This window comes from Psittacula echo, assembly GCF_963264785.1.
Source record: "Psittacula echo genome assembly, chromosome: 27".
In the NCBI taxonomy this organism is placed as follows: domain Eukaryota; kingdom Metazoa; phylum Chordata; class Aves; order Psittaciformes; family Psittacidae; genus Psittacula; species Psittacula echo.
Window position 1 is genome coordinate 1,909,280 of NC_137762.1, and position 60,843 is coordinate 1,970,122.

The 60,843-nt window shown below is 45.4% G+C and overlaps 4 protein-coding genes across 4 annotated transcripts in view; all 4 read left to right on the forward strand.

The window, feature by feature from the left end:
- Positions 1 to 11,429: 11,429 nt before the first annotated feature.
- Positions 11,430 to 14,936, forward strand: HOXC13 (homeobox C13; the record flags this gene model as incomplete). The annotated part of the gene is made up of 2 exons (XM_080635266.1): positions 11,430 to 12,063; positions 14,283 to 14,936. The coding sequence occupies 2 exons, from the start codon at positions 11,430 to 11,432 to the stop codon at positions 14,537 to 14,539; spliced, it is 891 nt and encodes a 296-aa protein (XP_080491392.1). The 3' UTR covers positions 14,540 to 14,936.
- Positions 14,937 to 25,014: 10,078 nt separating this feature from the next.
- On the forward strand, positions 25,015 to 27,131 carry HOXC12 (homeobox C12; the record flags this gene model as incomplete). The annotated part of the gene is made up of 2 exons (XM_080635381.1): positions 25,015 to 25,579; positions 26,323 to 27,131. 2 exons carry the CDS (start codon positions 25,015 to 25,017, stop codon positions 26,559 to 26,561), a joined length of 804 nt encoding a protein of 267 aa, XP_080491507.1. The 3' UTR covers positions 26,562 to 27,131.
- Positions 27,132 to 43,467: 16,336 nt separating this feature from the next.
- HOXC11 (homeobox C11) lies at positions 43,468 to 46,843 on the forward strand (the record flags this gene model as incomplete). The annotated part of the gene is made up of 2 exons (XM_080635445.1): positions 43,468 to 45,319; positions 46,611 to 46,843. Exons 1-2 carry the CDS (start codon positions 44,644 to 44,646, stop codon positions 46,841 to 46,843), a joined length of 909 nt encoding a protein of 302 aa, XP_080491571.1. The 5' UTR covers positions 43,468 to 44,643.
- An 11,179-nt stretch (positions 46,844 to 58,022) lies between these two features.
- The window catches only part of HOXC10 (homeobox C10), a gene marked incomplete at both ends in the record, with an annotated part of 4,015 nt that continues 1,194 nt past the window's right edge, over positions 58,023 to 60,843 (forward strand). The window contains one exon of the mRNA XM_080635479.1: positions 58,023 to 58,812. Within this exon, the coding sequence (XP_080491605.1) occupies positions 58,023 to 58,812 (790 nt within the window). The remainder of the gene's footprint in view (positions 58,813 to 60,843) is intronic.

Below are 60,843 nucleotides of genomic sequence, written 5' to 3' on the forward strand. Positions count from 1 at the left end.
CAGCCGCCGCTGGGAAGAAAAGAACAGTTGTAATTATCTGAAGTTGGAGTTTTGCCAGTGAATTTTTTCCTCTTGTTTCTCTTGGCTTTGTGTGATTGAAGTTGCCTTTAAACAAAAAAAAAAAAAAAAAAAAAAAAAAAAAAAAAAAAAAAAAAGAAAAAGAAGGAAAAAATATATTAAAATCGAAGTTTTCCTTTCCTTTCTGCCATTTGCTCCCTCATTCTCCTATTTCTCCTTTTCCCTCTCTCCTTCTTCCTTTTCCTTCCTCAAAGAGGCCGAAATGAACCACAGAAGTTGCAAATCGCCTGATTTATCACCTTCGGTGGCCTCTCCCTCCCTAGAAGCTGCATTAGAACTCCCAAATTCACCTAAAAAGCCGTCACAGGTATCCCCCAAAGCCCCAGCACTGCTCCAGTTAACCTAGTGCAGCCAATTACATTCTTAATTAAATTCCCCCAACCATTTATCCATATCTGCATGCAAATATGCCTATATATATATACATAACCACAGGCATAGCCGTAAATACAGACATACTCATCTGTCTAGGCACAGATTCTTTTATCCTCAAATCTCTGGCTGCATATAGAGGAGCAGGAAAAGAGGAACAAATCATCTTTAAATTGCTTAACTTCCCCTTCATGAAAATTACTGCTGCCAGGGAATGAAGAGGACTCAGGGTCACCTCGGTGCTTGCTCCTCGTCAAATACATGGAATGATGCAGGATTTAGGTCTTTCTAAGGAGGTATTTAGTGAGTAAATAACCTCTGCTGAGTGGTCTCTGCTCATCGAGAGGGGCAGGAGCACCCTAGGGTCGAGCCGAGAGCGTCACCCCCACCTTCCACTGGGCTCCGAGGAGTAAAACCGGAGTTGCCAACCTCAGCCCTGCTCCGGACTCTTTATTTTCAGCTTCATTTACTGGGGAAAGGTGCCCAATTTGCAGCTTTTAACTTCTTAGGGCCACGAATTCCCCTCCTCTCTGTCTCCCTTCGGCTTTGCCGTGGGGTGAAGTGTGGCTGCAAAGCGCCAGAGGTATGGCCACGGTGGGGTGTCCATGGGCCAGCAAAGGCAAGGCAGGAAAATGCAGCTTTCTATATCATCCCAGCCCTCGGGAAGCTCCTGCCGCCGCGAAATGGGGAGTTGTAGAAAGAAAACACCTTTACCCAGCAGTTTTCCTACCTTAATCCAGCCCGGCTATAAAAGTAGTTCGGGCGAAAAAGAAATTCGTGTATTTACCCTCCTAAACCCGCACTCGTGGCATAAACCGGCGGCTTTAATCTTATTTGCTTTTATTACTATTATTATTAACCACCTTGTTGGCATTTAAATCCTCCTGCTCTCCAGAACTGCGGGTTTTTTTCATGGAAAACCTCAAATCTTCCCCAAATCCCATCGTTTTTCCCAGGTGCTTGGCACATCCCTGAAGCCTTTGCATGAGTAAAAACCTCTGTGCAAGAAGGAGCAAAGCCGGGAGTTTGCAGTAACCTCAAAGCGCGGCTGGAAAAATAACGTGGAAATATTTAGGAGGAATTCTGGTGGGAAATTATGCAGAAAAAGGGATTTCACCTGTAAATATTTGGAGCCGTTAAGAACTGGTGTTTATATATTTGGCTGGCAGGAATGCGATCAGAGCTGCTGCAGGAGCAGCTCGGTGGGGAATAAATCCCACGAGCAGCTCGAAAAATGACCAATTAGGGAAAAGAAACCACAACCGAAATGTGCAGAATTGACCCGGCTTGGAATTTACCCTCCACGGCCCGACTTTGCTGCAAGGAGAGAAAGAAGCTTTGAGAGAGCTTTGCAAAATACCAAGGGAAATGTTTCTGGTCCGTTATTTAAATATATACACACATATATATATATATTCCCCGTTATTTTTCACTATTTATTCTCAAGGAACTAGAAGAAAAGAAACAGAAGAAATAATTTAAGGGGATGACATCTCGGGAAAATCACTTCCTTCCATGCAATTTATGCGCATTTTTGATTTGAACACTCAAGAACAGGTTCTCTCTTTATATTTTAGATAGTGAATCTATTGATCTGCAGAGATAAAACGCTTTTTGTACCCTTGATTTTCCCAGATCCTTGATTTTCACTCTCAGATCTTCAGGTTCTGCTTCCAGAAGTCGTGCAAGGATGAATGGAGAGAAGGAATCGGAAGAGGCTCGTCCCCAACAGAAATTCTACTGGGGTTTTTTGTTGGTTTTCGTTCGTAAATAGCTCTAGGAGGTCTCCAGCTCACAAGATGCATTTACATATAGTAATATGATATTACGTAAGGTTAATATAACATGGAGTAATCATTGCAGAAGCCACCCAACTGCTTTTCCGTCGCCAACACACTCCCAAGAGCTGCCTTCACTTCCCACCTCCCTGTAGCCTTGCTGAAACATAAGTTAAATTCCTCCATTTCTCTTCCCCTAATTTCTCACCTGCTGAACATTTGCGAGTGTTTTAGCTCCAGAATGAAAGCCTTAGGAGCGGGTTGGGAATGCTTTGGCTCTCCACTTGATCTGCAAAGCTGAACAGGGGATAAAAAGTGTCCTGAAAGAGTTGAGGAGTCCAAATGTCTCCGTGCGAGTCATTAATTAAAGGGCATAATTAAATAGTGCTTATTGGAAAGACACAACCTGCCAGCTGGCTTTCAAAGCGAGCTGTGGGGACGGGAAATAAAAAGCAGGACCCGGGATGTCTGCAAGTATTTTGCAGAAAGATTTGATGAATAACCGGTTAGGGAGAATGTTGGTTGGTTTGGGCTTTGTTTTTAGCAAAAGGCATAATGTCGAATAAACTGGAAGGCAAATAAAAGGTGAGGTATCTCCGGGGGTTTCAGCATGTTCCCAGGCAGCACCGGGAACCTTATTTTCGGGATAGACGTGTAGGAACTGACATAACCGCGGGAGGGAAGATGGACTGGAGGTAAAGGCTGTGAGGGAAGTTCTTAGAGGTATGCATGGTACAGAACGCGTGTAGGATGTACAGTAATGGGATGGATAGGTGAGGACATGGATAGGTAGATAGGTGGAGGGATGGAGAGGAAGAGGGAAGGAAGAAGGGAGAGGTGCATCGCACGTGTTCTGCTGGGCTCCCATGTTTACCCATGCAGCACCATTCGCCCACACACTAAATCAATTAGATTTGATTTTTTATACTCACTTTGAGTTCATTTTGGGACCTCATCACACGCAAGGCTGGGATGCTGCTGCTCTTCTCCTGCCTCTGAAGTACGCTGCAGCTTCGTGGAGTGGGGAAAAAGGGGATGCAGGGAGAGGATCCCCCAGGATCATCTTGTCCCTTGGGGGGACACTCACCTGAGCCCTTGTCCCTCCGCGGGTTACCGCGGCCCCACTTGTGTCTAGAAGTGGGGACTGGGGAGGGTTGAGGGGAGCCGGGGGGGAACTGGCGACACTGCCTAGCATCAGCCCAACACCGTCCAACATCACCCCAATACCGCCTTTGCCCATGCCGAAATTGGTCTGAGTCAGATAAACGGGGCAACACCTAAACACCACCCCCCAAACTGAATATGAAAGACAAAACCAACCATATTTTGGCTCCTTTAGCCCCCACCAGCCCTCAGAGTGCGATGAATCCTCACGCCAACCTATACCATATAGGAAAGAAAACTCAGATTTTTCTATAGATGTTCTATTTTTTAGATAAACCATCCGTATTCTCAGCACCCAGAGGTCCACAGGAGCAAAATTTTAGCCTTCCCCTATTTAACTTGAATTTCCAGCTCAGCAAACACAGTCCCCCCTTCCCATCCCTCTCCAGCCCCCACCTTCTTCCTCCCTTGTTCCTCTGTAGCTGTTCCCGAGGAAGCCTTTGCTCTATGCACTTGCCATTTAATGTCTAAAAGCCCCAGCGTGACAATACAAAACCGATATTTTACGTTTTTCGGTTGCAAAGGCACATCCTCAGGGAGAAGGGGGAAAAAAACCTCTTCATGTGCTTTTTCTATGTGTTTCAGGAGGGGTTAAACACGTAGGAGCTGTGCAGGTCATGCGTGGTGTGTCGGAGCCTGAGAAAGCCTCAGAGGACAGGGAGGAAAATTACTTTATTTTGCCAGTAAAGGATAAAAATCCTTTTTTCCACCTCTTTTTTTACCTGGGTGCTGAATTTAAAAGTATCTTGCTTGTGCCAAAGTTTTGCTGATGCTTTGGATGCACTTGGAGCAATTACACGAGAGGGATGGAAAGGCAGCAGCCTTTTAAGCCCGAATTTAACCCCCAAAATCCTTATTTGGAGTTTAAGCTCGTGAAAGAGGAATCTCATCAGATTCTTGGCAGTTAGGATAGACTCTGAGTATTACAATGAAATCAGTGTTATTAATTGTCATGGAGGATAAATAGCCATACCTGAGATGAAGGCACAGTCCCTCTCCTGGGGGAAAATCCAGGTTATTCCCATCCAGGCAGATCAAGAGCCTGCAAAAATCAAAGCGGCCCATCCCACACACCACCCGCACACGTTTTGGGGGGGAAACCGGCAATTTCAGCTTCTCCCTGCCAAGGTGGAGTCATGTATCACTTTATTTCCCCAAGCATTTCTTCTTGAAAATTCAGCCCAGCAAATAATTTTGGGAACAGGCTGGGATCTCTCCATTTACCAAAACCAACGTTTTTCGAAGACAAACATCAGTCTGTTTTGGGGTTGTTTTTCCGTTTTCTTGCTTCTTTGCTTATTGCATACATATTTTCCCTAGCTAATGCCTAATAAATCCCATGTTTCCCATAGACAGTTACCCTTCTCCCGTCATGATGTTGTTTGGAAATGGAATTGCATCCTTTTTTCACCCTCAGTGTGAACGTGTGGGCATCGCTTGTGCCTAATTTATCATTTCTATTTCTCTATTTAATACACTCTAAACCCCAGTTTGGCAAATACAGATCATGCAAGTTCAGCTTCTACCTACGGAAATTAAACTCATCAGTGTTTTACTGTTCAAAATGTGAATAAACTTGGCAAAGAGCCCCCTCTCTTCCCCCTCAATCCCTCCCAGCAGCTTCAAGGAATGAAATATTTGGCCATGAAGTGGACCAAGAAGCAAACAGTTTGGGTGGGTGAAGGGGAGGAACAGTCTTACTCTCATACAACTGGTTCTGAAGGGGATTTGGCGAGAGAAAGAAGGTTTCTTACACTGGCCTGGTGTTAGTCTCCGACCTTCCAGACGCATCTTGAGTTAATTCGGGACCAGCAGATGGGGGAGAAAAGAACCCCGGATGGTTGTAATCCTACGGCCAAAAAAAAAAACGGAGTAAAAAAAGCCCCTGTATTTTAAAATAAGCCTCCGTATTTCAGAGCACTTACAAATAAAGACCTAAAACTACATTTGAGGGGGAAATAAGCTTCACCCAAGCACAAAGGGCTGCAAAGCACCTGAGTGTCCCGGTCTCCGCTCCCTCTTTCTCTCTCTGAGGATATGCAGGCAAAAATGATGAGAGAAAGGCAGTAATTACCCTCTCCAGATACCACTTTGTTGACACCAGCCCGACCAAATGGCCCCGTTTTCTTTTGTCAGCGCTTCAGGCGACCTCCTGTTTTAACTTGGAATTGAACTTGGACTTCCGACCAGACAGGGGCCCTAAACTGAGGCAGATATTTTATTTGTCTGTCTCTGAATCGCTGAGTCAAGAAGCACCTATTGCACCGGACCAGCGTGGAAATCATAACAAGAATTAACGGTGGGGAATTGCCAAGAGCCGGGGCATTCTTCAGTGGCTGTTTAAAAACCAGAAAGAGTGGTGGGAGGAAAGCCTTTATTTGCCTCAAAATGGGGTGCCGCCGTGAGAAGGGCCGGCGGGATGGGAGGAAAGGGGTTTTGGAAGCCGCGTTGTCACCCCTGGGGTGATGGAGCAGATGTATGGGACCAAGAGGGATTTATCCTTGTCCCTTTCTTCTTCTCCACTTTAACGCGGGTGGTTTTTTTTGCGAGGAAAGGGATAAAACACAGAAATAAAGCCGCGGGATGGAGGCAGCGAGGTTTGGCTTTGTAAATCCACCTCTGGCCTTGCGTGGGGCCGGATTCTATATGTTTCATTTTCCTCCCTTTCTGGAGAGCAAAATGCAGGGAAGGCAAAACAAAAGGCACAAAGAGGATCCTCAAGATTCAGTAGCATCTTTCCCTGCTCCCAAGCTGGGGAGTGATGGGGGTGCTGGGCTGGCAGCTCCTGCCTATAGTAGGGGATTGGAACTGGATGATCTTTAAGGTCCTTTCCAACCCAAACCATTCCATGATTCTATGGCAGCTAAAAGAAAAACAAGGAAAAGGCTGAAAAAAGCCTGAGGGTGGATCCACTCCAAACAGGTTGCAAGAATCTGACAGGTTAGGAAGGAGAAAAGCCGGATCGTCTCGGGTCAGGCTCAATTCCCTGCCTGACACCACCCGAGACAGTTTGACCCAGACCGCGGAGGGGGCCGAGGGGGGCAGAAATCCGATCTTGTGTTTCCGTCCTTTATGCATCTTTCCCCCTCTCTCCCTCTTTCTTTAAAAGCATTTAAATTAAAGCTTAAGTAGGGGAAGTTTTATTTTATTTTAATTTTTATTTTATTTTATTCTCTGATTATCTTACCATATCCTACCTTATCTTATCCTGACTTATCCAATCTTTCTTTTATTCCCTACATAAACATCTCCACTGGAAGAGAGGGCTGAAGAATTAGCGATAAACCCTAGGAATGAGATAAATGTAACTACTGCAACCTTCCCCCCCCCTTTTTTGTCCTTTTTTGGGGTGTTTTTTGTGTCCCTTTTGGGGTACAAGGCATATAGCCTGTATTTAATCTTCTTTTCTTGCTCTATTCCAGGCATCGCTTTTGTAAGAATGCTGCTAAGGCTTAGCCACAGCCTCGTTGGTTGTATTAATTCAGCAATGAGCTGAAGCAGGGCTGTTAGGATTTATTTTTCTGTCTCTCGGAAAAAAAGGCACGCGAAGTTTGGGAAAAGAAGCCGGCTTTGGCTTTTATTTATCCAAAGCACATTTTGAACAAAGCCTGGGAAAGCTTTCCTTGGATTCCTCTGCAAGAATATGAGATTTAGTGGAATATTTCTTCACTAAATTGGGACTCCAGTGGGAAAATTGTATGTTGATGTCAGACGTTCTCATACCACGGGCTCTAATTTCCCTGAGGGCTCCAAAGCTGCAATTCTCCTCCTTTATCCCCCTTCTTCCCCACCCCCTCCAAAAAATATATATAATGGAAAAGCCACTTTTCATAAATCTAGGTAAAGACTTTTCTGTGCGGGTTCATCGTGGTTTAGAGGCACTGACAGCGGCTGGAGCCGATTTTCCTTCGATAAAATTCCCACCTTGGCCATTTCCCTTTGTATGGAAGATGTCTGGAGGTGGGAAGAACCATAAATACGTGGTCTTTTTCCTGCAGAAAATGGCGTAGCGAGGGGGGGATTTCTAAATCTTTCGGGCAACAACGAGGGGAGAAAAGGGGAAACAAAGAGGGGAGAAAGGGAAAATGAAAAGAGGAAAGGAAAAGTACCCACGTGCCGCAGATTTAGGGTGAATTATTTCCATCTGTCCCTAACTGAAATTAAGGATTTGCCTTTTTCTTTCTCCCCTCCATCCCATTTATTTATTGGGTGTTTTTCCTCCAGAATATGAGGATGATAAAAAGAGATTTTTATCATAAAATTCCGCAGCGGATTAATTTTATTTTGGGTGAGATTTCCCTGGCCTGGCTTGACTTTGAGCTCCCTTAGATGTGAGCACGAATGCATTTGGCCACAAACGCATCCGTAGCTTCAGGGTAACAGTTACCTTCACCCGTATGGGGCAGAAATCCTTCTTTTGGAGCGTTTGCTTTGAATATCTACAAATCAAATTAGCTTTTTAACAAAGGCGATTTATTGACCACCTCAAGATCTCCGACTGCAAACAGGCGTTCACCTGCAAAACTGTGTTCAGCCCTAAATGTCCGTGTTTTCTCTTTAAATGGGAGAGGGGCAGTAAAGAAAAAGGCTAATTAAGAAAGAAAACGGCTAATTTAAAAAAGAAAACAGCTATTTTAAAGGAGATAAGGTCGAAAGCTGCCTTAAACCCCAGCAGTTAAAGCGCTGGAGAGAAGGGAATGAGAAACAACTTGCAGTTTTGCAAAGAACAGAGCTGGATATCACAAGGATAGATCTAATTATTTTAGTTATTCCCATGGACTCGGTGATGAATCTGTTTCTCTCTTCCTTTCCAGCAGGAATGAAAAGACAGATAAAAATACACTGAATTCCTTCCAGGGTCCGTCTTCAAGATGGCAGAGGAAGGGAAGGGGAACAAGGCAGAACCATCCATGTCTTCAGAAGAAGAAAAATCAGGTTTTCCTCTCGGAAACCGCTCGTAGAGGGAGAGGGAACCGCTCCCTGCAGAAATATCCATATAAACCCTTCCTTTTCCCGGAGCAATCTGCAAGCCTAGAGCCGGCTGGAGGCTGGGAAAGGGAAATTTCTAAGTCGATGTTATTTGATATTGATCAATTTTCCCTCTTCCTTCCGTAATTTAAAATATAAGCTGAAAATCAGATGCGACGGAGTCCTCCAGCCTTTATCTACAAGAGCACAAGCGGAGGAGTACCTGTGAGCTTTAATTTGGGGGGGGGGGAACTATATACATATCTATATATGTATACAAAAATATATAATAAATGAAAACCTAAGGGAGGGTCACACATCTGCTCTTATTTCTAATTGCTCCTTTCCCTCTTCCTATTTTTTATTTATGGGTACCACTCTCTTAAGCAGTTCCACATTTTGGGAAGCGGAGCTGGTTTGGGTTCATTACTTGTCATCGCGGGTAGAGCCACCCTCAAAGCTCAGACATGGATAGAAATTATGACACCGACCCTTCCCTAGGAAACCGCAGGGTTAAACGGGTTAAATGTGATTTTTCTTCTCCGTTACCTCCAGAAAAAGACCTTTTTCTCTTGCTTTCTTCCTCTTTTTTATTTTTCCTCTCTATTTCTCTTTTTAATATTGTTTTCTCTTTCTCTCTTGTTTTCTTCTTTTTCCCCCTTGTTTGTTTTGGGGTTTTTCACCCTTCTTTTTCTCTTGTTTTCTTATATTTTTTTCCTTCTTTCACCCCTTTTTTCCTCTTATCTTCTCTTTTTCCTTTGCTTCCCCTCCCTCCCTTAATTTCCAGCGTATAACCCACTGAATGACAAAATTCAGCGTCCCATTGACCCACTCTTCTCACGAGCCGAGGTGGCAAAGCCCGTCAGAGCTATTTGATATTTCACTTCTCTGGCCCGAGTTCCTTTCCTTGTGGCTCCCGTCTTCCCCCGAGCACCCCAGCACCCAACCCTGCCACCCTCGCAGCAACCTTTACATGTGTAATGTACGTGTACATTGAATTCCCTCCCCACGCCGCGCACATGGGACATGTGCAACAAATTGTTCACTACCTCTTACAAATTAAAGGGGGAAAACAAATATATCGAGGGCTGCTGAGGGAGGGAAGGGGTTTTGTTCCGCTCCCCCCTTCCCGTGGCCCCGACATGGGGGACACCCGGCTTTAATTTACACGTCGTTTCTCGTTCGGCTTCTGCATTATCCCTCGAGCCATGTGGTTCTTGGGATGGGGGGGAGTAGGTCTGCTGGGTGATTGCTGGATGGATTCACGGCGCTTTGTGGAATTCCAAAGGTGCTGGCACGGCTTTTTCACTTATTTTACTTATTTTATTATATTTTATTTTATTTCCTAATTCATATTAATTGCCACTATTTTTTCTTTATTTTTTTAATTTATTTTTAATTTTGATCTTTACATTTAGTTTTCTTTTGTTCTTATTGTATTTACCTTTCTTTTATTTCTTTCAATTCAATTTTATTCCACTTCATACCACCCCATTCCCCTATTTTTCCTCTTTTCATCTTCCCCCATCTCTACCCACTGCAGCCCTTTTCCATTCCACTTCCGAACCCACTCTCAGGCCCTCAGAAGGTGCCGCATTCCTGGTGCTCGCAGGGACCCGCTTGGGCTCCCTCGCCTTGAACTTGGACTTCGACGGCCCTTTCGGTCGCCGAAAATCCCCTTCGGCAGCTCGAGCCGGGCAGGGTGATGGAGAACTCTTCTTCGCACCCCACGGGGCACAGGGACAATCTGGGGCAGTCCCGAAGGGATCCCCAGTCCCCATGGCACCCCTCCCCAGGGAAAATGTGGGGGGAGCTCACCTCCCCTCTCAAAGACTGAGACTCCAGTCCTAAAATGTACCATTTCCCCCCACGTTTTCCCCTGTTTTCTACCTTTTTGGGAGTGCTGAAGACCTCTGAGCTTCCTCCTTCCCTTAAGAATTCCTCCCCGGGCGTCCCCCAAAGGCTTCATTCCCTCCGAGTCCCAACACACACACCCCCCCAATCACTCCCAGCCAGCAACCTGTCATTTTACTATCATTTTCCCTAATTTTCCCGAATTTTCCCCAATTCCATTTCAGCCCGACCCCGCTTTAGGAATTAATTCACATCACATCCTCCCCCCAAATCATCTTGGGCCAAGACACAACCCTCGGGGCCTCATCCATACCCCTACCCCTCCCGGTCTCATCTCTACCCCCATATCGCCACTGAGCTATTTAGCACTGATCTATTAACTAAATCAATAATTATCACACACGTGCGCGCTGAATGGAGGGAAATCAAATTATTTCGGAGTCTGGCGGGAAAACTGGGGGGGGGGCGGGGGCTTTTGGGAAGATATTTTGCTTTTTAAAAGCATTTTAGCCGGGGGGGGAGGGGAGGAAATACTTTGGGAAGGAAAAAGTAGTGAATAGGTTCCACCGCGAAATAATAAAGGAGGGGGGGAGGCTTTTTGGCACCCCCTCGAAGCATCGTGGGGTGATTGTCCGTCGTTTCCCGTTGGAATATTGAGGGTAGGTGGTTTTCCTTGCCCCCCCTCCAATATATGGATTTGAGCATCCTTTGCCCACGCTGAAACACGGCGGGGGGGGGGGAGCTTCGAGGGAAAGCATCACCCTCCACGTGGTGTTTCGGGTTGTCCGTGGGGACACGGCGGATGGGGGGGGGACACGACCCAGCCCCCCACGCGTGGCTCTTTGTGCACCCCCCCGGTTCGTTCTCCCCACGACGGGGCGGGAGCGCAGGGACGGAGGAGGGGGGAGGCACCCAACCAATGATCGTGGCGGTGGGGTCACGTGTGCAGGGACACGTCGGGGCGGGGGGGGCGGGGGGGAGGCGTGGCCGAGGCGGATTTCTTAATGGAGCGACGGCGGCGGGGGTGCGGCGCATGCGCGCACGGCGCCGATATGTTGGGGGGGTCGCGGGGCGGCGGGGCGCGGCGCGGAGCTTTCCCCGACGGCGGCGGCGGCGGCCGAGGAGGAGGAAGAGGAGGAGGAAGAGGAGGCGGCGGAGAAGGAGGAGGAAGAAGAAGAAGAGGAGGCGGCGGCGGCGGGAGCAGCGCGGCATGACATGACGGCACCGCTCGGCCTCCCCCCGCGTTGGCCCGACGGCCTCGCCTGCCGCTGCGAGGACGCCCCGCGGGAGAAGAACCGCATGGAAGGGCTGGGACACTGCCGGGAGATGATGCCCCACGCGGGACTCGCCGTGCCCACCGCCCCACCGCCACCACCACCGCCCCAGGGAGCGGCGTATGCTGAGCTGGCGGCAGCAGAGCCCCCACGCCAGTGCCCGTCGGGGGCGGCTTCCAGCGCGGCGCTGGGCTACGGTTACCCCTTCGGCGGAGGCTACTACGGCTGCAGGTTGTCCCACTCCCACGGAGTCAACTTGCAGCAGAAACCCTGCGCTTACCACCCCGGGGAGAAGTACCCCGAGGCCGGCGGGCCCCTGCCTGGCGAGGAGCTGCCGTCGAGGGCCAAAGAATTCGCCTTTTATCCCGGTTTTCCCAGCTCCTACCAGGCGGTCCCGGGCTATTTGGACGTGTCGGTGGTACCGGGGCTCGGTGGTCATCCGGAACCGAGACACGACGCTTTGCTTCCCATGGAAGGTTACCAACACTGGGCTCTTTCTAATGGCTGGGATGGGCAAGTGTACTGCTCCAAAGAGCAATCGCAGTCCGCGCACCTCTGGAAATCACCTTTCCCAGGTAGGCTGCTCCGGGAAACGGCATGCTCACCTGCTTCCCAACCGCCAGCTCGCACCGGAGGTGGGGACGTGCGTGTATGCGGATGAGTGTGCATATATATGTATGTATATATACGTATATATAAACAGATAGATCCGTGTATGCCTGTATATGTAATTAAAGGGGAAGAAACGGCTCTGGAATGCCTCCTGTGCAAGGCAATGTGTATGAACATGTATGGGAAAGGAGGTGAAGCAATCATTTCTGAATCAAAATACATGCCGTGAGCTTGCTTGGAAAGTAACTTTGCCGTTTAATTCTTCCCTTTCTTCTCTCCTCCCTATGCTTGTCTCACCTAACGAGAAGTGCCTTCCTTTTCTTTTTTCCACGTCCTCTTGCTGCTTCTTGAAATGCGGAAAGCTTAAATAGGGAACAAAAAAATTAAAACCAAACAAAACAAGTCCAAACACCCAACCAACCTTCTCTGGTGGCTCAGTCGAATGAGAAGTGTCGGAGGCTGGGACATTAATCATATCACAATTGCACACAATTATAGGAATAGGTGTCAAGTGACAAATGAGGCTGTTTGGAGGGGAAGGAGACAGGCAGAGGTGCGAGGGGGGGTTGACGAGGCTTCTGCCGGGGTCAGGTATGCACCCTGCCCGGCTGCCAGCCCGCAGGACCCGGCGAGGCAAATCCCCTCCCTGGAGCATCTCTCAGCCCGACGAATACCCCACTCCCTTCCCCTCCCTGTCCCACCGTGCCCTGCGTGCTCCGGGCTCCTACGACAGCGGGGAGGAGGAAGGTGATGGTAGGTGCTGCCTCCCTGTCCTTCCCCCAGCCCCATTCCGGCCCCCCAGCGCTGGGTGGGGAAGGACGCGGCAGGGGATAACTACAATAAAAGAGGAGGGGGAACTGACCCTTGGAAGGCAAGAAGGGATGGGTCGCATTAGTCCTTTGGGGGAGCAATGAGGGATCACATCGGTTCATGTATTTTCCTTCTTAGTGACAAAGACGGACGAAGGAATTGGCTTTCCCGGAAGCTTCTGGGGAGAAGGTGGAGGGAATTGGTGATGCTTTGTTGGCTGCATGATGGGTATATGAGGGGGTTCTGGGCGGGAGGTCCTTGCATTCAAGCTGTATTTGGGGGAGGCTGCCGCCGCAAATGCTTTCTCTTCCCATTGCCTTCGGCTCCTGTGAACCCTTCCCTGAAGGAGATTCCTGCCCCCCACCTTTGCTGCACCCTCAGCACCCCAATTTCCCCCCTCCTAAAGAGCCGATCGTCCCCCCGGCTCTCCCAGGGGCTCCCCAATTAATTCCTGTCAGCCATAATTGGGGCTGCGCTGCCTGCGAGGAGAGCTCGCCTCCATCTTCCCGCTCCAACCAGCTGGGTCACACCTTGGCGGCGAGGAGATTAGTCGCCCAGGTCTCTCCCCAAAGCCGTTGAAAGGGGATGGAGCTGCCCGAAAGCTTGGGTGGAGCTTTGCCCCAAACCCCCAGTGCCAGCAGAGTAGGGGTGAAGGTGCCCCAGCATCCCTGCTGAACCCCTACTATTCCCCGTAGCCCCTTTGCACAGAACAGAGTATTTTCCCTGTCGTCGTCGTCCCCCCCCTCCGCGAAAAGCCACGGGAAAAGGGGGCTTGGGCTATTCTTTCTGGGTATCTGAGTGCCCCCCACCCAGAGGGGCTTCCTGGGCCGCACGAAGCTGCTGGAGGGGCTGGGGTGTGGGGGATGCACTTGTCCCTGCACCAGGCTGGGTGTTCGGGGATGCCCGAGGAGGTTTGCTGCTGAGAAGGGGAGGAATGAAGAGGGCGGGAAAGGAAGAAGAAAACAGGGCAAAAACTCCAGATATTGTCAAAAATCCATCCGTTCGGAAGGTCCCTTGGATTATCTGCACACCTTCAGTCAGCGGGTTGATTTGATGCTCCTTGTTTAGCAGCGTAGACAGTGCCACCAAGAAAAACACGTTTCCACCACGTGAATTACGAATATTATGTTATTATTCCTATTATTATAGTATTATTCCCCTCGCTGGATGCATTTTCTGCCTGCCTTGTCTCTTTTTTCCCCTCTTTTTTCCGCTTTCTCTTTGCTTGCATTCCTCCACTCTTTATCCTCCTTTATCACCCCTTTCTTTCTCTCCCTGATGTACAGAAATCCCTACGCCCTGGGATGCAAAACCTCCCTCTTTCCCTCTTCCTTATATATTTTCTTTGCTTTTGTTCTCATTTTTAATCCAGACGTGGTCCCCTTACAACCCGAAGTCAGCAGCTACCGGAGGGGACGGAAAAAAAGGGTCCCTTACACCAAAATCCAGCTGAAAGAGTTGGAAAAGGAGTACGCGGCCAGCAAATTCATCACCAAAGAGAAGAGAAGAAGGATTTCGGCCACTACCAACCTGTCCGAGCGCCAAGTGACTATCTGGTTCCAGAACCGGAGGGTCAAGGAAAAGAAGGTGGTGAGCAAGTCCAAGACAGCGCATCTCCATGCCACCTGACAGAGAATGACTTTGGAGGAGAAGGGGCAAGGAAAAGGAACAAGAAGCGTAAATATTTATCTGGTAGCTTGTATGATAAGATCATCAGGACTCTGCTGATTCCAATTTACTATTTAAAAAAAATATAGAAAAAAAATCAACATTCATGAATGCAGATGAGCATCCCCCAAAACCCCACCGAGCGCATCTTTGATTTATCCCTCCACCCCTCTCTGACTGTGAACCCCCCAGTTCTGCTCTGAGATATCCACTTGATAAGGTTCAACTGTGTACATTTTTGAAAGAATATACTCATAAGCTAAGAGTGTAGTTACGTTAAAGGAGAGCTGAACTCTTGACTGTTGCCCTGTAACGTTGTATAGTCGACCCCCTCGCCAGTCTTCCCTATCTCGGGCCATTTCACCCACCGATGTACCAATGTATGGAGACCCTATGGCAAAGATGCATCAGCTTCGTATTTTCTCGGCACTAGGGACCGAAAATAAGAAATAAAGCTGCTATTGTGGGAAGAAAACCATTGCTCGGTATCGCTTAAATATCCTGACCACTGATTTTAGGTCCTAGATGGAAGGGAGTTGCTGTACGAGACTATTTTGGGTATGTTCTCCTAAGGGTTTCTATATCTCTGCCGTAAAACTGGAATGCCTGTGCTCCGCTGACAAGATGGAAAATGCACAATATTGTCTTTGGGGTTTGTTTCTTTCCCTCTTTAACCCGGCTAATTATCGACAGTGTTCTTTGGATATGTAAAAGCATCCTTTTTTATTTTGAATGTCTTGTATATGTATATAATATTGTGGTGTCCAGACGATATGTACCGACTGCAGATGACCTTTCTTAAAAATAAATACCCTTTTTTGTTGTTGTTTTTGCCTTGAGGAGAGGCTCTTTGTGCACCTCTTTGTAGCCCTGCTCTTTTCTCACCCTTCCCTCCAGCTGCCTCCTATCCCCACACCGCGAAACACAACCCGGGCGGGAACCTCCGCGGAGAAAGGACGGAGGAGAAAAGGGGGAAATCTGGCAAATTTGAGTAGAAAACTCTTAATTAGGGGCTGCCTGAAAGCAGGCGGAGGATGCGAAGGATAGATGCCTGTCCCCAAGGAGGGCTGTTCCCAGGGGAAGTAAAAAGCGGGGGAAATAAATCCGCAGAGATTGACCTAGCTGATTGCTTTTTATTGAAGTTTTTTCCCTATTTTTCCTCTCTTTTTTTTTGTCCTTATTTTCCTGCCTCGCCACTTAGCCCCAGTGAAAAGGCGATGGCTTTTCAGAGACGCTTCTAATCTCTTTAAATCTCCCTCTCAAAGGTTTCACTAAACCTGTTTGACTTCAGCTCCGTCCCTAGATAAATATCTCCTACCAGCGGATCTTACGCGGCCCCGAGCCGGCCGGGCAGCTCGGGAAGAAATACGAGAAAGGAAATTGTTTCCATAGGCGCATTACAATCTACCTTAATATCTGCTAGATTTAATCACCTCGTTAAATGATCAGAAGGGGAGGGAAAGGGGGGAGAAAAAGCTTTTAAAGGCATGTAACCTAAAACAATGTTATTGCGGGTTAAATTTGCATCGAGCGTGTGCATATATTTATACGAGGGATAGATAGAGCCGGCACAAGCTCTATGAAAATGAGATTAGCATTGGTGTTGGCAGAAATGCGCCCGTAAACACCCTAGGTGCTCAAGATATTATGCATAAATACATATATATAGAATTTATATATACATTTATACAAGGGTATATAATGGCATGTACGTAGGATCGTGTATGTCCGTTTCTTTTTATGATCTGGGCGTCGGTGTGTAGGTATTATATATATGTGCGTGTTATATGTATGTGTGCGGGGCTTGATGGTGTGCGTGTAATTTATATAAGTCTGGGTAATCAGGCAATCGCTGTATGTCTGTATATGATTCTATCACATATAATATGCTGCATATACCAACGTATCCACACACAATATATAAATTTACATATATATATGCAAGTGCAACCCTCTATGTTATTCTATGGAATGGTGGGTAGATAAGAATGTATATTAAATACATAAATTGATAGGTACATAGCCAAGTGCAGCCCTCTATGTTATTCTATGGAATGGTGAATAGATGAAATATATGGGGTTTATATATATAAATTTATATATGCAGAACCAAATGCAAACATCTGCATTATTCTATGGAATCGTGGGTAAATAATATGTATGTTAGATATATAAATTTTTATGTATATATGAATTTATATTCAAGAGCACCCTCTGTGTTATCACACGAAGGGGTGAGTAGATCCCAGTCTGCACCAGTGTGTATGTACGGGTCTACCTATAGCTTTATAAACGGGTACAGAAAACAGATGCATGGTGGAGTATGGATAACCTCCCTCCATCAACCCATCCCACCCCCAGAAATACTGGGAAAGCTCCATATGGATTTGGAATCCCTGTGTGATCCCAGATCTCAGGTAAGAGGGGACGCCACTTTGTCTGATACTGGTAACAGGGCGAACCGGGAGCTGGATCCTCTCCTTTCACCTCTCCATCCCTTAGCGGGGGGCTGAAAAAAGGGGGTCTTTTATTTCTAAGCCCCGTCCCTGATTTCTCCAATGAGTGGAGAAACCCGGGCACTGTTCTGAGGGTGTTTCCTGCGTTAATTATGAAGAACTTCTGTTTGGAAACAGAAGCAGAGCTTAAATTCTTATGATTTTCATGCTTTTTTTCCAAAACTCTCAGCTCTGGAATACCACGATACCTCCAGCAACCCATTGCCGCAGCTATAGTGGGATGAAGTCGTTGGTGAAAACCTACGAGAACCACCAGAATATGTAGTTTGGGGTGTAAAAAAACCATTCTCTTCCTCTTAAAATAAATAAAAAAATAAATAAAGGAAGCTTGCTGTGTGTGCAGACACAGCAACGCCTGAGAGCAATTCCAGACAAGCCCAAATCCGACATCCCGACAGCGAACGTGCTGGTGGCGGTGGCTCTGTTTTACCTCATTATACCTGAATTTAATCTTTGTTTTTCTTTTCTTTTTTGAAAAAATTAAAAAATAAAATTATTAAAATGAGAATATTGGGCGAGGGCTGTCGGAGGGAGGGAGAGGATAAGGATAAATGAGGGGGTTTTGTTCTTTAGGGGTGTATATAACGGAGCCCAAGTGTTCACGGAGTTTCCAGTTTTAGAAGTGTTTGTCAGTTGTGGTTTAATTCTGTTGAAGGGGGACAGGGCTGTCTGTGTGTCGGTTTGTGTGTCGGTCGCTCTTTCAAGTCGCGTGGGAAGTATTAAAAAGGAAAGGGGCAAAAAGGAAAACAAACCCCAAACCAGAGAAGAAACAAGAAATTCATTCATAACGCTTCAGGGCACCAAGGGGTTTGGATGGAATTGGTGGGCAGATACTGGCGAAAGAAGGAAACCAGGCGGTCTCCTGCCATTGCCCTTTTTTCCCACGATATTTTGAAATACATTTATATTTTCGGTGTCGCCTGACGCCTCCTCCCTCCCCTCGGGGGCTGGCCCACCGCCCGGGACCCGGCAAAGAAGACGGATGCAGGCAGGCGATGCTGAGGTGGGAAGCTTTACGGGAGAGTGTAGACCCCAGGAAAGGGGGACCCCAACCCCGATGTACTCGAGACCTCGGGGTTCAATCTTCTCAAAGTGGGACTAAGTCTTAACTTCGGAATCGGGTCGGGATGACGGCAGAGGGAGGTCGGGATCGGACTCTCGGGGCGGAGAGGGAATCCGGGACAGACAGATTTTCCCTTCTTGGGAAAATTAGACCTTATCTCCCTCTGCGCACAGCCGCGGACACTCTGTCTTCCCTTTAATACATGCGCTTTGGGTGGAAAAAAGGTGTTTTCGGGGCTGGTGGGGAAAAAATAACTCTTAATTTCTTCTAGATATGTCCTCCTGGCGATCACAGACATGGTTGATTTGAGCTGTTCGGTTTGGTTTTGGGGCTGTGTTTTGGTTGATTGGTTGCGGGGGAGGGATTTTTTTCCCCTACGAAAGGCAAAATACAACCTTCAACTCAAGTTACTTGGTCATCCTCTTCCAAGCGCACTGAACGAGGCACTTGCCCGCCGGAGAAGAAATTCAAATGAGAATTGAGCGCACACACGCAAAACCCGTAGAAGAGCTTATTATTTCCCTGCTGAAGTTCCGCGGGCAGGGAAGCCGAGCTCCATCGGACGTGACCCACCCCCCCCCCCCCCAGGAACAGAAATCCATTTAATTTCTACCTTTTTCCCACTTATTTCTTCACACTCCCCATAGGAATAGCACTGGGAATGGCGGGCTTCTCTTTTCCTTGCTTATTTATCCATCAGCGCCCTGCCCGTAGCTCGCTGGGTGTTAGGTCAGCAGGCCGTGACGTCACTCCTGTATTACCCTTGACCGTGACTAGGCGTTGTTTGACCTTGACATCACGAGCTGCGAGGATAATAAGCGCGGGGTCCCTCACCCTTGATCTTCTCCTCACCAGGCAGCTCCCGCTCCTGTTTACAGATAAACAAGGTGTTATTTGAAGTCTAGACAGGCGGGCTAATGGCCAACAATAAAGCCCTGAAAAGGAAGTTTCCCAAGTTTAGCCTTTTCTTTCCTTTGTATCGAGGACTTTGAATAACTTCCCAACCGCAGCCTTTATGGTAAAATCCCGGACAAGGGATTTCCCTCGACCTTTTCTTTTTTCCTGGTATCTTTTTTTGTTTTATTTTTTTTCTCCTATTTTTTCCTTTCTATTTTTCTTTCACTGTTTTATATTTTCTCTTTCTTTCTTTCTTTCTTTCTTTCTTTCTTTCTTTCTTTCTTTCTTTCTTTCTTTCTTTCTTTCTTTCTTTCCTTCCTTCCTTCCTTCCTTCCTTCCTTCCTTCTTTCTTTCCTTCTTTCTTTCTTTCTTTCTTTCTTTCTTTCTTTCTTTCTTTCTTTCTTTATTTCTTTCTTTCTTTCTTTCTTTCTTTCTTTCTTTCTTCCTTCCTTCCTTCCTTCCTTCCTTCCTTCCTTCCTTCCTTCCTTCCTTCCTTCCTTCCTTCCTTCCTTCCTTCCTTTCTTCCTTTCTTCCTTTCTTCCTTTCTTCCTTTCTTCCTTTCTCCTTCTCTCTCCTCTCTCTTTCTCCCTTTCTTTCTCTCTTTTCTCTCTCCTCTCTTTCTCTCTTTTGTCCTTATTTCTCACTCTCTTTCTTTCTCTCTTTTTTCTATTTTCCTTCTATTTTTCCCTTCTTTTCTGTATTTTTTCTTTCATGATTTCTCTTAATAGCTCACCCTCATTTACGTATGTATGTTTTATTATTTTTTTCTCTAACGCATCTTTTAAAAGAATAACTTCCTAATCTGGAGGGGGAATTCTGCTTTCACAGCCCTGCGCTCAGTGCAGAGGTGAGTATAACTCTTCCTGGTTCACTTTCTGTCTGTTATGGAAGCGCTTGGTCTTAAAAAGAAAAGCGATCTTGTTTTGGGGTTTTTTTGTTGATAGCAACAAAAGAGGCTTCTAAAGGCTTTGCCAAAATATTATTTCTTAAGCCACTGACAGCCAACACAGTGTGTGTATGCACACACATCCCACAGACTCCTCCAGCACCGCTGGGTCCTAGCTTACAAGCTGCCTCGCCTACGTGGAGCAGCACGTTGGGGAAACCCTCGTGTTTATGGGTGTTTAAGAATTATATCCAGCAAAATGTCGTGTTTCCTGTCGCCTCCGCTTTGGGGGAAAGCTGCTGCCTGGCAGGGAGCTGGTTCAGCCCACAGTGGGACCCGCCGTAGGTTTAATAAACTCCCTTTCCTCCTCACCACTTTCCCTTCCTTTACAAGGAACATTAAATAAGTGAGATCACGCTTTGCAGGCTCTCCAATTGTGATTTGCTCAAGAGTCGTGATTTCTAGACCATTAACCGGTTTGTTGTTACAGTTGTTGGGGGTTTTCAGTCCTCCAAGGGAATTACAGTGCAAAACGCCAACTTCTTCCTTAAAACAGAGCTGGAGGACGAAGCCAACTTCCTGAAAGTTGGGGACTAAACCTTTGCCTTACAAAGGATGCAGGCATCAGTTTACATTAGTCTAATAGGAGGAGAAGATCCTCTGCTGGCAAAGGTGGGGAAAAATATCATGATATTCCAGGCATTTAACTATTCCTTGCACCGAGGCTGGGACCTGCCGTCTTTGAAACTGAAACCTGCCCTGGATGATTTGTATATTGGATGAGCTGAAGTGTCGTAGACATTTTTATTCCCATCCATTTACCTCTTTCCCATGTTAATATTTCTCTTTTTTGCCCAGCTCCTACGGATTCCTTTTTACTACCCTATTATATAGATATCTAGAAGGTGCTTTGAACACTTCTGTGTCTACGAGGTGTCTTCTACACCAGTGTATCGATGAGCTGTCTTGCACACTTATATATCTATGAGGAGTATTGTACACTTCTATATCTACGAGATGTCTATAGACATGCATTTTCCACATCAGAAAAAGTAGCTGGGGCAGGTTTCAGCGATATATAGCCCGAAATAACTATTCTGTTGGTTTTCCAAAGCCTGTCTCTATTTTATTCCCCGTGTCATGTATCTATATATTTATCCTAAATACTTCCTTTTCGGCCCTGGCAGCTAACTTCTTGTTCGAGTCACCGCAACTCCTTACAGCTCCCAACCAACTTGGGGTGAAATTCGGTTGAGCAGAAAAACTGAGCCATGACGGGATGTGTTTTTCCAACCTGCAGAAGCACAAGGAGACCTTTCAATTCGCTTTTGCCCCTCGTTTTTCCAGGCAGAAAGATACAATATATATGTTGTGGGCTATTTTTGCTCTATGAGGGTTAAATTTCACAGTCTTTTCTGAGAGAAAACTGAAAGTGGGTATGTGAAAGATAAATGTGTTGCTGTGGCCGTTAGGCTGAGGCCATTTTAATTGTTTTTTTCGCTTAAATTTTAGTTTTGATTCCGTGAAGAGACGAGGCCGGAGGGGTGGAGGAGACAGAGCCTGTGCCAGGGAGGCCGGTGGGGGAAAAGGATGAAATGCGGGATGAGGGGAAGTTGAGTTTTTATTTCTCACGCTTTGGTAGAGAGGGGAGGCGATGGCGCAAAATGGGAAGAGAAGGAAGGTTGGACAGCAGGCATAAATCCCACAAAACACAGGGAAAAAGTCAGCCCCAAACTTGGGCTTCTTGTTTTCCCCGTGCAGTGATGCTCATCCGAGACAGTCATTAGCATAAGATGTCGATCCTATTTACTACACTAGACAGTGACCTTGAACTGAGACGTTGCAATCTCTCTTTTCCAGCGTCTTTTTCTCTTTCTTCTTTGTTTTTCCGGGGGCTGTTTTTTGTCCCGGGGAAGCTCCCAACTGGGATGAAGCTTCTCCCGGCTTCTCACCAGCATCTCCCGAAAGCTCCTTGTACAACTTGGGGAGGTGGGGAAAAATAAACCCTCCCGGAGGATTATTAAATAGCAATATTGGCGTCAAAAAGGTTTCTCTACCTGAAAACCCGGATTCCTGAGGAAAAGTGCTGAGAATTATTTTGTTGGGCTGCACAACTTTATTTGGGGGGGGGAGGAATACTGCAGGAAAAAAGGAAGGGACGGTTGCTCAAAGCGATATGAGGCGGAAATGGGGATATATTTTGGGGTGGGCTCTGCACCGCCTAAACCCCCCGATGCCGGTGCCCCAAGCAGCAGGACTCGGCTCAGGCTTTCGTTTTTAAACTCCGCTCAGTTTGTGCTGAGCATTAGAAAAGCCCCAGCGCTCAACCTGAACTGGGAAATGCGTTTTTAATGGGGAAGAAACTCCAGGGAAACGCAGCAGCTTTGCTTAAGTGTCTTTGGATGAACTTTATTTCCTCCTTTTCCTTAGACCTGCTGTCTGCTTGCAGCGGGAGCAGCGTGGAGCTGGGGAGCCCCAGCCAAGGCCACCAAGAGCAGGGAGCTCCTCTGCGCACTCCGCATCCCTTAATATATTTCTGAGCACGGCTGCGGCATTTCCCAGCTCTAAAGAAAAGGAGTTAAAAATGAATAAATAGGGGAGCCGGGGGTGTGTTACTCTCTCTCCCTTGCTGTGATGCCCACGCTGACATTATCCCTCCACCAGTCTGTGGTTCACTTGCTCTGCAGCTCAACCCTGCAGTTACTTCCCCACATGTTTCCTTGGAGGTAAATATGAATATTTATTATTTTTTAAATATTTTAACCCTGGAAAAAAAATTAATAAAGAGGAAAAGCCCCAAATACCCCGAGACTTCTCTAGAGCAAAAAACCGTACTTTCCCAAGGTCCGGTGGAGAACAAAGCCGTGCAGCACCCGGGCACGTCTTCTATGGAGAATTTTGCAAAGCCAAGAGCAAGGTAGAGGAAGGGTTTTCTTTAATAAAAAAAACCCCAGCAAACAAAGCCAATTCAGATGGCAACCTCCGGGGATCACGTGCTCATTTTTATATAAACTATTCCTCCCCACGCTTGCCCAGCGTTTGCGAGCGTTTCTTCTGCAGCGAGAAGACACTGGGAGAAATTGCAAGCAGCTTTTTCACTTATACCTGCAGGGAGAAAAATTCCTTGGCAAGGTTTAAAGAGGGGGGTAAAAAAATGCTAAATTTTCATTCTAGCAGCATATTTCTAGTAGTCGTATTTCTTCCTTCACAGGCAAAGCGTGTAGGAAGGTATGCACATATCTCTGCAAGGTACGTATGCAGCATATCCATGTGCCAGGGAGAAAAAGGAATAGGAAAGAGGGAAAAGAGGATTTCCACCTTCAGGAGCTGTCCATGGAAGACAAAACAAAGCACCTCAAGGAGTTATTTTATTGGCACCTGATTTTTCTTGCAGGGCTGGGAGGAGGGGGAGCTGAAGCCCCCAAATGATTTTATGCTTGAGAAATATATGAAATATTGGGGTGGGAGGCTGCTGGAAAGGCAGCAGTTGGGGAGATGAGGCTACAGTCGCCCTGCTCAGCCTTCGCGGAGCGCCTCCGCTCCTGCGCAGCTGTTTTACCTCTACAGGAATATTTACGGTACTTTGCAGAGTCAACCTGGCAAGGGGAGAGCTTGAGAGTTGCTCAAGGCAGGGAGGAATGCAAAGCCATGCAAAAATCCAGCAACGGGGAAGGGGGGGGATTGGTTTCTTAAAAAATAAAGAAAGGGGGGGGAGGAGGAGCAAGAAAAAAAAAAAAAAAAAGAGGAAAAAAATCCCACTCCAGAAAAAAATCGAACACAAACCACCCTCAAACGCCTTTGCGTGTTCCCGGTTTCCATGCGATGCACCTTTTCCAGTAGCATTATTTTTTTCCTTCCGCCAACGTCTTTATTTCGCACTGAAAGAAGCCAATATTGATTTTTGTTCATTATTTCCCCCCCCTCCTTGTATTCCTTTACAGCAGCTCTTTTCAGTATGACCAGGAGAAGAAGATGGGTGGGAGGGAAGAAGAGCTCCGTAGTGTTACGAGGGCAGAATATATTGCTATAAGGTGGTGAAGAACCAGCTCCGCGTGCGTATGTGTGTGTGTGTACCTCTGTTTCCAGGGGTGGGGACCAAATAAATGGGGGGCAGGACTGTAATTCTTTCTCAGAAACAAAGTAAAAAGAAGAATTCGAAATATAGATGGAAACAACTCTATACGTGTGTGCGCCCTGGTACATATGGGGGTATATACCGGGTAAATTAAGGCTATATACAGTCGTGTTCTTCTGGCTGCTTTATTCGACACAGGTCATTAATAAAAGCAATTGAGGATTGTTAAAAAATCTTCCATCTCTTCTTGAGAGAGTGGCAAAAGCTTCGGAAGAGGCTGAATTTCCCCAGCCCACGACAAAGCCACCTAGTCCGAGAGGAGCTGGGGAAAATGATAATAATAATACTAATAATACTAATAAAAAGGAGTAGGAAAGGTCACAAATAGCCTCCAACTCTGCCATCCCACCACGCGTAAATATGAGCCTGTTGCGGGCTCCATCATTCGTCTCCTTAAAAAGCCCGTAAACTTTATATGACACAATATCTAATAGTAATTTATTGGTGAGATATTGTAAATTCGAACTGTTTTAGTTAATAAAGGAGCTAATTAATGAGAATCAGCCTCGCTTTTGCAGATGGTGGAGAGGCCCGAAGTGTTGCCGGGGGAGGGACGCACAGTGGTTTTGGGGTAAAACCCTCTCCTATCGATTATTTTATGCTAAATATGACAATTTAGGGAGCTCTGCGCTTCTTAAGCCAGCGCTGGGAGCAGTTGGGGCTTTTTTCTCTTTTTTAATAAAATGCTTTATGGGATTTTTTTATGATTTTTTATTGGGGGGGGAGGAGGACGGGATTCGGGGGGAAGAAAAGGCGTAAAAAGGCGGAACTTGCTGTTGTGTTTTGTCTCGGCTGCCAGGGGAGGGGAGGCCCCCCCCACCTCCCAGCGCAATTTGGGGCTCACGTGACCCCCCCGGACCAATGAGGCCGAGCCGTCGGTTTAACTATGTTTAATGTCAGATAGCAATAAAGTAGAAGCTTTCGGTCAGGCCCGCGGAAATGGGCGAGCACAACCTCCTTAATCCCGGCTTTGTGGGACCTCTGGTGAACATCCACACAGGAGACACCTTCTACTTCCCTAATTTCCGGGCCTCCGGAGGGCAGCTGCCCGGTTTGCCTTCCCTCTCCTACCCCAGACGGGATAACGTCTGCTCCTTGCCCTGGGCATCCTCGGAACCCTGCAACGGGTACCCTCAACCCTACCTGGGCAGCCCCGTCTCCATTAACCCTTCCTTCGGTAGAGCCTGCGACCTCGCCCGGGTGGAGGAAAGCAAATGTTATTACCGGGAAACCTGCTCCGAACCCAGCGGGCTCAAGAGGGAGGAGAGGGGCAGGGACAGTGCCTTGCTGCCCCTCGAATCCAGCCTCCCCACAGGCATGGGGGGCAATTTCAGCAAATATGACTATCCGAGCAGCGAGGCGGTGCCTCACGATCCTCCATCCTGCCAGTCCTTGGAGTCAGACTCCAGCTCTTCTTTGCTCAATGAAGGGAATAAAGGCACGACCGGAGAAGCGGGGGGTTTGGTGTCCCCCCTGAACCAAGGCAGCACTTTAGGCAACGGTGGTAAGACCCGGGAAGGAGGACCTCGGGGCTGGAGCTGGTTGTGTCGGGGTTTTTTTTTGCTTGGAAACTTGCCGGCTTGGGGCTCCTCCGGGGTGTAATTCATGGGCTCAGCGGTGGGAAGCGGTGTGTCTATGTGTGCTGAGACCACTAGGGGTAGCACCGAAATCCCTAATGTTTTATTAGGTGGTGCTTCTTTTAAAAGAAAAGGCTATAAACATGTAAATATCCCATTAAAAAAAAAAAGAAAGAGAGACGCAGAGCAGGGTAGTAGTTGCGCATCCCTGCGCAGCGCGGAGGGCTGGCAGAGCGTCCGGGCGCTTTTTGGGGACATCGCAGAGGTGTGTCTGTCCAAGGGAAGGGGGAAAAAGGGGAGGGGGTGCTTAAAATCCATACGAAAACACAGTCTTCCAAGTTGGCATTGGACTGGAGGTTTCTCCTTGTTGCCTTGGAGCCCTTCCTGGAGGGCCCCGGGTTTATCTCCCGCTCCCTGGCCATCCTTTGCTCCATGTCCCGGTTGTAAGGCTCCCCCCCTTCCCCTTCCTCTATCTCCTGTACATCACCCGTGGGCCTGGGAGGCATCTGGGAGCATCCCCAAGCACAGCGAGAGACCTTGGGAAGAGCGGGGCTACCAGAGAGGTGCAGAAAAAGGGGTGCTGGGGGTGCCCCCCCCTTCTTTTCTTTAAGAGAAGGTTTGGGATGGGGTTTCCTTGCCAAGTGCTAAACTCTCGTTCCCCATTTGCCAGGTGCTCCTTGGTACCCGATGCACACACGGTCCCGGAAAAAGCGAAAACCCTATTCTAAGCTGCAGCTGGCAGAGCTGGAAGGGGAGTTTATGGTCAATGAATTCATTACTCGCCAAAGAAGGAGGGAGCTCTCAGACCGATTAAACCTGAGCGACCAGCAGGTGAAGATCTGGTTCCAGAACCGGCGTATGAAAAAGAAAAGACTCCTCCTGAGAGAGCAAGCTCTTTCTTTCTTTTAAAGTTTAAAACACGTCCGCGTCGGGTATTAAAATTAAAAAAGAAAAAAATGATATATAAAAATAGAAAACTAAAAAAAAAAAAAGAAAAAAAAAGAAGGAAAAAAACCTCAACTAAACCCAAAACAACCCCCACATAGACTCTCTAGCATTCACCCGAGCTCCCGGGACTTTATCTGATCACTCTTAATCCCCCTCCCTACCCAGAAATCAATGAATAAAGAAATAATATTAATAATTTACCAGTTTCCCTTAAAATACGAAACCCGACAGCGAGGAAAATAATAATATTAATAATAATGCATCTTCTCCGCCGGGACCGCGGGGGGACGGACGGCTTCCAGAGATGCTCGGCGGGCTGAAGGGGAGGTTTTGAGCCCGACTTTACCCACTTTGCCTTTGTCAACAGCACAGGTAGGGTTTCCGTGCAGCGCCGGGCACCGTCGGGGCCGTCGGGGGCCGCCGGTCCCTTCCCCCACTACCTTCCACCCCCTCCGGCTTCGGTTGGTGGCGAGACCGGGTTTGAGGGGGATGAGGAAAGATCCCGGAGCTCCTCCTGGGCTGGCACGTAGGGTTTAGGGCCGGTTTAGTGGGAAAGCAGGAGGGGAAAATGGCAAAAATAAAGAAATAGGGAGGGAGTGACACAAAAAAAGGGATGGAGGGTGTTGTCCTAAGGGATAGACCCCGCATCCTGGTGGAAGATGCTTTTTTCAGTGCACGGTGTGACCCAAGATGTGGTTTTCTCAGTCTAAATTGAAGACTCGTGGATGACGAGTATCTCTAGGTTTAATCAGTATCTCCAGGCTTAATGGGGACCTATACGCTTAATCAGCATCTCCAGGTTTAATAGGGATCTCTAGGAAGAGGCGAGAGACAAAGACTGTGTATATATCCGGTGTATATGGTATATATCTATATAATATATGAGGTCTGTGTATCACACTATGTTCCTCGTACGCACATACGAGGCTTTGATGCAGGCGATGGTGTTGTCCTCAACGCCAGAGTGTCACAAGGAGAAGGAAAGTGCATCCCCCACCCTAGAAAACCCACCCAGGGAAAAAAATCTGACTTTCCTTTCACGTAAACTGAGCCTTTTGGAGAATTTTCTTTCCCCCTCTCTCTGGATTCACAGCTTTTCTCTGCACTATCTTAAAATTACATTCCCCTTCTTAAAAAAAAGAGAGATGTTCCTTCGCGACAGTTCTACTGATGGAGTAGGTACACTGTTTTGCTGCGTTTATTGATGAAAACGTAGGAAAGCAGGTAGAAAAAATGCCTTGGTTTGTACCCTCCGGTGATAACAGCCTGTTGGAGTCTGAGCGAGTTGCATCTCCCCTTCCCTGCGATAACTGGAAAGATGCGCTTTGTCGCTTGGGTGCTATCTTCTCACTAGGGTGTTTTTTAAGGGAATATATGAAGTGGTTTTTTTAAGGAAATATATCTCATTTAGCTACGTTTCCCTTGCTCAGCAGCCCATCAGGTTAAAAACCTGCACATTTATAGCAAGGGCAATGCTTTCTTTGCCTCCCTAAAAAGTCCTTCTAGCTGCAAATAGAGACAGACCCAACTTTAATAAGAGGTTTCGGTCTTTGGAGGACATGAAGGGGTGTTTCCCTAAAACCCCCTGGTTTTTTCCCTTTCAAAGCAATAGACAGGGGCCTGGTAGGATGCGACGTGTTTCCTCTGTACGTGTGCTCTGATTTTCGAGGGGGGAAACACCAATTTTCGTGATTCCCTGTTTTAAAGGCACTTTTAGGCTGGGGGGAGCGAGGCAAGGTGGTGGTAGGATGGGGGGAGCAGCAGGTTTAGGGCCTTGGGAAGCTTTGCCTGCATGGGAAATTGTAATCTAGGATAAAAAAGAGGAAAAAAACCAGGAATTTTTAATCCAGGCTGAAGGGGAGAGGGGGGCTCGGTGCTGCAGCCCGGTGCTTTGCCACGCCGTGCTTTGCTCCATTCATTTTATATCGGAGGGGGGATTAATTTTATGGCAAAGCAGCGTTTTCAGGGAAGTCTGGATGCTCACCACGTGCTCCTGCTTCCACGCGTTCATGGTCATGACCAGCAGCGCCGAGGAATGCTTTTATTTACGAGCTGCAAAGGATGGAGCCGACTCCTTAAAGGAAAAAAAAAAATCCCTCTCCGGGCTGCAAAGAGCCTTTTCCTTCAGCTTTATTTCTGCAGGAACACCCAGCAGAACCTTCTCCCTTCATTCCCTGCCCTTCTCCAGCTCCTTCCCTTCTTTTCCCCATTCCCATCTCGGGAAATGTCACAGCTTTATTTCTTTCCACTTATTTTTACAAAGAAAGACCCCCTATCTCCTCTCTCAATGCTGGCTCCTGGGTGAGGGTCCCCTTTTGCCCCTTAGTCCCACACAAAAGAGCCGCCGCGGAGGGTATCGCCTGTCGCGATGCTGTGCAATAGAGACTAAGATGTGTTAAACCACACGTACCTATGGATCTATCTCTAGATGCTCCTGCTCAACCACGTGCAATTAAAGGAAAAAGGTGATGTGGAGGAATGTAATGTCTTGGGGCGATTTGGGGGGCGGGTAGGTCGTGGGGCGAGAGTTTGGGGAGTGGTTGTGGCTTTGGGTGCTCTCAGAGCACCCTGTCTCTGTGTCGCGGGGCAAAGCCTACTCTGCAGAGGGTGACTTGGGGCTGTGCAGTGTCGTGGGGACTTCACGGGGTGGAATTCCATGGGAAAAAAAGGACTAAATCCACCCAGGCTTTGCTGAACAGCCCCCCACCCCTCCCCGCAACGAGGCGGCTTGAGGGGGGAGGCTGGAGCCTGAGGAAGGTGAGGGTGAGTTACGGTGAGATGTCAGAGATGCTGTGTTGGATTTCAATCCCACCATCCCAAAAAACAAATCAATCCGTTTCGTTATTCTTCACCCACCGAGGGGCACTTGTATCCCCCGAAAAGCTCCCCCCCCCGCTCTCCCAGACACAAAAGCCAAGGCACCAGCAGCAATCCCTAGAGAAAATGCCGAAGAAAATGAAAATATATGCAATATTCTCTTCCAGATTGCTTTAAAAAGGCTCCTCGGTGGGATTTCTGTTCGGTCTGTGTCTGTTCTCCGTGTACGTGGCACTGTTTTTTCTGCTTGTACCCCTAGTCTAGGTCATTGCGGTTGTTAATATGCGTCCTTCGCAGTATAGTTCATATGTAATGTTCTTTACCTCAAGTTATTCTATGTAGGGTCTATGCAAATGTCTGTTATAGCACGTTCAGGCTTTATATAGTCATGTAAAAAGTTGCTTCACAATAATAATAATAATAAAAATATAATGTATTATTATGTGCTTTCTTGATAATAAATAAAATTGCCCAAACATCTACTTGGTGATTTACTGTTTACCATTTAAAATGAGTATTAAGTTGCAAGGTTAATAAAAGAGTAACAGAAAAATATATTGGCCAGCCTTGCCTTCTGTGGCTTGTAGATCATCTTTGGGTAAAAAAAAAAGGAAAGTAATTAAATGAATGTGTAAAATGTGTTGTAAAAGGAAAGAAATATCGCTTGCTGCGTCGCTCTAAATATAATTAGAAAAATCCTGGGGAAACAAGAAGCATAAGTTGATCTTCAAATTGTTGGTTTAATGAGAGTTGTGCTCATGCACGTAGTATTAATTGGAAGCAAAACCCAACCAAGATGCTATTTTGGTGGGTAAAGGAGCTTGAATATGGGCTAAATGGGATTCTTTTGTCTCTGGTGGAAGGTTCGGGGGAGCTCTGCCTCTTCTGGAAGCAGACCTCCTGCCCAATGGGATCCCACATTCCCTATGTGCATATGGGAAATGCCATATGGATGGGTTTCCTCATGGATATAGGAACCAGTTATAGACGTAGGAACCAGTTATAGACATAGCTGTAGATATAGCAACCAAAGGAATGTCAGAGTTATCCTGGATATGACTTTAAGATGGGAATGAGACGTGAAAGCACAGCTCTTAAATTGGAAATATATTAGACTGGGTTTAGATTTGGGCATCTTGATGCTTATTGTTATGGTTATGGTTATTAGGACCAGCATTATTGCATTTCTTCGGTGTAAATTTGCAGCAAATTCATTTAACAAGAGGAAAAAATAACCCCATCAGGCCAATTTAAATAAATTAGATTATGATTTCCTCGATCTCCCTCTAAGCAGATATTTATATAAATGGATTCTCTGCATTTTCCTTTCGGGGGAGATGCCATACGCTTCCGGGGGGGGGGGGGGGGGGGGGGGGGCAGAAGCTTTTAGAAGATCGTGAAGGGATTTTAATGAAAGAAATCCTAAAGACAACCACAATGGGGTTATGGCAAAGTAACTGATGCTTCCTCCAGTCCTAGCTGTACCCAGACCTAAGTTCAGTAACCCCCAGCTCAGCCCACCCTCCAGTCTGGGCACACTGGGAGCCACTGGCCTGAGCCTCAGCCTGATCGATGGAGTTAAGATCAACTTTTTCTATGAAGAACACAAGATTAAGTATTATATTTTTCTTCACTTGCTCAACCAGAATTTCCCAACACAGTGTAGATGCACTTGGGGTCTTCCAAAATTACAGGAGGATTCATTCAGTCCTGAGCAGTTTCCTCTTTCTTTTTTCCAGGAGCTGCTCGATTTGGACACAGGAGTAGGAGGAGGAAGGAGGAAAGCAAATATTGCCATAGGAATGGGCCCTACTTGCAGCAGCAAACCCCAGCCACCCCTCCCAAAAGATTTAGGGTTTGGTGTATGAAGAAGCAGGAGTTGTGGCAATCCGTAGGGATGAGGTTTTCTAGAGTGAAAAATTACCTTTTTTCCTGTAATAGTTACTTTTTTACTCTATTTTTTAATGTTTTAACATTGATGCACGCACTTTCCCTCTCTTTCTCTTGCTCCAGGAGGATGTTTGTACAAATATATTGTAGAAGCAAACTCAAATTAGACTTTTCTCCACTTTGATTTCCTTCTTTCTATGTCCCTGCACCTATCTGGCAGGAAAATGGGCAAGAGGAGGAATTATGCCTAACATCTGACTGCTATAGGGTGACATAAATTGTATATATCGTAAGTCGGTTCACCTTGAACAGGAATAGTTGGATTTCAAAGACATTCAAACACTCACGAAAATAGATAAAACTTATTTATTACCAGCAAGCGGATAGAACAAATTGTTGCTTCGCCATAAAATCCGTATTATTCCTTGGCTAGTTTCTTTTATTCAGCAGCGTATTTCATTGCTTTGGCTTTAAAATGAATTCGTTAGTGAGGGGAGAAGAGCATCATCTCTTTAATTGCAAGGAATATTTCTACCGCTAATGAGAACGGCCGAGGTGCTGTTTCACAGTTACTGCAAAAATCGCAGAAAATATTAAAGCGTGACGGTCAAATTTAGGGTTTTGTTCCCATTTTGGTGCTCTCAGTGTATAGTCAATGTGGGGAATAGAATGTGCAAAGCAGAAATAGGAAAAAGGGGGTTTCTTTCTGAGCCAGGAGATGTGGTCTTGACACCTTTGTGCCGAAGAAATGTCCGAGTTCTTTGAACTCCCTCTGCAAAACCCGAGCCGACCTAGGGCTGGACTCATTTCAAAGCCGCTTTAAGCAAAGTTTAATACGGCAACACCGAGAAAAATACGTCAAAAAGTCCAAATTTTCTTCTCCTGCCCCTCATTTTCTCAACACACCCTTTTTTTGCTGGTTCAAAGCGGGTTTTTTTTTTACACCCAAATCCAGGAGGCCCAGGGGTGGTTTAGCAGAAGGAAAAATTGGAAGAATTCAAAGTTCAGGAGAAAATAAACCCGGCTGCGCTGCAGACACCCTGGCAAGGGGTTTTGCCTGGAGGGGAGTGACCTGGAAATTCCTCTTTTTTTCTCCTATGCGCCCCTGAAAATGAAGAGTAAAGGTGAAGCTTATACAGCACGGGGTGCTATAGGCTCTGTATAGGTTTCCACGGGTGTGCGTGGTCTTCGTGTGGGCTTAATCCCTCGGACCCAGCCAAAAAGGATCTCCAAAAAGAACAGAGTATCAGGGTTATGGGTGCGCTGGAGGGTTAGAAGGTGGAGGGCACCTTGACCTGCTGGACACTCCCGCGGGGGTGCTGGAGGTGCTGTACACGAGAAGAACATGCAGGGGGAAATGATTTGGGCTTCAGTACAGCATCTGAGATGCCCGTGTCCTTGAGTGGAAATAGTCTGTATTCCAGCCTCAACCGAACCTCCGAAGCCCCCCAAAAAAAGGACAAAAGCAAAGACGGCTGGATTTCCTTCTCCCGGTCTGTGTGTGGCTCGGGGTCCGTCCTCTGGCTAATTCCGCGATATATTAACTATTTGCTTTCCTTCCCTGTGCATTATAAGGGCTGTTTTCAAGCACGTCTCCCCCCCCCCCCCCCCCCCCCATCATTAATATGCCAATTATTTCCTAAGAATGCCTTGGTTTGGTTCCGAGTGGGGGTTCATAAACATAAAATAAACACAGAGTGGGAATAATTAGCAGCATTTATCAGCATAAGGCCACCCACCCCACTTTGAAACCTTCCAGACCCTACGAGGGGAAAATGAAGTACATTGCAGGTAATTAGTTTTGAGCAAATAATTTCAAATAGAAACTTATAGGTAAAGCCTAATGAAGTGCAGAGCTGGGGAGGGGGGGAGGGTTGAGGGAAGCCTCTTTTTTATTGCTTGGTAGGTAGCAAGTAGACACAGCAATATTTTACTGTTGAGAGAATAAATTAATTAATATATCTGTAGCTAGCAACTACAATGGCTCCATGGATGACTGCATTTAAAGGAGATATATGTATCCAGTCTCATTGGTGTTGTTAACAAGAGTGATAATAAAGATGAAAAGGATAAGAAAGATAAAAAGATCACTCGCCTTGTACTCCTTACTGCGGGTAAATTGCGCGGATTTTCTAATGGCTGCCTCTTGTTGGCTCTCCACAAATTTCCTTTTTGTTTTAGTCAGACTTCATTAAGTGACTTTATTTTCATGTTGCTCAAATAGGAAATAAAGATACGCGCCCCTTTCTCCCCAGTAAATCTCATATTAACTATCCTTCTCCACGGCTTAAGGGGAGGGGGGGCCTCCCTTCTGTCTATTTCAGCTCCAAAAAAAAACTTTATTTTTGAAAATAAAGCGGTTTTCCTGCCTTTGTCTGTGCAGAAATTCAATTTTCCCCCTCCTATGCTTTTCTGGTACCAGAAAAATGCAGAAATCTTATCTCTCCCTCAGTCAGAATAAATCACATTTAACCCGTGTTTTGGTCTAGCCGGAATATGAGCGTTAAAAATCTACCTGTATTTTTTATTAAAGAGAGTTTGTGCTTTAATTTTAGGCTTGCGTTAGCCAAACACTGCCACACAGAACACATAAACCATCGGGATATCTGATTATAAAAACGTTTGCCAAAATTAATTCATTTCAAAGGAAAAGCGTATTAATATTCATTTTTGCAGCCACTACACTCCTGTGCCTCCCAAACCTACACGTCGGCTGGAGAAGTGTCGATAATTACAGGGCGAGTGGAAATTCATTTTATTTTTATGATTAACCAGTAAACTATTATGAGGTGAGACGAGACGCTGCTAAAGGAGAAAGCATTTAAAAAATTAGGTATGGAAAAGTACAGTGTGAGACCCAAGGTAGCAATGAGGGATGTTGGGCAGGCTTCAGGTCCAGTAAAAGGAAGGGGAAAAAAGGAAAAGGAAAAGAAAAATCAAGACCATACATACCTCAAATCAAAATATCTGGAGGTAGAAATAATAGAAGAAATTATATTTTAATAGATGGCGTGGGCCAGGGCGTTTTTTCTTTGCTGAAACATAAATCCCAATGGGGTTTTGCTGGGATCTGTTAGAGTAAACGGGGGGGGTGGGGGGGTGGTGGTGTATGTGAGCACCCCGCGGAGTGGAAATATCCATGCACAGCTCCGGTGTGTAACCATGGAGCAAGGTATGAGTACGGCACAGCTCACCCTATTCACTCCCGCCTAGCTACGACCGACCAACTCATCGCACCCATGGGCAACCCACTGCCGGGGTGGGGGAGGACACGACATTTAAAGCAATCCTGAGATTATTTCACCCAGTTGTGCTCATTTTTGGGGAGCTACAGGGGTTTTCCTTTGGCTTTTCCCTCTCTGTACCTTTTTACACCTCACCCCCCTTCCAAATCCCTCTTTTCCAACTTCCACCCCGAGCCCAAACACTGACTTTATGGGTATTTAAACCAACCATCTTCATCTGTAATTGTGGATGAAGAGTATTTATTGCTCCGGTGGATTACTAGATATATAATTATCTCTTTATAGAGAGACTGTGAAATAAAGCATCTGTCTTCCCCCTACCCAGACAGACACAAAGGCGGGTGAACACCGACAAAGTTACACATCTGCACAAGCACTTCCTTCTTTACTCTTTTTCCACCTAAAACGCGTTCATCAAAGCCCTCCTCAAACTTTACAAAAATCCTCCTAACCCAATAAGATGGCTCTTCCATGAGTTTTGGATATTTTTCTTCTTTTTTTCTTTCCTAAATGGGGCTAAAGAAAATATTTATTTGCAAAGAGGAGCCGTGCTGGCTGCTGCGGTTCTGCTTGTCCCCTTTAGTTTTTATAAGGAAAAAGGGATTTTGGGGGTGGATTTCGGGGACAAATAAATAAATAAACGGGTGGTTGGCGAAAAAATGTGCTGTGGGTTTTTCGATGCCTCTTTAGAAGATGGGGGAGTGCGGTGGGGTGAGAGGGGGATTCACGGGGAGAACGGAGGGAGACCAAAAGCTCTGCTCGACTAGAATCGAGATATTATTTCCTTGTTTTAGGCAGCTGGAAAAGTTACTTTCAACCCCCCTCCTCTTCCGAGACTGCAAATAAATTGTGGAAATTCGAATATCGGGGGGGGGGTCCCTGGCAAGAGCTGCCCCGCATTCACCCTCACACACGCACACACAATACCATTTTATTGTATTGTATTGTATTTTAAATGTCTTTTTAATTTTTACTTTATTTTCTTTTACTTTCTTTCTTCGTCCCCTCCGTTTCCGCGCCTGCGGAGGGCTACCCGCGCTGCCCTGCCCGCGCTGCCTTGCTCTGCCAGCGCTGCCTTGCTCTGCCCGCGGGAGGAGCCGTCTGGGCTGCCCGTCTGGGTGGGCGGGGGCCGCCCTTGCAAAGTGAAGGTCAAGTTAAGCCTCCAGCCTCCCTTTCCGCGGCCCGTCCGCGCTGCTCCGCCGCGGCCCCGCGGGCAATGCCATTGCCGGCGACCCTCCAGCTCAATGCCGCAACCTTCATTTTTATTAAACCCCTCTTTTTTTCCAGTTCCCCCCCTCCTCCAGGCGGTGAGGGGCAGGGAGAGGAGCCAAGTGCTGAAATAGCAAAGGCGGAGGATGATTTTATGGAGCCCTTTTCTCCAAATCCTGATTTTTTTCATCCTTTCTCCCCCCCAAGCTGGACTGCAGACTTCAAACAAGGGCTTTCCCCCTTCTCCTTTTTCTTATTCGGTTGGGGTTTTTTTTTGCCTTTTTCCCCTCCTTCTCCTCTTTTCCCAGCAAGATGCAAACCCGTCTGCCATGGAGGAAATTAAACATCATAAAGAAAAGCCCAATTAAGGTTTAATGTCTGAACATTACCATTTCCTCCAGAAAACAATGAAGTTCGCTCGGTAAGGAGAGAGGCAGAAAGAAAGAAAGAAGGGGGTGAAGGGATAGAGGAAGGGAGGGAGGGAGAGGGGCAGTTTGGGGTTTTTTTTCCTCGAAAAGGGGAAAAACAGGGTATGGAAGGGTAATTATTAAATAAAAAGGGGAGGATTAGGTAGGGGTAGGGAATTTGGGGGGTGAGCCAAGCTCCTGTGCTGTCTGTGCTCGGAGATGGGGATAAATGGAATAAAATAATGTGGATTTTAATGCTTGGGCAAAGCGGTTTCTGCTCATGCTTGGCTCCTGGGAAGTCCTGAGTAGTGGCAGAGTCTCGGGGGGGTGGGGGGAAGGGGTTAATAATAACGCAGGGAAGGGGTGAAAAGGGTGGTCGGGTGTAAGAGGTGGGAATGGGTGTAAAATCCCCGAGTCTCTTTACCTCTTCCCTCGCCATAAGTCCTGCTGCCCTTCCCCTGTCTCCCTTTCTCCCGGAGATGATTTCATCCTGAAGGCCAGAAAATAATAATACAAAAAGAAATTCAAAGGGACCGGGGGAGAAGCTAAAAAATAATATATATATCTATCTATATCTAAAAACAAAGAGGACAGAAGCCAATCCAACGCACCCGAAACAGCAAAACCCACCACGCTCGAGCCGTAGGAAAACAGTAGAAAGAGGAAAAACCTTGGCCGGGAGGGGACATTCACCAGGTCTGAGTCTGTGTTTTGCACCCCAATCTCTCCTCCCCCTATCCCCAAATCTTTCCCCCCTCCCTGTGAGCGGCGGGGCTGCTTTTATCGAGCCTGGAGTGGCGACGGCACCCATTAAAATGTGGATGTTCTCTGTTCGAGGAGGTTTTGCTCTTTCTCTTCTAACAGACAGATTTGGGGGGGGGTGGGGGGTGGAACGGGGAGTATGTCGGTGGTGTGTCCCCCGTGGTGACAAAGAGGGCCCCACAGATGTGACAATGGCCATCCGAAAAGCCCCAAGACTTTGCGAGTGGACCGAACATGGCCTGATGCTGAAAACCCAGGCCCCCAAAGACCGAGAGGAGGAAAAAAAGCTCCACGACTCTATATTTTCCACTTCCAGGAGAAAACAGTGTTAAATATTCCCCCTGATTTTGGGGAAAAGAAATGGAAAAGCCAATTTTGCATATGCTTACTTTTATTTAATGTGAAGAGATATATGGTTATTCGGGAATATGTTCTATGGGATAGAAATCCATAGAATAAGAATGCGTACACGGGTATAATATAGCGATGAATAAAGTATCTGGGCTCATTTATGGTGTGAAAACAAATAACTTAATCCTTCTGCACAGAGTTGTCTTTGTTATAGACTCACAATTTTCTGATGAATATGGGAAAGGAGAAAGAAGAGAGAAAGAGATAAATAAAGACAAAGAAATGAGAGGAAGAAAGAAAGAAGACAAGCAGGAGAGAAAGAGAAAAAGAAGGTAAGAAAGAAGGAAAGAAGGAAAGAAAGACGTGAGGGACTAGGAGGAGGGATTAGATCAGAGTCCAGCCATTGGACCAGTGTTTAATTCATAATTTATCTGCTTTCTGTACATGAGGCATTTTAAAGCCAGTACCTTATTAAAGGAGAACTCCGGATACATTAATTTAGACATATATATTAATTTCAACTGAATGTGGCACCACTAAAACACTCAATCCTCACCCCCGATGAAGAAAAAGATGCAAATATAGGGGGTTATTCCGCGGGGGAATAAAGGAGCTGCTTGCAGAGGGCACAGGAATGAAATGAACAGAGATTTTCATGCCCAGATCCCTCTGCTTCCCCAACTGAAAATTGAGATAGATGAGCTTTTGCGTGAGAGGGCATATTTTAGAGGCAGAGGGCCGTGAGTGCATAGGGGAAGGCAGGTTCTATACATTATATATAATGTATATCTACACTAGCTCCATAGGTAGTTGGAGAGGGGCGGCCACAGACATTTTCCACCGCTCTACCTTCCCCGACAGCATTTATCTTCTAAAAACAGGATATACATTTGGAAAATGTCTCTCCATGAAGCAGCTGAAAGATTTTGTTTCATTTCATTCTGATTAATGCGGGATGGAAGAGAGAACCCGGCTCTGTCGCGCCCCCGATTGCAAATTATTGAGGTTTATCCCCATAAATTCCTGAGATTCGCCTTTGATCAATGCTTATCAGAGGGAAATACACCGAGGTGCTGGCTGCTGTGGAAAGAAAAATATTAAAAAATAATAAAAAAGGGGAATGCGGGAGCAAAAGGCTTAAAATGCAATACTTGGAAACGATTTCCTGAGTATTTAGGGATTAAATACCACGCATGCAAACGCGTGTGCGGTTTTAATAAGGCTGGGGCGGATTAACCGCCCACATTCTATTCTGAACTTTGCATTTCGGGGCTATTTTGCTAATAAAGGGATTACCAACAGAAAATACATTTTTTCCCCTGCAACAATTTCCGACTTTTTACACAGTTTTTGCACATTTTAGTGGCGCTGCTAAAGTTATCAAGAGGGCACGTCTGGCGAATAAAAGTTTTGCTTTATTTATTTATTTTGTTCGGTTTAGGTGTGTTTTATATGTCTTCCTTTGTGTTTAAATAAGTATTTGTAGAGGTTTGGAGAGGGGGGGGAAGAGAGGGAGTCCGTTGAATAGAAATAGGTGTCGCTTAACGAGCTCCTCTGGGTTTCCTGTCTCCTCTAAGCTGAGTTTCTCAGGGACTTTAGGAGAGAGTTTAGGACGCTGTGAAATTTTACTTGCATTCCCCAAACCTCGCCGTTTCACAGGCTTCAGGAGCTTTCTGCGGCTGAGCTGTGCAGGGGAAATAAGGTAAATAAATAGATGGAAGCATCGATATTCCACTGGGCTCAGCTCTCCCTGCGTAGAAAAAGGGAAAGGAGCCGTAGCTGAGAAGAAGATGAAAATGAGGGGGACGGCCGATTAGCAAAAGCTTAGTGATGGTGATTATTAAGCCTAACTCTTCTTAACGCCTCTTCAGCATCACTTCTATTTGAATCTGTCACTCGCAGCACATTTTTATCCCAGAAGGTCCCAGCCTTGCCTGCGGTTGGGAAGCAGAGTTCAATCTGCTTTTATCTTGATTAAGTCCACATGATTTTGAACTTGCAGCTCAGGTCTAGAGAGATCTAAGTCGACTTTTTTTTCTTCTCTCTCCTTTTTTCCCCCTTTGAATTGTTCACAGCTTATATAGTTTTCTTTCGCAGCCTGGCGTCCATCCAATTAAATTTATCTTTGCCATTTGGGGGCTATAATATTTTTCAAGCGCTTCCCACTTGTAGCTATTGTCTCTCCCTTCAGATTTCCTCTGCACATACGTGGTGTCTAGTGATCTGTTTACTGGCCCGAGTTTCCTTTCTTTCTCTTTTTTTGAAGTCCATCTGAGGAAGTAATTGTAATACCGTTGTGGAAGGGAGGGAAAAATCACTCTGAGAACATCTGATAGGCCAAAGTCATTAGACATCACAAGTTGGAGCCTATTTAGCAAAAGCGAAGCACATCTTTGCAGCTGCGGGGAGATGCAGCTGCTACAGAAGTGCTCTGTGCTCCCCAACATCACGTTTCCACCCCGAGTGAAGCACAGGTTAGCAGTGCAGGTTGGGAAAACTCCACTCTTCTTATCCCTTCAATGCAAACTCTGATCAACTGGCTGAAATAGAGAAAGATTCAGGCTCTTGCATCAGATACCTTGAGAGCAAAGTGAGTAACAATGAGTAACGTGGTAAGCCAGGTTGGTATAAAACCTAATATTTTCAATTATTTTCTAGCATCCCCCTGCCCCCTCCTTTTTCCTCTCCATTCAGTAGTTTTCCTACTGTACAGGCTCAGACAAAGACTTCTTTATGGCAATACTTACAAACAAGTTTTTGAGGGAGGTTGGGAGGTTGCTAACAAATTTACATTGCTTTCAAATAACCCCAGCTTTGGGGGGAAGGAAACAAAAATAATATCTACTCTACCCAGTGGAAGGGAAAAAAAGGAGGAAAAAAAATAGATGAATGATTTATTGAGAAGAGTTCAAGTACAGGATTAACCTAAATCAAAATATAACTTCAGATGTTTACACAGATCAGCTAAAGCCAGCTTTCACAACTCCAACTTTTTGATTTGGGTACAATTGCTACAATGTTTTTTTGGTCACGAAACGCCTCTGACATCCCCTTAAAATTCCTGTTAGTAACGCAAAACACATCTCAGCAGCCTTGAGCCTATTTGCCTGCTGAAAACGCTGTTAAATGTGTTAAGTGTTTGCTTTATATCAGGCAAATGAGTGCGGACTCCGGAGCAAGAGGGGGGATAGCTTGGGAGGGGTTGATTTTTTTTTTCTTTCTCCCCTTGAAGTTTGCTTTTTCTGCTGGGGAAATTTGGGTAGAAGAAGGTCTCCGGTTCAGGTGCCCACATAAAGCTGGGTATTTAGAATTGCAGAACAGGCACAAGGGGAGAAGAGTTCGGCACTGCGCCTCTTTTCCCTTCCCTCTGGCTAAGATATAAGTAAAAAAAGGGGGAAAAGTCCTCTTGTTTCATCTTATACACACAGTCACTTCAAAATCAAGAAAATCAGACCTTTCCTCCCCTCTTCTCAAGTTCCCCTGGATTTTTTTTTCCCCTTTCAAGAGCGCAAATACAGCTTTTCTTTGATTTCCCCCTCTACGCTCTAACCTTTCCTATTCGCTAGGCAATGAAGCAGGTTTAAAAACCGAAGGGATTGAAATGCTCTGGATGCTTTAAGGCTATGCCTTAAAGTTATTTGCCTTTTTTCTTTTTTTTTTTTTTTTTTTTTTTGAAGGGCAACCAAAAGGAATGCGAGCCGCCAGCCCTCATTCCGTTTTATGGTGGTCACTTTGGTGGTCAAATTCAAGTGCTGTGACTCCACAGCTGCCTCATCTCTGCTTCCTTGCAGGAAGCAGGCAAATCCTACCCTTTAAACCGGGTTTAAAACCCCAAAACGACACCAGGACTTGGTTTAGATGTATTTACCTACGAAGAGCAATAAATTATTCACGCACCTAGAGAAGAGACGGCGGGTTTTGTGCCACACGGATTTTTGTTGTTGTGCTCTTGTGTTGGGGTATTTCGAGGGGTAGATGTGCTTTGTTTTGGGTTTAAAGAGCTGCTGGGATATTCTTTTCCAAGAACCAGCTATAATTCCTCCTCTGGATGCAAAGCTTCATGCCTACAGCCTTCCTATGGAATCTAGATGGGAATAAGTATAACAAAAATTGTCTATTTTAGAGCCTTTACCCTTTTAATCGGAGGCAGAAGATCCTGCACACAGGTTGCAAACAGGAGGGAATAGGGGAAAAAATAATTACACTCATAAACAATAGCTTAACATTATTAGTTTGTAGTTAGTATTAATATAGGTCCATAAAAAGCCAAGTTAAAAGATAGCTGACACTTTAATTAAAAGTTTGGCCAAAACCGACATCTAAGTCATAAAATAGGGTGGATTACAAAGCTGAAGAAATCCATATCTGCAGCCAGAGTTCTTGCCCATATATATATATGAATATATATACGAGCATATATATATTCATCAGCCAAACGGTGCATTGGAGAGGAAAACGCCGCTCATTTTGTGATTCCAGAGGTATTTATCTGTGTGTACATCTCTGTCTCCACACACACGCGTTCAGAGACACTCACATGCCCTGATCCCTTATAAAAAGGGATTTATGAGAACGGCTCTTTAAATAGAAAATACAAAGCTAGAGGGGAGGGAGAGAATCCAAAAATTAATGGGAATAAATGATCAAGAGTGCATTGTGGCATTAGGGGGTGAGGAAGGCTCAAAGTGAGGAAGAGCCCTCAACCTTAACATGCAAAGCCGCCATGTTTTCCTTCAAGATTTTCTGATAAATACATAAAAATCCAGGCACACCGCCCGACAAACACTATAGTTTGGAAAGCTTTACTGAAATACCCGCCGTATTTTTTGCTCAGGCATCTTGAAATCCTTTGCTCTCTGCTCTGCTGCAAGGTACGGACTTGTGAGGCTGTTTGCTCTTGTGAAAATAATCTGGGTTTTCCTTATTTTCCCCTTGTATTGCTGCAGAACTGCAGGGTATTTGTATTTTTAGCAGGGAAGGTGCGTTTTCCTCTCCAGTTCTCTCCCTCTCCCCTAGGAATTAAGCAACCACCCTGGTTAAAGTGCTAACAGCAGGTTGGGTGCTAGCAAATTAAATCAAATTAAATAGAGAAGAGCGAAGTGGAAAACGAGCTTCCCAGGAATGCCCAGCTCCAGGATGGACACCCCCGAGAAGGACTGGGACCCTCTGTTGCTCCTTTTTGGAGAATTGGTTATTTTCAGATGAATTTATGCACGAGTTTTTAGGGGAGCAAAGGAAAAACGCTGCAGCCGCCGAGGCTTTTCCTGCTGTATGGCTGAGATTTGCCTTTTCTCCCTTGTTACTCTTTGAATTCGCTGCAACTCGATTTAGCAAAATCCTCTCTATAAACGCTTCTCGCTCTCTCCTGGTGCATCAGATCTGCTCGGAGTATCCAACGCACCACGATAGAGTTCAGGTCGCATTTACTGTTGGATAATTCAATATTTTTATTTATTCTTCCTTTCACTGAGCGTTTTAAAATGTGTAATTCAAGGGAAAAAAAAAATGCCTCGGTGGCATCCTGTAAAGAAGAGGATAAAAAAGGAGGGATGTGCTGCAACATTTTCCTTCATAGTTGTAAGCAGCAGCCACCTCTGTTCAGCAAAGAAAGCTTTTCCACCTCAAGCAGATAATTTCCCATTCAGGTGAAAACCCGATAAATGCCCAATTGTTGCAGATAAATTTGTTCCTTTAAGATTATTTAAATGGGATAACCCCTCGGAGCCTGGTGCCGCGGAAGTTACGCGTCCTTCAGGTGCACATTTCCAATGGGTTTGCAGAAGAGATTTTTTTAATTATTATAATTTTCCCATGTAATTATTTCCTTCCACCTAACAATTCTTTGCAAAACTCGCAAAATATCTGGCAGCTCTTCGATACCTGTATTTTTTAGTCTGAAAATGCACAAGGACAGAGCAAAAGGAGGCTCCGGGGCACAGGATAGAAGACAAATGACTTTAATAAGAATATCTTTTTTAATTCAGCTGGAAGAATAAATGATGAGAGTATTGCTGAAAGTACATTCATTGATTGACAATAAACAATTGCATTAAATATTCAATATGCCACTCTTACGTAATAAATATTTAACCAAACATTAAAGGAGGTTTTCGAATATTTATTAGACATTGACTTAATTCATTTGTTCTATGCCTTGATATATCACTAATTCGATATCAAAACTCATTAAGCCAGGCCTGCTTTAACTCGAAAGTTGGAAAGTTCACACGATCCCCCGCATGCTGTCACTGCTCAAATGGTATATTCTCCATAAAGCACGCCAACTTGGTTGATGTATAGTTGATGTGCACACAGAGATCAACATAATTAGCGTATCTTAGAAGCTTGTTAATTAGCACCAACCCTCTCACTCCCAGATAGTAGAGATTTAGTTAGAATTTAGCAGCCCAGCTGTAGGGAGAGCTGGGCATTCCCGCCTGCAGCAAGGGTTTGGGAAATGTTGGAAAACTTACTTCTGCATCTCCAGCGATTTTATTGAGCTACCTACAGCCTATTCAGGAACACTTCTAAGGAACACTAACACTTTCTATAGAAATAGCCATAATAATGAATTAGAATAACCAACGTAATTAAGATATATTTTTAAAAGGGTGGAAAAACACCATTCGAGCATCCTAAGACCCTCCCTCCCTCCTCCTCCCCAGCCCAAATCGCCCACACCCCATCTCCAAACCCTGCTGAAAAGCAGCAAGTGGAATCCACATAAGAAGGAGAGGAGGTAAAGGAAGAAAGAAAAAAAGAAAAGAAAAATAAAAGCCAGGAAAATTAAAAAAAAAAAAAAAGCAAGAAAAAAACCCAAAACACGGGGGGGAATAAAGGCAAGAAAAAAATAAGAAGGGCAAGGAAGGGGGAAAAACAAGGGGAAAAGACAAGGGGAAAAAGAGGCAAGCGAAAAAAGGCAAGGGGAAAAGAAACAAGGGAAAAAGAAAAGGCAAGGGGTAAAAAAAAAAAAAAAAAGGCGAAGAAAAAAAAAGCAGGGAAAAAAAAAAGGCAAGAAAAAAAAAAAAGGCAGCAACTTCACAAGCCGCCCCTTGTACTTGTTCTGCTGCGAGTGCTTACAAGGGGTGTGCCTTCAGGAAAATGAATACAAATCTGCCCTTGATTTTCATAATGTTTCTGCGGTGTTTGCAAACCAATCGTTTGAACCTCTGAGATCTTACCTAAGTGAACCACTCCTACGCATCTAAGTGCTCCAAACTGATATATGACAATATCTACTTTGGATCACGTGTCCGCCGGAGCGACTAAGACGGATAGCGCGTCATCTCGCCTTCCCAAATTTTTTCCCCTCCGCACATCGGATCCCAAACATCTAGCTATAGGAGGAAGAAAAGGAGAAAGATGTTTAACTCGGTGAACCTGGGCAACTTCTGCTCCCAGTCGCGTAAGGAGAGGAGCGCTGAGTTTGGAGAAAGGGCAGGTTGCGCTTCCAATCTCTACCTCCCCAGCTGTACCTATTACGTCCCTGAATTTTCAACTGTGTCATCTTTCTTGCCACAGGCCCCCTCTCGCCAAATCTCCTACCCTTACTCCACCAACCTTTCGCAAGTGCAGCCCGTGCGAGAGGTCTCCTATGGTCTAGACCCCTCGAGTAAATGGCACCACCGCAGCAATTACGCCTCGTGTTATTCCGCAGAAGATCTGATGCATAGAGAGTGCATCCCGCCTTCCACCATGACCGAAATGCTAATGAAAAACGAGAGCGTGTACAGCCACCACCACCCCAGCTCCAACCACCCGGCACCGACGGGATTCTACACCAGCATGAACAAAAACACTGTCTTGCCCCAAGGTTTCGACCGCTTCTTCGAAAATGCCTATTGTGGGGCGGAAAATCCGGCTGAGAGCTGCCTGCAGAAGGGTGAGGGCAAAGTGGAGGCAGAGTCCCAACCCCACGCACTGTCATCCCGCGGAGAGCAAGGTATAGACCCGGAAGATGAGGAGGAAAACACAAACCCAGGGTCTTCAGCCTCGTCCTCTTCTGTCACCAAGGAAGGAAGCAAAAGCAGCAATTCGAGTAGGTAGAGCAGTAAATGGAAAGGTTAAGGGACTAGCCCGTGTGTTTTGTCGGTCAAATTTTATGTGGAGTTTTATAAGCATTCAAAGGATTTTATTATAACCTACAAAGCTCTTTCTTCCAACGAGAAGAATTTTTACGATGGGAAAAGCTCTTTGAAAAAAATGGAGATGTTAGGTGCAGACACAGTATCTTAGAGTCTGTGAAATTTTAAAAGCACACCATCGTGACAAATATTAACTTTGATCATGAACTTACATGAGCATTTTAAAAGGATTTGGTCCCGGGTTGCTGAGGGTAAAAGGCAATTGGGCAGAACACTACTTTAGCTGCCTGTGCTTTCTTTTAGGCATTAAGATGCATGCAAAATCTTCGGGGCGGCTTTTTCCCCCCTTTCTTTCTTTCCTTTTTAATTAAAACTGTATGTCGAGCCTTTTCTCTTGCTGGGGGTGCAGTGCTAAGGGGGAAATCTGCCGAATTCGCAGGCAAAGCTGAGCGTTTTCTTCGATTTTTCAGTTTAATGTGGCATTTATTCTCCTTCGAGGCTAGTGGAGCGTCCAGCTTTTGTCAGGAAGGGCTTTTACTTACGTCTCTGTTTGTTTGGGTCTTCTGGGGGGTGTTTTTTGCATGCATTCACGTTTTCTAGTCAGTCTTGGAGCTGTTTTAGAGGCTGGATCCAGGCAACCTTGCAAGTTGGCGTTCAGCGTGGGGCTTTTTTGGGAAGAGGGGAGGGTTGTCGTGTTTTTCTATTTGCTTTCGTGGTACAAGTCCCCTTTTGCAGCTCAGATGCAAAGTTCTTTCTTGACTTTGATTCCTTTTTGCGTGTGTGGCGAGGACTGGAGTTAATAAAAAACTTATGCGGAACGTAATATCTAGTTCCTCTGATTCCAACCTTGCTCATGCTGTTTCTATACAGATAACAGATTTGCAGCTGAGCGTGGGGCTTTTTTACTTTTTGATTTCCCAGCCTCTTTAACCCTGCTCCAGCAGCCTGCTGCCTCCAGTCCAAGGCTGTTCCTTATTTAAGCAATAAATAAGCACCGAAAATCTCTGCATGTGCCTGCATAAAGCCTCGTGCAGTGGGAAAATGATTCCATCACGGTCCTTAAGACCCTGTGTAACCTCACCTCTGCTACCCTTAACAATAGGCGAACTGCTGGAAGATATCCCCCCCTCCTTGCATTAATAACTGGAGTTATTAAGCTGCTCCTATTTATGTGATCAGCTGTGAAGATGAGTCTGTGTCTTGCATTTCCTTAGGATGTTTACCCTACCTTCTGGTTCTTTTAAGGTGCTCCCAGAACAAGGAAGAAGAGATGTCCCTATTCGAAATTCCAGATCAGAGAGCTAGAGAGAGAATTTTTCTTCAATGTCTATATAAACAAAGAGAAAAGGCTCCAGTTGTCTAGGATGTTAAATCTCACTGACCGACAGGTTAAAATTTGGTTTCAGAACAGAAGAATGAAAGAAAAAAAGCTAAGCAGAGACCGCCTGCAGTATTTCTCTGGAAATCCCTTGTTGTGAACATCTTTTGAAATCCCCTCTGCTGGTGAAGGGTCGGTGTGTCGAGGAAGGAACAGTTGCGAGCAGGGCTTTGCCCTTTGAGTCGACAAAGCAACCTCAAAGTTTAAGCCTTTTCGTTACTTATATGTTTCTATGTCTGGGACAGCGCTGAGTAACAAAAGGAGAGAGATTTTCTTTCAGTTCCCGCTTCAAGGACTTGAATTCCATGAACATTTTATTTAACTTTTTTCCTTTTTTTTCCTTCCTTTTCTATTTTTTTTTCTTCCATGAACAGGTTGGGATTCCCCTTTTTTTATATATATATATATAATTCTTATTTTTATTGTTATTATTATTATTTAGGCACCCTGTCCGTTTGAATAAATCGCAGTGCTGGGTGTTACTACCATGGTGGTTTCAATATGCAGCTGTGTTATCACAAGAGCAGCCAAAGTCTCCTTGTAGGATCAAATCACTTCATCTGGGTGAGTGAGTGTGTGTGTGTGAATCCACACGGAGACATGTGTGTCCTTCTATGTGTGTGTGTGTGCACATTCACACCCACCCCGCTCATCTCTGTTCTAAAGGAAGATCATTATTTCCATCTCCTCCGCCCACACTTTTTATCTAAAAAGATATATATGCATATATATATGGGAGTGTGTGCGTATATATCCATATATATATTCCCTGCAGTATCATTTCTACATTTGGAGTTGGTAGAGGGGGGGGAATCCAGGCGAAAATTTGCAATAACTGTCTCTGATATGGTTTGTAAATACGTTTTGTAGTGTTTTATTTGAATTCTCTCCCCCCCCCCCCTCCCCCCCGTAAATGGGAGACGAAGAACAAGAGAGGAAAAAACCTAAAAATCCTGAGAAAGAATAATAATTAAAACCCAAATATCTTTGTGTATGTAAAGTGAGTCCCCGGGACACTCTGTGAAATTCTGTGGCAAATAAAGACACTGCAAGCTGTTCTACATTATGATTTTATTTGACCATTTTATTAGAATCTCCCCTCTTAAAAGCCTCTTTGCGGTCATTGTGGTGTGGGTTTCTTTCATAGGAGTTTAAATACCTGAATGCATATCAGAAATACCACCATCCATATTCATGGGACTCGCTGCAATCTGCTCTAATAGGACTGGTATTAATATGAAACCTCCACCTTGGTGCACGCGTTTGGTGTGGAGTTCATTGTATTCATCAGCGAATTGAAATTTATAGGATTTTTCTTGGCCCAGTAATCCCGCTCTGGATTTGGCTCCAGATGTCTTCCGCTGTTTTCCGGTTGTAGTTAATCTTTTTTTTTTTTTGTTTGCGTTTTCATGAGAACAATATATTAGTCTTCTTTAAAAAAAAAAAAAAAAAAAAAAAAATCCCAACAATGAACGAAACTCCAATTACACCGAGAAACGAGCTGCGTTTCCATGAGTCAAGGATACCTTCTACCTACAAAGCACAAATGCAAAGTCAAGTCCTTAAATTCCCGCTTAAGGAAAACAAGTTCAACTCCCAGGCGCGGGGCATAAAAGTGATCTTTTTTGTCCTTCTCCTCCCCACCCCTGTTTGCACAATGACTTTTTTCTCGCAGTGTCTGAAAGCAACACACCGATGTCGAGGACAAAGGAATCCCGAAGATGCCGTTGGTGACGTGGTGCATGTATTTGGTGTAAATACAACATTTCAGAAGGGGTTTTTTAATTATTATTAATGTGGGGGGGGTGTTGTTTGAGGTTTTCAAGCTGGATGCTCTTCTGCTTTCTGATATGGAGCGATGGGATTGTGCATATGGAAGAGGGAGGGTGGGTGGGACAAAGAGCTGGTGGTGGCGGAAAGAACCCCCCAACAGCCAAAACCCAGCACATTATATTCCCATCCATCGAGCGTGTTCTTGTAAAATTCTCATCCTTGCTTTTAAATACAACCCTGTTGAATGAAAACCCCTTTGACGGTGTCTTCTGATTTTATTTGACAACGGAAGGGGGGAAAAAAATATAAACCCAAAAAAACGCTCTTCGTTTGCACCCATCCAACCCGCCTCCCCCCCGTACTCCCCCCGCGCAATTAAACCCAAACCAACTCCAAACTTTCGTGATAGACTCGTGATTGCACCACGATATGATCTTGAAAGGATGTTCAGAGGCATGTTTCTCATTATAGAGTGGGAAAGGGGGGGAAAAGAGGGCTTGGAGGATGGCAGACGGCTTCTTTAGCTCTTTATATTTATTTATGCAAAGCCTGAGAACTGAAAGGACGCTTGTCCCCGGCCTAAAATCTCACCTAAGCTTTATATTCAATAAACTAGGCGTAAAAAGGGGGATTTTTTTTGGTGGGTTGCAAAGTGAAATAGCCGAGATTAAGGTAGGAGCCATCTTCCTGGCAGATGTAGCTGCACGCCGGGAGCGAGGAGGGGGCTTATCCTCCACCACCCCCCAAAAAGGGGGGAAAAAAGCACCTTTATTTAATGAGTGTTTGCCAAACCTTCCCAAGGTTAGGAAAACTAAAGAGAGGTGCAATAAGGTGAATATCGGGAGGTCAGAAGCGGCAGTTAATGCTCCGTAACAGCAGCGGCTGTCCGGACAAAAGCGGCTAGTCTAGACATTGTAATAAAGACTGCAGCACTAAACAGCTTAATTTTTCTTAATTACCCCGTCTGGCTAAAGGAAAAGACTTCCGCAGTAAATAGTAAACAAATAAGGGAGTCTTGCCCAGGGAATTTATTTTTTCTACCTCTTCTCTCTCCCCCTCCTTCCCTTTCTCCCCCCTCCTCCTTCCCAAGGCTCCAGTTCAACTGCAGCACAATGAAACTGTAGGCCTAGTTCAAAGTTTTCGCGAGCTAAAATGGAATGCCAGTTGTAAAATCCAAGTTTATAGACCATGTGGGAGTTTACAGCAGCATTAAGCATCAGTGCCATGTAGGAAAAGGGCTGTTAATGTTCTGGGGAGGGTGGGAGAGAAGGGGGTGGCGGAGCGGGGGGGTCACTGAAGATGCTCTGGGTACCACAATAGGAGAGACTACAAGCAGAACAGGGTTAGGACATATGTATTTCCCTTCCCAGTGTGCTTGCACCTATCGAGAGGGTGACAATATGCGGCAAGGCGAAGGGAGGCCCCAGCGTCGGGTTTTTGGGAGGAAAAAGCCGAAAATCGCCATGGCGAGAGGTTTTTCAGGGCGGGCCTGGGGGTGCAGGGGTGGGAACGAGACCCACAGGGAGAAAAATGTGAATATATGATGTCTTTGAACTTCAATAAAGTCAAGTCCATCACCTTTAACCTTTTTGTAATAAAGCGGAATCGGAGAGGGTCTCTGCTCCTCGGCCGCCCCGCCTCCAGGGAGCCGGAGGGGAGAATTGGGGTGGGGGGACCCCACATTTTTCCCCCAGAAAAAAAAACCCAAAACACCTAAAACTCTAATTTTGAACCCCGCGTGCCGTTTATGGTGCTTAATATTTAACTCAGCCGCGCAGCATTTAATGCGTTTCGAAGCAGATTTAACGCACACGGCACACACTCTTTATTATTGTTATAAACCTTTTGATATCTTAACGCATGAAAAGTTTTTATAACTTTGTTTGGCGTAAAACTTTTACAAGTTTTTCCTCTTTTTTTTTTTTTTTTTTTTGAATTCCCAGCACGCATTTAGGCTTTTCCATCAACTTTTATTCCTACCTCGGATGTCCATCACAATAAAGCCTCCCTCATAGGCTGGGAGCTCGCTCTGTGCTCTACGTTAATGACACCCAGACTAATTACAAAAGCCCTTTCCATGTGACGTACAAACACACCAACCCAACCTGTTTCCTATTGCTCCCTGGATTTCATATACAACATATTGGAAGCAGCTCTTGGTGACTTTGTTGTGAAATATTGCAGAGAGGGAGAAGGAGAGGGGGCTGGCTTCTAATTGGCTTCTTGCAGGATAATAACGTTCACTTGAGCTGGCTTCTATATAAAGCAAATTAATTTAATTTAAAAAATAAAATAAGAAAGAAAAAAGAAAAGAAAATAAAGGAAAAAGGAAAAATGGGAAATGGAAAAAATAAAGGAAAAAGAAAAGAAAAGGAAAAGGGGGGAAGTAAAGAAAGACAAGAAATGAAAAAAGAAAAGAAGAACAAAGAAAATAAATTAAAAAAATAAAAGAAAGAAAAGGAGGAAAGAAAAAAGGGAGTAAGTTGGGAAAAAAAGGAAAAAGGAAAAAAGAAAGAAGAAAAGACAAGCCTGGTTGGGAAGGGGGGGTCTGTTAGCGCTGCAAATGCTGGATGAAAGTGTCCACAGATGCTTGTTGTGTCGGACGAGACTGCGCAAACCAGCACACACTCACCCACTTGCACCCCCAGCACCCCACGACCCCACGCTGCCGCTTCCGAAGGTGCCAGGGCAGGAGCACGTAAACTTGACTGTGTGCTAAGGCGAAACCTCCTCGGTGGCGTGTAAATAAACAACTTCAGCTGAACAACTCAGCAAGAGCGACAAAAAAAAGAGGGGAAAATATAGCCAGGAGGGGAAAATCCATCCTTTTGGCCAGTTCCACTTTTCCTCGAGGGTTTGACGTTGGTTTGCAGCTTGGCCAGCGCTGGGATTTCGCAAAAGCGAAGAAGAAAGTGGTTTTGGCAAGTGGACTCGAATCGACCATCAATTGAGCTAATCCTCGCTTGTGGATCCCAGGGTGAATTCATTTATTTGTGTACGAGGAACTTTTCTAGGAGCAAAGAGAGAGGCAGGGCCGGGGACAGGCAAGCAGGCAGCGACCCCCAGGTCCTGGAGCCCTCTCCCGGGGACCCTGGTGGCCTATAACTTTGGCGAAAGGCGATTAACTTGGTTCGGAAGCACCGCTCTGCCGAGGGGGGACCGGAGGCGAATTTGCTGCTGAAATATTGCAAAGCCACCGGCCGAAGGAGGGAGGGGAAGAGAGCGGGGGGAGAGGGAGGAAACTTTGGGAAAGGAATTGCGGATTTGAGGCAATTGCAAATTGCCGCTTAGAGCACCCCACCCCCGTAAGAGAAAGTTAAATACCCATTAAAAATAGACTCCCCCAATAGGAAGAGCAATAGGTAGACCTAAAAAATAAATAGCTAAAAATTTAAATAGGCCTCAAAATATAAATAGACCTTAAAAAAAGGAGCTTCCCATAAATGAATACCCCCCCTTTTCCCCAACAAATAACCCCCCAAAATATGTAGCCCCCGGAAAAGGGAGACGGGAGATGGGGGGAAAGCTCGAGGCTCTGCTGCCACTCCACTCTTTGGGAATATAGGAAAACATGACTTATATTATTTTGCCCCAAAATGGCGGCTTATTAAGGCCTGGCTTATCTGCCTTTCCTAAAGTTGGGGAACCCGGGGATGCGCAGCACATGGGAGATGGAAGCACGTTTCTCTGCTTTTGATAACTTCTAAATTACAACATGAAACCACGAGAATGTGGTTTGCAACCTCATAAGGCTCTGCTTTTAGGTTGTGTTTTTGTTTTTTTTTTTTATCTGGAGTTGAGGAATTAGGCTGGAACATATTGCTGATGGGGCCCATAAAAAACTTTATTCACTTGGGGGAAAAAAAAAGAAGGGGGGGGGGGGGAAAGACTTAATGTAAACATCACAATTGTTTATGTGCTACAAGTAGCAAAGTAAATTCGTTCGTTTTAATTGTTCAAAAGCGGCCTAATGCCTTCCTTTGAATTAAGTGATACACGCTCAAGAAAAGCTGCAGTCCTCTGCTGTAAAGATGTGCTTGATATGAACCGTATGTGACTGGAGAAACGACGGTTAAACCCAAGCCAAAACTCCTCGGGGCTTGTGAAGAGTGTGTAGTTAAGAAAGAAGAAGATACTCGAGGTTTTATCTCGGGGTGAGGGCTGCAGGTATGGGAAAAATAGTTGCAAAAATGTAAAAAGGGGGAATTCAAGTGGTTTTTTAAAGTAAAATTCCCTCCCTGCACATGTATTTCTCAATACTCTCCACCTCTGCGGCGGTCTGTGTTTAGAAGGTAGAAAGCCTCAAATTTAAGCAAATATAGCGAATTGAGAAGGTCAGGCTTTAGCTCCGCGCTCTCCAGCTTATTTCTATGCTGTAGGTATGAGATTTGTAGGATGTTTTTTCCCCCAAATCGCTTCTTTTTCTTTCTGAAGGAGAAACGTGAGCGTTGACCGCCTGCCCTCGCAGTGCTTTCCATATTCTATTAAATTATAATGAAAACAATAATGTTTATTTTTGAGGCGTTCAACAGAGCAGTGTTGCCGCTTCAAAGATGCCTGTGAAATTATCAGCGTTTGGGCAAAGTTTGGAAGGAATTATTATTCTATCGTCAGATGTGAAAAATAGGGATTCTTTGAGGTTTGCTCTTCACTTCCAGGGCAGAGCCACATTTTAGCACGTCCTTTATTGTCTCCAGTCTTTACCTTTCATCATTACTCTTCGCCTCCTTCAACTTCACTCTATTTTTAATTCGAATGTTATAAAAGGAGCTCTCCAAAATCCACAGTACCGTCACCCGCTCACTTCTGCAGCTTAAAAACCACATCAACACTTCCAGGCCAAGAGAAAAAGTCAAACACACACAAAAACCCCCTCACCTTTAATTTTCCAAACGTGCAATAATCCACATTTTCAGAGCTCCCACACGGATTTTCCCACCTCTGTGAGAAATAGAAATAGAAAATCCCCCCCCCCCACCTTTTTTTCTTTCTATTTCTTTCTTTTTGGAGGAGGGGCAATACTTAAGTTTGTTAACGCTGTTGGAAAATTAAAGGAAACATTTCAGCACTGAATAAACTCCTCCAAAATCCCCATGTCACATCGTTGGGCTCTGCCTGCGCTCGCTTTTATATAAATTGCACTTTCCAAATTTCTCCTTCATGATCAAAGGGAAAGGAAAAGGGTCCAAACTCCTTTCAGAACATGGGTGCTATGTTGGGGGTAGAAAAGCTTGAACATAGTTTTCAATACCACCTCAAGGAACATAATATCATTCCATAATTCTTTGACTTAAGTTACTCAGAAAGAAGGAAGCAGGGTAAGAGGGATTGTAAAGTTTGATAGATTTCTTGTGGTGATAGTTTACAGTTTCTAAGCCAACATATAAAGGCGTGGGTTTTATTTTTGCATCGCTGTTATTGTACTCCAGTGTACTTTGTCATAAATCAGAATTATTTCCGCTACAACATGGGGCATAATACCGGGCAGAAATACAAATTTAAGGTAATCATTAAAGTGTTGCTACCAAATACTTCCTCGAAGCGAAAATGAATGTTTGTCATAAAAACGTAAGAAAATTTGGTAAAAAATACAATGGGCATAAGAAACACTTTCTACACATAACTCACGGTTAAATAATTAGATTGAAAAGGGGACAGGTAAAATATTCCGGGGAAGCCTGAGAGATGCTTTGTCTTGGAAATCGTAGACATTTATATACTCCTCGGGGTGATGGGCAGAAGAGGGGGTTTTCTGGCATCTTTTCTCCCTTCTCGTCTGCTCGTCCGTGCCTAGAGAGTCTTCCCTGGCACCCACAGTGCCTGGTTGGAGGTGTTTGTAGGCAATTGCTACGTCTGTGGCGCTGGGGACGTTGGGAGGACACGGGGACACCCCTAGAACCGGGAAAGGAAAGGCAAAACTTCACTTCTTTCGTGAGTGCGAGTCTCGTAGGTCAGTGGTTAAAACACCCCAAACCGGCTCAAAAAGGCCGTGTTGAAACCACACGGGCAGCCCCACGCATGAGACTGGGACGACGTGTACGTGGTTCCCCGAAAAGTGTAGAATTCCAAGTAGGTTATTAAAGTCCTTACCACGGGCAGACTCTCTCCTTTTAAGTTTTAATAGCATTTGTTCGTATTTATTTTCTGTAATTAGAGTAAAGCATTTTTCCCAACGGGGGTTCCACTTAGGCTGATGAATTTTATTTCTCTTTCCATTAATGACCCATGTTTATCATACTTCTAATTATTTTTAACTTTAAACAATATTAACTCTCCTGGAGACGTCTCTGTGCTGCTTCCTAACATGAACTTTCTTTCTCCATGACCAAAAAAAAACCCATCACGGTGAAGTTTCCGAATATATCCAAGGCATATTTTGAGGAATAATCCCCTATTATATTTACTCAACCCCCTTTGCTCCCGAAGATGCTGGTTATCAACTCGGAAATAGGCTTGAAACCCTTCAAACATTCACATGGGTAGCTTGTGCTGACCAAAACTGGTAAACAAAACGCCTGTGATCGGTGTAAACCTTTATTTTATACTCACTGCCTTTACACATTCATAAAAGATGAGGTTTCCAACACCTTTTTTTTCCTCCTCGCTCCAGCAACCTGGATGAGGAGCTTTGCTCGAGATGCTCTTGAGAAGTGCCTAGTTCTGCAAAGAAGCGAATTCCAATTATTTAACGTCACGTTTGATGTGCTCTGTGCAACTCCTTCATATCTCCTTCGACAAAAGCACCCACCAGAACACACAGCGAAAAAAACACCACCAAAAAAATAAGGAAAACATATTTAATCTTTGGGCAGACAATACAGGAAACTATGAGGTCAAATTTTGGTGTCCCAAAAAATGCACATGTGTAACTATTTGACTGAACAGCATAAATTATTGGCCAGCCACATCAGCTGCAAAAATAAAGTAAAAGACGGGGGGAAAAATGTAGAAGAGGGGAAAAAAATCAAACCGGGGGAAAAAAAAGCAATATAATACAAGATTGCATTGGTCTTTAATTTCATCACCTATAAATGAGAAAATATTGGCTCCCATACTAAAGTTTTATTCTTTGCTTATAAATATTATGTGGAATTTTCGTTGGATATCATAAAACTGAACGATTTCTATCAAACTGTTTTAAAAAGACCTATGCAGATAACACAAATAGAGGCAATAAAGTCGCAAATAGCTTTCCAGGGGAACCAAATGGCGTCTGAAGCCTCGAACGGTTTTACTATGCTGGGGAAGGGGGCACCCGAAATAGGATTATCCACTTTTAGGCTTTTTCGGCCTAAGATATTGAAACCTGTCCCACTTGATGCGGAGAGAAGACCTGCAAGGCTCTTGAAAGTTAAGTCGAGGGGAATTTTACAGCCTTGCTTTTAAAAATCTTTGGGAAAACAGGTTTGTAGACGTGAGAATATTTAAGCAGGACTTTGCTCGAAACCGTTACAAATCACCCCAAACGGTCAAGTTCCACTTTCTCTCCTTCAATGTACTTTTTTTTCCCCACGATTTTTTCCTTTTATTTTTTTCCTCATTCTTTTTACTTTTTTTTCTATTTTTATTTTTCCCGCTTATTTTTCTCCCCTCCTTCTTTTTGATCCCCCTTTTTTTTCCTTCTTTTCCCTTACTCCCCCTTTTATTTTCCCCCTTTCCTCTCCTCTTCCCCCCCTCCTTCGTTGTTTTTTTTTTTTAATGAAAGGTGGCGTTTTCTTTTTGTTTCCCTTGAAAGTGACTCTGAACCCGTCTCTTTCTAATCGTAATGATCTTGAAATTCCGGGCAATCTCCCTTTTCATTTATTTATTCGCCATTGCCCTAATCCGCTACTACGTCTAAAATCAGAGTTCATCCACCAGCACTACAACGTGCTGGGAAAAATGATCAATAAAAAAAACCCTATACAGCTTAGTTTCTACAGGATTTAGATAATAATGAAGAATATAAAGTTGGGAGGGAGGGCACGATAACCGCGAAGGTTTGAATTCCGCTGTACTTAAAGCATCACATCGTGCTCGGAGATTTCAGATTTACAAGAAACCAACAACTTGAGCTGCCACCGCAGCAAACTGAGCCACGAAAGAGGAGAGAGAAAATATTGGAAAGAAAAGTAACTTCCCCCTGAAATCAGCCCAGGAAAAAAAAAAAAAAAAAGAAAAAGAGAAATCAGATAAAATCCGACCAAATCGGGAAAGTTTCAGGCTAGAAAGCCTTCTGCATGGTATGTACTAAGTCCTAGGTTAGATTTATTAATCCCCCCCCAGTAGATATTTCCCTGAGAGAAAGAGGGAGCAGACAGAGAGACAGACAGGCAGACAGGAGGGGAGAAAACCCACCACACCACCGCTCTCGCAGTTTCCCAGCTGAAAGTCGCTCCCTGTTCACAAATTCGACCCCCTTTTCCCTCTCTAAGGGGAATCGTCTTTTTCACCCCCGCCCTGCACACCACCACAAATGCCATTTTAGCCCAGAAACTTAAGACAGTTCGGGAATGAAAGTGGATAATTAAAAAAAGCTGTCTTTGCGGAGTCAGGGCGGGCGAAGCTGCTTTGCTGAGGAGGAAAAAAAGACAAGGAAATGAAAAAGAAAATAAAGGGAAATTACGGTTCTTTTTCATTAGAAAACCTGCTTGGGAAACATCCAACCTGCTCTAAGGAGCTTCGGGGTTTCAGGGAAATGCCTGGCTGAAGGGTCTCTGAATTATTCCCCAATTTTGCCCCCCTTCTCTTCCCAGGTATCTCTCAAAACAGCAAAAGCAAAACGGCGCCTGGGCGCATCACCCCACCGCACGCCCTAAACCCCATCCAACCCAACACACACACGAAACCCCCCGAATAATTGTAATAAGCATCAAAATAACGCCAAGACGAAGCAGCGCAGCAGCCGGCTCAGCCCAGAGGAGCTCGCCCAGCTTCGCCGTGGAGGGGGAGGAAGGCGCAGCCGAGCGGAGGAAGGAGAAGAGGGGGGGGGGAGACAAGAATTACAAATTTTAATCGGGTTTGGGGCTCAAAAAGAGAATTCTGAAGGGGAAAAAGGGGGAAAAGGGGGGGTTTTGAGATTATTTTTTTTTCCATTTAAATTTTACCCGCTGCCCAAATCCCCGCTTAATTAAAAGAAAAAAATCATTAAAAAATATTTAATTGTATTTTTCCCCCCTTCCTTTGCCCCTTTCCACGCGTGGCTCCGTTGGTAAACAAACGGGCGGGAGGGGAGCGGGGCGCCGGGGCTCTGCCTTTGTTCAACGTGAAGGTCCCGGCCCGGTGCTGGCAGATGTCGCTGTTGCTCCACGGTGCCGCTCCCGGTCCCGCCAACTTGACCCCCGTGACGTCGTCCCCGTCTGAATCATCAAGGCCATTTTCAATCCTCATTGGCCTGGGCATCACGTGGGGGGGTGGAGGGGGGGAGAGCGATGCGTGGATAATTATGGTGCTTGATATTTTTTCCCCCTAAAAAAAAGATGTCAGCCCCTGGCTGGAGTATTCCTCCTTAAAAACCCTCTCTGAAAATGTCATGTCCCAACAATGTGACTTCCAACTCGTTTTTGATGGACTCGTTGGCCGGTACCTGTAGAGGGGAGAATTATTCCTCCAGCCAAGGGATGTACATGCAGCCTGGGAGCGATTTCAGCTGCGGAGTCATGAGGAACTGTGGAATTATCCCGTCTCTTTCCAAAAGGGACGAGGTGAATAGCGCTACCTTGTCTCTCAGCACCTATCCATCTTACCTTTCTCAGCTAGACACTTGGTGTGACCCCAAAAATACGTACAGGATCGAGCAACCTGTTGCAAGACAGCTCCCATCCTGCTCCTTCCCAACCAATGTCAAGGAAGAGAATGTTTGCTGTATGTATAACGCTGATAAAAGAGCAAAAAATGCCACAGAGGCAGCCCTCTACCCCAACCAAATGCCTGAGTCTTGCCTAAATGACCATGAAGTCCCCGTTCCTAGCTACTACCGAGCGAGCCAAGGTTACCCCTCCATGGAGAAGACGTCAAACTGCAGCAATCCAAATGAGTTTGAGGCAAGTTTTGAATCCAGGGCGAGCCTGAACCCAAGGAATGAGCATCTGGAACCAGCACCACCACCACCACCTCCTCCTCCTCCTCCGCCTCCCCCGGTGGCTAAAGTGAGTTTCCCCGAAAACACAAAAACAGATAATACTCAGAACACATCCACGAACGAAATTAAAACAGAAAAAAGCGCCCCTGCACCCAAAATAAGTCCTTCGGAAGCAGAGAAAGAGCTGAATAAAAACACTGACACCAGCACTGACAATTCTGACAATGAAGCTAAAGGTAAGGGAATCATTCATTACCAGTAGCTAATTTCAGCAATTAGTAACTATCCATAGCTAATAAGAGCAAGAGTAATGCGAATATGCAGTAATGTGCTCTCTGCCCTGCCAACTTCTCCTCCAGAAATTGGCACAATAATGTTCTGTATTGTTGATGTCGTTGGGGGAAAAAAATGCACTTCATAGAAACGTTGCTTTTGTGGGTTTTCCAAAAATCTGTATGTATTAGAGCTGAGAAAAGGGAGCGGAAGCTCTTTAAGAACTCGTCCTCTCGCTGTTTACATGGAAAAGAATTTACTGTGCATGCATTTGTGCAAAAAAATGATGTGGTCCTTGCAATCCTTGCTGCAGAACGCGATAAAATGAGGTGGCTTTGCTTTGAAATGGCAGAGACTTGGGGTTTGGTTGGTTGGGGGGGGGTTCTTTGAGGGGTGGTGGTGTGCTTTTGAAGGCAGATAAAGCCTGGGTTTTTTCCCCCTTTCATCTCGCTTTCTACGCAAAGGCTTTATTTCTGTGTGCGGAGCGGATTTGTCTTCTGTTGGTTTTGCTCGGTGTCAAAATGGGGTGAAAAAACTGAAAATGCGTAGAGTCTCATTTGCAGTTGCAACCGTCTCAGGCTGGAGTTGTGCACAGCCTCATTTCGTGGCTTGGAAGCTCCTTGGGAGACTCAAAGAGGAAAAAGGAGCCTTTAATTTTTTTTCCTGGCGGGCTGAGGTTTTGTTTGCGAAGGCAAAAAAATGTTTCTGTGTGTTGAGCAGATGTTTTAAGTTTGGGAATTTCTGAAAAGAGGCTTTCATTCAGCACATTTTGTTTTCTCTGTGGAGCTTGCGTATGGCTTGAAATCTATTTCCATGTGAATATTCGGGTTGGGTTCTGTCCTGATTTGAAGCGAGGTGGATTCTGAGGCTTCTATCGGGTCAATAAGTGAGGATCATGTGAAGGGAGGGATGGAATTTCCCTAAAAACTTGGTAGAAAATACTGCTCAGATCTAAGCAAAGGGTTGCATGCTCTGCCTGTGGTATGTGGATTAAAATATCCGCCGTGTGTCAGGATCTGGGCTATAATTAGGGCTCCAGCAGCAGCAGAGTGGATGTGGGGTGGGGTGGGGAGGGTGCATGCAAGGCTGCAGGCGTGGGGGTCCACGCAGGACCCCCACGCACACACGTCTCGATGTTGTGGCACCAGCAAAACCTCTCCTCTGGAGTTTTCCCTCCTCCAAAATTGGCCTTTTTAAAAGCTGAACCGATAAATACTGATTATTTCCCTTGCTGTTGAAATTTTTTATTCTCCCCCCCCTTTTCTTTAAATACCATTCCGCATCCAACCATCCCTCATCCAAAGGGAAAAGATATTATCTGACAGCTGAGTTACAATTACACACACACAAGAAAAAAAAAGAAAGCAAAGTCAAGGTTATCAAAACCTCTTCAAACTTATCTGCACAAAGCGCCTTCAACCTCCACGCCAAGAAAGGTTTTGGTGGGAGTTAACCCGAAATACAGATTATATCGGGTTGGATTTGCAATTGAGGCGGAAAGAAAGAAAGGAAAAAATACAGATCGAGGCTTTGCTTCACTTCGGATGCTAAATTCAAAAGGAGTGCGTGGAGAAAGACGTGGTTTCCCCGAGGTTTTTTTCGGTTTAAAAGGCATTTCGTGGTGTTTGCGGTGTTTTCAACTGGTCAGATCCAATTTGGAGTGGATTTGGTTTGCTTCTCTTTCTGTTGCTTCCTTTTAAAATCTGACTTAGCTTCGGGTTTCGTTTATGTTGAACCTGAATTTTTATTCGGGCAGAAGGTCCAGACCTTTCTCCTGTAACCGGAGCGGTTCGGGGGCGATTTGATTTCCAAGGGGATCTCCAGAGCTTGGTGGCATTCAAGGTTTTCGGCAAACGCGAGCATTGGGTCCATGTCACAGCAGCAAATTTTGAAGGAGCCTTTGGCTAAATCAATTTGTTTCTTTGGATTTCCCGACCAGGCAAGAATGTGGTGCCGGGGAGGTTGCTACAGTTGCAGGATCCGCTTTGTTTTTC